The sequence below is a fragment of the Primulina eburnea genome, chromosome 16 (genome assembly GCF_022965805.1).
Source record: "Primulina eburnea isolate SZY01 chromosome 16, ASM2296580v1, whole genome shotgun sequence".
Lineage (NCBI taxonomy): Eukaryota > Viridiplantae > Streptophyta > Magnoliopsida > Lamiales > Gesneriaceae > Primulina > Primulina eburnea.
Genome location: NC_133116.1, coordinates 6,997,539 through 7,068,192, shown reverse-complemented (window position 1 = coordinate 7,068,192; position 70,654 = coordinate 6,997,539). Strand labels below are relative to the sequence as shown.

The 70,654-nt window shown below is 33.6% G+C and overlaps 8 protein-coding genes, 1 long non-coding RNA gene and 1 pseudogene across 11 annotated transcripts in view; 6 read left to right on the top strand and 4 right to left on the bottom strand.

The window, feature by feature from the left end:
• The window catches only part of LOC140815933 (uncharacterized), a 1,987-nt gene extending 763 nt beyond the window's left edge, over window positions 1-1,224 (bottom strand). Inside the window, exons 1-2 of the mRNA XM_073174976.1 lie at window positions 847-1,224; window positions 1-717 (exon numbers count right to left, since the gene is read on the bottom strand). The exon at window positions 1-717 is cut by the window's left edge and continues 763 nt beyond it. Coding sequence (XP_073031077.1) covers window positions 1-695 — 695 coding nt within the window. The 5' untranslated portion in view covers window positions 696-717; window positions 847-1,224. The remainder of the gene's footprint in view (window positions 718-846) is intronic.
• A 13,760-nt stretch (window positions 1,225-14,984) lies between these two features.
• On the top strand, window positions 14,985-21,070 carry LOC140816637 (uncharacterized). 3 transcript variants are annotated; one of them, XM_073176023.1, is made up of 11 exons: window positions 14,985-15,200; window positions 15,475-15,530; window positions 15,806-15,865; window positions 16,253-16,354; window positions 16,461-16,537; window positions 16,829-16,952; window positions 18,434-18,505; window positions 18,779-18,841; window positions 19,659-19,734; window positions 20,311-20,401; window positions 20,653-21,070. In XM_073176023.1, the coding sequence occupies exons 2-11, from the start codon at window positions 15,482-15,484 to the stop codon at window positions 20,773-20,775; spliced, it is 837 nt and encodes a 278-aa protein (XP_073032124.1). In that variant the 5' UTR covers window positions 14,985-15,200; window positions 15,475-15,481; the 3' UTR covers window positions 20,776-21,070. The 3 variants fall into 3 exon arrangements, with proteins under 3 accessions (XP_073032124.1, XP_073032122.1, XP_073032123.1); XM_073176021.1 differs by lacking the exons at window positions 18,434-18,505; window positions 18,779-18,841 and having other exon boundaries at window positions 20,653-21,068; XM_073176022.1 differs by lacking the exons at window positions 14,985-15,200; window positions 18,434-18,505; window positions 18,779-18,841 and adding an exon at window positions 15,231-15,352 and having other exon boundaries at window positions 20,653-21,069.
• A 682-nt stretch (window positions 21,071-21,752) lies between these two features.
• LOC140817515 (uncharacterized) lies at window positions 21,753-23,923 on the top strand (annotated as a pseudogene).
• Window positions 23,924-24,631: 708 nt separating this feature from the next.
• On the top strand, window positions 24,632-27,560 carry LOC140816922 (uncharacterized). Its single transcript, XM_073176431.1, has 5 exons — window positions 24,632-25,137; window positions 25,618-25,717; window positions 25,796-25,919; window positions 27,049-27,144; window positions 27,216-27,560. The coding sequence occupies exons 1-5, from the start codon at window positions 24,777-24,779 to the stop codon at window positions 27,351-27,353; spliced, it is 819 nt and encodes a 272-aa protein (XP_073032532.1). The 5' UTR covers window positions 24,632-24,776; the 3' UTR covers window positions 27,354-27,560.
• A 1,497-nt stretch (window positions 27,561-29,057) lies between these two features.
• Window positions 29,058-33,367, top strand: LOC140816599 (serine/threonine-protein kinase VIK-like). Its single transcript, XM_073175973.1, has 11 exons — window positions 29,058-29,419; window positions 29,642-29,716; window positions 30,210-30,326; window positions 31,044-31,138; window positions 31,442-31,562; window positions 31,652-31,731; window positions 32,128-32,187; window positions 32,280-32,401; window positions 32,495-32,580; window positions 32,664-32,779; window positions 33,211-33,367. The coding sequence occupies exons 1-11, from the start codon at window positions 29,108-29,110 to the stop codon at window positions 33,335-33,337; spliced, it is 1,311 nt and encodes a 436-aa protein (XP_073032074.1). The 5' UTR covers window positions 29,058-29,107; the 3' UTR covers window positions 33,338-33,367.
• A 4,558-nt stretch (window positions 33,368-37,925) lies between these two features.
• Window positions 37,926-38,807, bottom strand: LOC140816837 (uncharacterized). The gene is made up of 2 exons (XM_073176319.1): window positions 38,666-38,807; window positions 37,926-38,590 (listed from the first exon to the last, which is right to left on the bottom strand). Exons 1-2 carry the CDS (start codon window positions 38,747-38,749, stop codon window positions 38,231-38,233), a joined length of 444 nt encoding a protein of 147 aa, XP_073032420.1. The 5' UTR covers window positions 38,750-38,807; the 3' UTR covers window positions 37,926-38,230.
• Window positions 38,808-42,353: 3,546 nt separating this feature from the next.
• Window positions 42,354-43,923, bottom strand: LOC140816788 (transcription factor MYB16-like). The gene is made up of 3 exons (XM_073176234.1): window positions 43,703-43,923; window positions 43,366-43,495; window positions 42,354-43,273 (listed from the first exon to the last, which is right to left on the bottom strand). Exons 1-3 carry the CDS (start codon window positions 43,833-43,835, stop codon window positions 42,526-42,528), a joined length of 1,011 nt encoding a protein of 336 aa, XP_073032335.1. The 5' UTR covers window positions 43,836-43,923; the 3' UTR covers window positions 42,354-42,525.
• Window positions 43,924-61,138: 17,215 nt separating this feature from the next.
• LOC140817485 (cytochrome P450 704B1) lies at window positions 61,139-64,067 on the top strand. Its single transcript, XM_073177199.1, has 6 exons — window positions 61,139-61,643; window positions 62,118-62,333; window positions 62,576-62,872; window positions 62,970-63,356; window positions 63,425-63,625; window positions 63,798-64,067. The coding sequence occupies exons 1-6, from the start codon at window positions 61,347-61,349 to the stop codon at window positions 63,984-63,986; spliced, it is 1,587 nt and encodes a 528-aa protein (XP_073033300.1). The 5' UTR covers window positions 61,139-61,346; the 3' UTR covers window positions 63,987-64,067.
• On the bottom strand, window positions 61,489-64,308 carry LOC140817486 (uncharacterized). The gene is made up of 3 exons (XR_012114776.1): window positions 64,074-64,308; window positions 63,459-63,614; window positions 61,489-61,682 (listed from the first exon to the last, which is right to left on the bottom strand). It is a non-coding gene; the product is annotated as an uncharacterized lncRNA (long non-coding RNA).
• Window positions 64,309-65,435: 1,127 nt separating this feature from the next.
• LOC140817379 (uncharacterized) lies at window positions 65,436-66,777 on the top strand. The gene is made up of 3 exons (XM_073177034.1): window positions 65,436-66,034; window positions 66,207-66,343; window positions 66,428-66,777. The coding sequence occupies exons 1-3, from the start codon at window positions 65,436-65,438 to the stop codon at window positions 66,775-66,777; spliced, it is 1,086 nt and encodes a 361-aa protein (XP_073033135.1).
• Window positions 66,778-70,654: the final 3,877 nt, after the last annotated feature.

Genomic DNA, 70,654 nt, shown 5'->3' with positions numbered 1-70,654 from the left:
AAAGTGACTGAGAATATCAATCCTATTACCATAGCAGGATATAGAATCAGGTCTGGTGGGAATCCCATTACAGAAAACACGCTGCTCACTACGACTAACAGAACGAGGAACAATGTGACGCAGCCGGAGATTACACCACATACCCACAGATATGTGATCAAAATACGCTTCCAAATCTTGGAAATTATCACATAAAACTTCGAGGAATCGAACTTCTTCCTCGAATACGTACAATCAACTGAGTAAACTACAGCTGCTTTAGACAAAAGTGACAATGTGGCAAATAATGGGAAGCACATTGTCGCAGAGACGACCGATTCCGACAACTTTTGGCACGACTGTTTGATAAAAGGCTTGATAGGGAGTCCACTGGAATTTGCAACAAGCAATAGTCTTAAAGTCAATCTCTTCACAAGGGATTGATCTATAAACACGTTCGACAAAAGCACAGCTGAAACTGGACAAATTAACACTGCCGCAATGGCCATGAAACCGGACAAATTATACCGCAGAATCCTCACTGTTTCCCTTAAAATCTCCAGTGCACTCGTGGAGTGAAAATGGTGATCCGATCGAATATTATTTTCAGTCTCCAAATCCAAAATTTGAAGATCCGGCCCTCCATTACCTTCATTTTTCTCTCTGTTTATCGAATTTATGCCGTGTCTGGGACTCAGCCCATTCGACATCTCCATTTTTCAGAATTCTCGCTTTCTCCTACAACCCCAACGAAATTAATTAAACCTATCACCCTCCAAACGAGCCTCACTTCAAAGTCACACTAACATTAAATGCATGAAGAAAAATATACAGTTCAGATCTGACCTACAAGCACCTAGATCATACCTCCGAAAGCATACGGCGCATGCCATTGAATCCAAAAATTTCAGACAAAACTAGACATTTCAGCAACAACCCACAAAACCAGTATGATTTAATAGATCATTGACATCATGAAACACGAGGAAGAGGGGACCTTGACGTGAAAAATGAGCAGAACACAAGAGAAAAGCTGGGTGCAGGTGAGAGTGCGAGATAAAGCAATTACGAGAGGATGTGTCGATTAATAATGTGAAGAATTAAAGATTTTTGTGAAGGGGGCGAAGTGCGGGACTTTTTCTTGATTTTGAGGCGTGAAAAGTGAGTGAATTCTCGATGTTTGGGATTTTTGGCATCTTTACGCAATGGGATGAGCCCGGAAGGTTAGACTCGCGTGGCGTTGTCTTTTTCGTACAGTTGCTGTTATTTGATAGGCTCAAGCAGGACTGTGCAAGATTTAGATTAAACCGAGTTAACCGATCGAACCGAGCCAATTCTGAAATTTGGTTCGGTTATTTCGGAAATTCGGTTTTCAAATTAAAAAAATTCGGTTATATCGGTTAATTTGGTTCGGTTATAGTTTTTAAAATTTTGAAATCGATTAACCGAATTGACCGATATAATAAATATTATTATTTAATAAATTTTTTATTTATCAATTTTTATAAATATTTGAAATTTTTTAATTTTAAAATCGATATAATATGTATTAATTGTGTTCAAATAAAACTTATACATTTGTGATGTGTGTGATTTTATGTTTTTATGCATTTGTATAAATTATAGTGTTAAAAAATTATATATATAATTAAAGTTAAATCACAAGTTTTTTCTAAAACTATTCGGTTAACGACCGAATTATCCGATTTTAATTCAGTTCGGTTTTCATCGGTTATGAAAATTAATTCGGTCGTTCGGTTATGGCTAAATATTTCGGTTCGGTTATGACTAATTCGGTTCGGTCGGTAACCGAATTAACTGAATGCTCACCCCTAGATTCATGAGCTGTGCGGGCACTAAAAAGTCACTTTTTAAAATATACAAGTTTCCTTTAAAAAATATCAATATACAAGTTACTCAAAAGAAAACTAATACACAGGTTTCTTTAAATAATAAATCAATTTTTTACTTATTTTAACATGTAAACAATTATAATTATTAGTCAATGCTAACTTTTCGTTATATTTGTAGTAGTGTATACATAAATGTAGATACTAAGGGATACACCTACTTGATTGTAAGTGAGTCGGGAAGGGCATGCCTTAATACTAGTACTAACTCATATCACTTTCGAGATATGTCTTATTCTTTTTTATCGTTGGTGACGTCCTCGTCAGATATAGGTCTTACTCATTAATATATGATGTCTTTTTTTTATGATCCAACCAAATCATATAACAAAGCATTAGCAGCTTCACACATGCATTTACATAACAGAAGCTAGCTTTGAAATTAGTCTCTTTTTTTAACAGATGAGGAAATATAATGTGAGCCAATGATCGAATATATATATATATATATATATATATATATCTGTGTGTGTGTGTGTATTGTTGGATAAATGAATAATGAAGAGGTGTTGAGTTGTATAGGGAAGTGGGATGTCTCAAGATGGCTTGTCCCACATTGAGAAAATCACCACATGAAGTTTCCCTAATAAGCTCCAAGTTGAGACAAGGGTTTGGGCCCCAAGGGGTACCAGAAGTTTTTAGAAGGGAGAAGACGCTCATAGGCTGTGTCTCGGTGAAACACACGCGCGCTCGTCTCGTCTCGGGTCGGTGCGGTCTTTGACCAAAGTTAATCTTTTTAGACCAAATTTATTTGGAAACTAAATTTTAACTCAACAAAGATGCACAAGAGTGTGCATGGTGCACGCACTCGGACAGAACTGGGCGCGCGGGGGCGCCACATCCCGCGCGGACGCGCGCATGTCTGGTCGTGAGCGCACCAAACGTTTCGCGCGGCTCTTGATGGTCTAGGCATGCTTTGAAGGCTGATGTTGCCCCAACCAATGTACCCCTTGTCTAGAAGTGTGTCTCCTCATTACATCCGGTCTGAAGAAACATGTCTCTTCAAAGCAACCGGTGATCATCTATAAATAATCCCTCCATTCATTTTGTAAGGCAGCTGAATTTTTGTGGTCTCTCCTCTTGTCATATTGCTGCACAAATTTTCGAAAAACACTTAGAAAGCAATTGCATATTTTTGTTCGCTGATATCAAGGCTTTGTAGTGCTGCAAAGTTTTGACTTGAAGTCGTTGTATCTTGGGGACGATTGCTTGAAACATATAGCACTTTGATACGGGCAATTTCGTCTTGCGGAGAAAGGATCTTCCTTGCCTCGACTTGATCTTTTGCTGCTGTTGTTCGTGATTCAAGAGCCAAATTTCAGAAACGCAGAGAAGAGGTAACAACAAGCGCAAGACGAAATTTATCGTTTATTCTCTTCTCGTTTCTGAAGAATGTCGACTCCTCCTCCTACGCCAATGCCTACCGTCCCTACTGCTCCTGCACATGGCGAAAAGCCTGCAAAGTTCAAAGGTGCCGACTTCAGACGTTGGCAGCAGAAAATGCTATTCTACCTCACAACACTAAGCCTATCTCGATTCCTTAAAGAGGATTCCCCTGTCATTGATGTGGACGATGACGACTCCCAACGAAGATCTGCTGTGGATGCGTGGAACCACAGTGACTTTCTTTGCCGCAAATACATCCTTAATTAGGGGTGTTCAAACTTCGGATAAAACCGAAAAAACCGAAGATCCAAACCGAAAAAACCGAACACTAAACCGAACCGAAAACCGAATTTTATAATTCGGATATAAATGTTAAAACCGAAATTAATTTGGTTCGGTTTCGGATTATAAATGTCAAAACCGAACCGACCGAAAAAACCGAAATTTAATTAAATTAATAATGTTATTTTTATTTTATATTATTTATTGAGATGATATTAGTGAATGAAGAATTATTTTGAATAATACTTAGTTGATTGTTGTTTATGTAATTCATTTCTACTTTATATTTAAATATTTTACTAAGAAATCATTTTAAAAAATAACATATTATATTTTATAATATATTTATATTATTAATTTAAATAATTGTATCAAAACCGAAATAACCGACCGAAATAACTGAACCATTTCGGTAGAAAACCGAACCGAACCGAAGAAAAATGGTTCGGATATCGGATTATATATTTGTAAAACCGAAAACCGAAAAAATCGAAATAAAAAACCGAAACCGAACCGAACCGACCGATGAACACCCCTATCCTTAATGGCCTCGATGATACACTATACAGTGTCTACTGTTCTGTTAAAACTGCCAAGGAACTTTGGGACTCATTGGAAAAGAAATACAATACAGAAGACGCGGGCATAAAGAAGTTCGTCGTTGGCAAATTCCTTGACTTCAAATTGGTGGACACCAAATCCGTAATAAGCCAGGTACAACAAATTCAAATTATAATTCATGATTTGTTGGCAGAAGGAATGGAAATCAATGAACCATTTCAAGTGGCGGCCATCATAGAGAAGTTGCCACCAATGTGGAAAGACTTCAAGAATTACCTTAAGCACAAGCGCAAGGAGTTGAAACTTGAAGATCTGATTGTGAGGCTTCGGATTGAGGAAGACAGTCGTACTTCTGAAGCCAAGTCATACAAGAGAACAATGGAGGCCGAGGCCAAAGCCAATCTAACAGAATCGAGCACTAGCCACAAAAGAAAGCGCCCTCAAAATGAGAAGCGAGGGCAGGCCAAAAAGTTCAAAGGAACTTGCTACAACTGTGGCAAGCCAAATCATATGGCCAAGGATTGTCGTCTTCCAAGGAAAGACAACAAAAACCAGAATCCAAGGCAAGCCAATGTCGTCGAAGAAAGGCATGTACCAATAGACCTATCAAGACTTGATCTATCCGCAGTTGTCTTTGAAACCAACTTGGTGGATAATCCAAGGGAATGGTGGGTAGATACCGGATCAACTAGCCACATATGTGCTGAAAAGGCAATGTTCTCGTCCTACACTACTGTAAGTGATAGGAAACTGTTTATGGGAAATTCTACGACATCTGAGGTCGTAGGAATTGGCAAAGTGGTGTTGAAGATGACTTCTGGAAAAGAGATGACATTGTTGAATGTGCTGCATGTGCCAGACATTCGAAAGAACTTGGTTTCTGGATCGTTGTTGAGTAAGGCGGGTTTTAAACTTGTGTTTGAGTCGGACAAGTTTGTCCTTACTAAGGCTGGTGTATTTGTAGGAAAAGGGTACCAAGATAATGGTCTCTTTAAACTCAATGTAATGAATGTTTACCGCCATGAGGCGAAGAATAAAGTGAATGATTCTGTTTACTTGGTAGCATGTTCTAATTTATGGCATGAAAGATTAGGACATGTTAACTTCAACACATTAAAAAGACTTGCAAATTTAAATGTAATACCTGCATTTAAAAGAAATCCACAAGATAAGTGTGAGATTTGTGTTGAAGCAAAGATGGCCAAAGCTTTATTCTGTTCTGTGACAAGAAGTACTAATCCACTTGAGTTAATTCACACTGACATATGTGATTTAAAGTTTGTGCAAACTCGAGGTGGTAATAAGTACTTCATAACATTCATTGATGATTGCACAAGGTTCTGTTACGTCTACTTATTGAAAAGTAAAGATGAAGCTATAGAAGCTTTCAAAAATTATAAGAATGAGGTTGAGAATCAATTGAATTCAAAGATCAAAATGATTCGAAGTGATAGAGGTGGAGAGTATGTCGCTCCATTTGAAGAATTGTGTACAAACTTTGGCATAATTCATCAAACAACAGCACCATACTCACCTCAATCAAATGGAGTTGCAGAACGTAAAAATCGCACTCTTAAGGAAATGATGAATGCGTTGTTGATAAATTCGGGCTTACCTCAAAACTTGTGGGGGGAAGCAATACTATCTGCAAACCACATTCTTAATAAAATACCACACAAAGGGAAAGATGAAACTCCATATGAGTTATGGAAGGGTCGCAAACCATCTTATAAATACCTAAAAGTGTGGGGGTGTTTGGCTAAAGTAGAGATACCAAAGCCAAAACAAGTTAAAATTGGATCCAAAATTGTTGACTGCATTTTTATTGGATATGCCTATAATAGTAGTGCATATAGGTTTTTGGTGCATAAGTCAATGATTCCTGATGTTAATGAAGGAACAATTATGGAATCAAGGAATGCAATATTTTTTGAAAAAAACTTTCCTTGTAAGGAAAGAAAAGAAGGTTCCATTAAACGGTCTTATGAATCTACTATTGATTCTAAAGAAGTAAATGAAGAACTAAGACGTGGAAAGAGAGCAAGAATTGAAAAGTCCTTTGGTCCTGACTTTATGACTTAGATGTTAAATGATGAACCAAGAACTATTCAAGAAGCTCTATCCAATCCCGAAGCTCCTTTTTGGAAAGAAGCTATAAATTCTGAAATAGAATCCATCATGCATAATAATACGTGGGAGTTGACTGATCTCCCTCCGGGTTGTAAGCCTTTAGGATGCAAGTGGATCCTTAAAAGGAAATACAAAGAAGATGGATCTATTGACAAATATAAAGCCCGTTTGGTGGCTAAAGGGTTCAAACAAAAAGAAGGATATGACTTCTTTGACACATATTCTCCAGTCACTAGGATTACATCCATTCGTGTCCTCATAGCTATTGCTGCATTGCATAACCTAGAGATTCACCAAATGGATGTAAAGACAGCCTTCTTGAATGGAGAATTGGAAGAGGAAATATACATGGAACAACCCGAGGGGTTTGTCGTTCCCGGACAAGAAAGGAAGGTGTGTAAACTTGTCAAGTCACTATACGGACTCAAACAAGCACCTAAGCAATGGCATGAAAAATTTGACACTACAATGAAGTCAAATGGTTTCAAAATCAACGAATGTGATAAATGTGTTTATATTAAAGGCAATGCAAGTGATTATGTCATTGTATGCCTTTATGTAGACGACATGTTGATAATGGGAAGTAATCATGAGTTGATTATAAATGCCAAGAATATGTTGAAAAGGTCTTTTGATATGAAAGACTTGGGGTTGTGTGATATCATATTAGGGATTAAAATCTCTAGAATGCATGAAGGAATAGTGTTATCACAAACTCACTATGTTGAAAAGGTGCTTGAAAGGTTCAGTACCTTAAACATTCGACCTGCTAGAACTCCTATAGATTTAGGTGTTCATTTGGCAAAGAATAGAGGAGAACCCATCTCACAACTTGAATATGCAAGGATCATTGGTAGTCTAATGTACTTGACTAACTGTACTCGTCCAGATCTTGCATATTCAGTGAATAAGTTAAGTAGGTTCACAAGTAATCCAAGTAAGGATCATTGGAAAGCCTTAACGAGAGTGCTTGGATATTTGAAATATACATTGAAATATGGTTTAGTATATTCAAAATATCCGGCAGTATTAGAAGGATACTGTGATGCCAATTGGATATCTGACACAAAAGACTCCAAGTCCACTAGTGGATATGTATTCACAATAGGTGGAGGAGCGGTGTCATGGAAATCGTCTAAGCAATGGAATCCGAGTTCATAGCATTAGACAAAGCTGGGGAAGAAGCCGAATGGCTAAGAAACTTCCTAGAAGATATTCCTTGTTGGAATAAGCCAGTGCCTTCCATTAACATTCATTGCGATAGTCAATCGGCAATAGGAAGAGCACAAAGTAGTATGTACAATGGTAAGTCTCGTCACATTCGACGGAGACATAATACCATAAGACAATTGATCTCAAATGAGGTTATTTCTGTTGAATATGTGAAATCAAAGGAAAACCTAGCGGTTCCGTTTACTAAAGGTATAAATAGAGATCAAATGTATAAGTTGTTGAGAGGAATGAGCTTAAAACCCACAAAATGAAATGTTTATAGCGGTAACCCAACCTCGTGAAGTGGAAATCCTATGACCTTGGTTCAATGAGACAACTAAGTTATAAATATTAGTCTGAGCACTTGGAATAAATAAAGGCTCATTCCTATAAAATCCAAGTAGAAAAGACCTGCAACATGTGGTGAGGTTAAGTTATCTTTTAATGATTCCTATACCTATGAGGTAGAGTATGGCAGGATACTCTAGATAGAAGATCACCTATATAAATGAGAAGTAATGGCCGCTTCAATGGAAAACACTTATGAATCTAAGATATGGTCCAGGGCCGAAATGGACACAACGTGAGAACAAGAATATGTTAGAGTTATTATTGTGTAAATACTATTGACTTGGTTTACATAAACGGTTGACTAGTTCAAGACATCGTGTCACTTCTCAACTAGTAAATCCTATAGTATGTTACTAAGGAAGGTTCAAAGTCAAAAACTACCTATCCCAATGCAATAATAATTCATAAGAGCTTTCAAGTAAATCTGCATACATGCATTAAGTTCATTTATGTGGGGGATTGTTGGATAAATGAATAATGAAGAGGTGTTGAGTTGTATAGGGAAGTGGGATGTCTCAAGATGGCTTGTCCCACATTGAGAAAATCACCACATGAAGTTTCCCTAATAAGCTCCAAGTTGAGACAAGGGTTTGGGCCCCAAGGGGTACCAGAAGTTTTTAGAAGGGGGAAGACGCTCATAGGCTGTGTCTCGGTGAAACACACGCGCGCGCGCTCGTCTCGGGTCGGGTCGGTGCGGTGCGGTCTTTGACCAAAGTTAATCTTTTTAGACCAAATTTATTTGGAAACTAAATTTTAACTCAACAAAGATGCACAAGAGTGTGCATGGTGCACGCACTCGGACAGAACTGGGCGCGCGGGGGCGCCACATCCCGCACGGACGCGCGCATGTCTGGTCGTGAGCGCACCAAACGTTTCGCGCGGCTCTTGATGGTCTAGGCATGCTTTGAAGGCTGATGTTGCCCCAACGAATGTACCCCTTGTCTAGAAGTGTGTCTCCTCATTACATCCGGTCTGAAGAAACATGTCTCTTCAAAGCAACCGGTGATCATCTATAAATAATCCCTCCATTCATTTTGTAAGGCTGCTGAATTTTTGTGGTCTCTCCTCTTGTCATATTGCTGCACAAATTTTCGAAAAACACTTAGAAAGCAATTGCATATTTTTGTTCGCTGATATCAAGGCTTTGTAGTGCTGCAAAGTTTTGACTTGAAGTCGTTGTATCTTGGGGACGATTGCTTGAAACGTATAGCACTTTGATACGGGCAATTTCGTCTTGCGGAGAAAGGATCTTCCTTGCCTCGACTTGATCTTTTGCTGCTGTTGTTCGTGATTCAAGAGCCAAATTTCAGAAACGCAGAGAAGAGGTAACAACATGTTTAACATGTAAATGTTTTGCCAAAGCTATATACAATGAATAGAATGGAAAAAGATATTGATTAAAGTTTAAATGTAATGTTAAATACCAAAACTGATTTTTTGCTAAACGATGAAATTGAAATGATATAAGTCAAGACGATTTGGATCCATTTTCCATATCATATCCCTCTTCTCTCTCTTTTTTCTCTACAAAAATAAATTTTTAAAAAAACCATAATTTTGTTAGATTAGATGCACATCGAACCAACTTGTAGCTTAAGATTTATTGACTCTTATAAAAAAACAACTTTTATTTTAATAATTTTTTATAATTTTATCTAATTATATCATTTATTTTATCTGTATACACATGAAAGCTGCGTAGATAAAATCTTTGAACATACGATATGTATCGTGATGTATGTATCTCAACGTAAAATCAAGAAACTCATTATGAAGTGTGAATTATATTCTAAAATAGTTCATAGTCGATTCATCCGCATAAAATAAAGATAAAGATCGCTCGAGCTTGAGACTAATATATGTGATGTAAACGGCGTGTTTTATTGATAATGATATGGAGATTTTAATATGTAAATTGATCATTTGATGAAACACCGAACAACCTTTTATCGGATTTCCAACTGTTTATCACTTATCGAGTGAAATAGTTCGTGGTTATAATTGTACATCTTTAGTCCTTTGACCTGAGACAACGTGAAGGCTCTACATACTAGCATACACTTTGATCTATTTACCGTTTACATTGAGGGTCATCAAGTGATGAAGTTTGATGTGGTTTCGAAATACGTAGGAGTCAATGCGTTGTAGTCAGAGATTCATTGTTCACCTACATGTGAAGATATCCTATGCGATATGTGTAATGAATCTCTGACCATATAAGACATGCGTATTTTAGAAATGTGTTTCCTTAGTTGCACATTTCGTGTCACTTTTATTACTCAAAGATATACCACATCGTTATCAAATTCATTTCAATCCTTGATATACTCATAGTTGCAGATTCGATCATGATATAAGAGTTTAAGGAATTGTACTGTATGTTAACTATAACTTGAGATTTTTGCAGGGTACTATCGATGATACCTAGGGAATTAGACGTGATACTACTAGGCGCTCTTATCATGACCGATTAGTCCAATCAGACTTCATTCCTGACGTTCTTGATCAAGAAGTTGATTAAAAGAATGTGACTAATTAGGGAAAGCCCGAATATGAACAAATGTTGTTATGAATCACATGAAGCTTTAAATTCACGACTAGTTGTATCCCTAAACCATTAAAGTTGGATTTCGTGTTCTCGTTGAGATAGTCAAATTCAAAAAACTGAATTTGGCGACTGTAGTTTGACGAAAATGAAGTAGATTGCAAAGGAATTTATATGTTGATTCCATGTCATGAAAATTGTGGAGTTTATCTTAAATACTAATTAAGTGAGGAGAGTAGGACAACTTTATTTAGTGAAAGAATTCACAAATCTGGCATCTGAAAAAAATGGATCAGTAGAAAATTTTGTCATTCGAAATTTTCATTTTTAATTATGTGAACGAGATTTGTACCCTCGATGCATCAGCTTTGTTTGATTATCGATCGAGTTTATAATGTGTTAATAAGTATTTATTTAGTAAATTTAGAATATACCAGTTAAACGACAAATTAGTAGTAGTGACTACTAAGTGATATATATATATATATATATATATATATATATATATATATATATATATATATATATATATATATATATATATATATATCCAAAGTTGATAATATTATAATTATGCATGGTATTTCAATAGTAGAAAATACACATATGAGAGTTTTTGAATAATGAAAATAGTTTCCTAATAAAAGGAGAGTTCTGATTAGATCAATAACAGACTTTTAAAAGATTTTCTTAAACAGACTTCACACAATTACTATAATCAAATTTAGTCTTTAGTTAAATTAATTTAATAAAATACTTTTTTTTATCATATCAAATTACAAAGATACCTCATATCCTTTAAACCTTATTCACCATCAATTTCTTCATCTCAAAGCATGTATTTTATATCTCATCAATTTCGTACGTACAGAGGCGGCCTTGAAGCACATCAATCCTATTTCTTTAAAAAATTATAAATTTCCTTTTTTTCCACTTAATTTTTACGCAAAAAATTGATTTTGTATTGATATTATTATATGCGTATGTATATGAGCTATGACAAACCCATTCTTTTACCAATATTGTTTATGTCAAATTATTATAATATATTACCTAGAATTGATTGCTCTAATTTTGATTTTTTTTAATATTTGACTTGATTATTGTCATGATTTTTTGATAATTTGTAGGTTTAAATTTTTTTAATCAAGAATATTTTGAAGTTGAAATAAATAAATGATTTGTTATTCATTGTAGTGAGGAAGTATAATCACGAATATAAGTGATTTTTTATACATTATAATGCTCACTTTTATGTCTTTTAATAAAATAATGTGTGTGTCTATAAATATATATATATATAAAGATGTAATTTTTTTAGGAGTATAAAGATGTGATTTATGTGTTATTGTTTAATGTTTTCACAAAATTGTGCATGTATGGATCCAGTCAAAATACTATTTATTTATTTTGAAAATTTACAAAAAAATGCGACTGGTAGTTGTGTTTGGAATGGAAAAGATACAAATACTAAATCAATTCTTAAAGAGAAATTATAGATAATTAAACAAATGAATCACGAAAATGGAACGTGTGTTCATTGAAAATGGCATTTTAGAATTTTTTTTAATTATATAAGACATAATGCAAAATGTGTAATAAAGAAGACTATTTTTAAAATTTTGACTTTGAAATGAATTATAATAATCAATTTTTTTAATATATGTGTAATCAATAGTTGAATTACACGTACCTCTCTTGGAAGCATACAACCACTCCTGCACAGCCCCACCGCCCTGAAATCACTACACCGTCGACGGATTTTTGAAATTCCGACGATCAACTCTCGACGAAAATTTCGTTTAGATATCTAGTACGATCTATATAAGTAATAAAGTTTCTGATTGTGAACCTAATTGGACGATTGAAGAAGGAGGAATATCCGTTTATAAAGCTTTAAAAGAAAGGCTATTTCCGCTTAAAAATCGAGAATAATTGGAGTTGGTGTTATATTCACTAAGGTAAACTATTCTAAAACATCATTTGAATAATTTAAATCATACGACGCTTAAAGAACGTTTGGAACATAAAAACAAGTTTTTTAAAACTTCCGCTATTTAAGTGAGGAGAGTGAAACTCTTTGTTTTAGTGAAAAAATTCACAGAACTGAAAACTGTGAAAATGGACCAGCAAAAAAAAATTCATTTTTCATTATGTGAACGATATTTGTACCCTCGATACATTGACACTATCTGATTATTTATCGAGTTTATAATGAATTGGCAATTATTTATTTAGGAAATATAGAATATACTGATTAAATAGCAAATGGTTAGTAGTGACTACTAAGGGCCAGTTTGGTAGGCAGTATTAAGTTTGGATTGACTATTAGTAGTTTGTTTGCTTTCACTTTTATATTTCAGATTGATTACTTCATTGATAGTTTCACTGTTCTTGTTGGACATTAAATCCATGAATTTAAGCCCGATTAAAACAATCCTGGTACACAAAAAAATTTTAATGACAAAAACACCCCTGAATTTACATACCCAACTTGCAAGTGGGTTTTCTTCTCGTCATTCTCCCACTTTCTTTCGCAGACTGGTGCCCTTGACCACTGTTGAAGACGTTCGAACTCTGCAGGGGACAATCAAATCCCCATTTCAAACGTAGATCTGAATTAATTCGAAGGTAATTGGAAGGTAAATGATGAAGAATTGTATCTTCGTATCTACGGTTGATCGTTGATTTTCGTAGGTGCGGCATCACGCCTTTTCCCGTGGATTTGCCAAAAATTTATTGTTGTCTGTTTTTCTTTTTGTTCTTCAAATGCATTGTCGAAACGTGGATTGCAAATTTTTTCCTTTGTTGTGTGTGTTTTTTTATTTTGCTGGTAATAAACTTTTTGAAAGCAACTACAAAAAACGAGGAACTCCTCTTACAGTGTAGTAGACATAAATATGTTTGTATATTTGTGATGTTGTGCAGACGACCGAGAAGATTGAGTTTCCAATTGGGTTGTGCTCTGCCGAAGAGAAGAACGTAGGTTTGGGGAGGGGAAAAGATATTGGGAAAGAATAAAGTATACGATGGAGGGTATTTGGGTCATTAGTATGTCTATAATGAATTTATCAACCTTGTTAATTTCACACCACACATGCTATTACATATCTCTCAAATTTAATAACTTATCCTATCAAACATTTATCAATCAAATTATTAATCATTCACTCATCACATCCTACCAACCAAGCGAACCCTAAGTGAAAAATTCTCATGGAAGATTCTAGAAGAATTTAGAATATATTAATTAATTGAGTAATTAAATATAAATTATTTAATTTAAAGCATGAAAAAAATATATGTATATATATGCATTGAATTATCAAAAGTTAATAAAAATTTAATTATGTATGATATTTTCAGAGTAGAAAATGATATTTTTAAAACTGAAAAATGCATACATTAGTAGGGATGGTAATTTCCTCCGAATCCGTTCGAGGATCCGATACCCGACACAAATAGAAGAGGGCATGGAGAGATTTTTAGACCCGATTAAATAATTGGGTAATTGAATATGGGGATTTTCGGGTTCGGGTATAGGCGGGTTTGATATAATCCGACCCACACTCGACCCGAATATCCGTTTAAATTAGTATATATATATATATATGTATATATAGTAATTATATTTATTTATATTAATATCCATCTTCTCAAATTCAAGTAAATCGGTACTTTTTCTTTTGTCTTCCCTTTCACTTTCACGTTTACATTTCAAAGTTTTACCACTCTTTTATTTTTCATTCAATTTCTCATTTTCTCCACTGATAAGTTTATTCCATGTCTGACTTCAAAAATTGAAAAATATCTTTTTTCCCAAGGTTTGTGAAATCAAAGCTTCATTGCTCAAGTGGACAACATCTCTAACAAGGTAATTTCTTCCATGATTGAAAGGATGCTTTCCAAATTTGAGAAGTATTGATATGATATTCATGGAGTTATGAGAATAGCTACTATTTTAGATTCAAGATATAAGACAAAATTGGTTGAGTATTGTTTAAAAAGAATACATGGAGAGATTGGTTTTAAAGAACCTGTTAGAAAGATTAAAAATATGTGTTATAATTTGGTTGACAATTATACAAATAATAATGGTTATGCCAGTGTTGAACAAAGTTTAATATAAACTATTTTTAATATTTTGTTATTTTTTTTATAAAGTTTATTTTGTAAATTTTTATTATTAATAATTTTTCTTATTGTTCATTTAAATAATTTTTTTAAATATTCACAATTTCATTGAAACAATTTAAATTTGAAAAAAATCAATTGTATCTGATAATATGGTATTTGGGTGTGGTATGTGTATCCGATAATCCGATGGATATGAGGATGTGGATGAAATTCAATACCCGATGGGTATGAGGATGAATTTAATAAATGAGTATGGAGATGGATGTATGAAATCCGACCCATACCCTACCCATTGCCATCCCTATATATTAGAGTTTTTGATTAATGAAAAACAATATCCCAATAAAATGAGAGTCCTGATTAATTCTAACTTTGGATTGAACTCGAGCTCGAAATTTCGAGCTCTAATTAGATCTTAATTTTTTTTTTTTGATATTAGTGAGAGCCCAAATAAATAAATTTCGAGCTCTAATTAGATCTTAATTTTTTCTTTTGATATTAATGAGAGTCCCCAAATAAATTCATATTCATGGTTATGGGGTCGAATCATGATTTAACCAAATGTGAATGGAAACGTGGAAGTTTTGACAAAATTGCATTTGTACCCACCAGTTCTTCAACTTATCCTGAAATCGCTAATTCGCTACGCTTGTTTGGAAAGATTTTGGCGGGATATTGCCGCGAACGGGGAAGGAAAATTTCTGAAGGTTAGGGTTTACTATTCGTTTGATCTCAATTTTTTTAATCTTTGTTTCAATTCATTTCTTGATTTTGCTACTTTGACTTCACTCGCATTCTTTCATCACTGCCATTGATAATGCGTGCTGGACCGTGCTATTTTTTACGAGTAAACTGGACTGTACGTTAAGCTTCAGTTTCAGTAGTTTATTTATGGCGATATTCAAGGAGAAAGTTTCCGTTTTTTCTTCAATTATCTTTGATCTGAGAATGTTTCTTTTCTAATTTCGGTGTGTTTTGTAGGCTTTAGATGGCTTGGTGGGAAGGCCTAAACGAAACTCGTGTGCTAATAGCACCAGGTATTCCAGTACATACAGCTGCATATTTGATCTTTAATTATCTCCGATATTTTTCCCTAGTTCTTGCTTGCATGGCTAATCCCTTTTTAATATGGATGATTTATTGCTAATGTTTGTTACACATATCAGCAAGCCCTTTGCTTTCAACACATAAATAACAATTGTGAATTGATTTTCCATTCTGCCGGTTTATGGCTTTGAACAGTCTGCTGCATATTTTACCCTTTGGTTAGATTGTTTGATTTTTCATTTTAGCTTATGATTGCACTTTGCAGATATTTGTACCAGAGAGAATCACATGAATGATTTATTGTCACTCCGGCATCCAAAAACTGGTAACTTTCAGATTGTTATCTCTCTGTTATGGTCGTTCATGTGAATCGCTAAGACTCGAGCAAGAAAATTTGAAAACTCTGCTATGTTAAATTTGTTGATAGACCAGTCATAAATAAATTTTTAAAAAAATTGTCGACAGGCCAGAATTCTGTTTTTGGTTCAGTTGACATCCCATGATATTTTTTCTGCTTTGTTACCTTGTTTTTTGGTTTACTTTCCTCTGCATCATCCTTTAAGCAAATTTGTTCTGATGGTCTTTACAATTGTGAGGCTTAGTTTCTCCATTTCCATTGCTTTGGATTTTGTGTCCTCGTGATTTTGGCATAAGACATTTGTTCTGCGAAGTTGTATGACCAGAACTTTGATACAATTCATTTATGTGGCAGGGGATGTGACATGCTACCTCTATAGTGATGGAGTTCTTCAAGAACTTCACCGGTTTAAACAATCTTATGGGTCCTGGTTCCTTGGTGATTATGTTTGCGAAGGTAAATACTTGAATCCACTTACATAGATGGGCATTGTACCTGGTAATTAGAAAACTGCCTACCATATGCCACGAATTCTTATTACTTCCTGGCTTGTTTTTGGCAGATGGCCAGTTGTATATTGCCACTCCAGTCGATCCAGTATTCATTTTTTTGCCAATTTTTCAGGAAGCACGAATGAAGGTTTTCAATCGTTATTTTTGGTTGTTTTTTTGAATTCTGAATTTTCTAAAGTATCTTTTTTTTGGTTTCTCTATCCTTTCTGTAAAATGCTTCTAGTTAGCTTAATTGCTTGCAGCAGTAAAATTTTAAATATCAAGCTGAACAAGATTTAATGCATAAAAGTAAAATGTATTCTGCATTTTAAATTGAAGTTGACGTTTTTGAGGCTCTCTAATGAGGTCAATATTTTTAACTAATCATTTTTTCATTCTTTTGAGATTCCGTGACCACCCTCCATTCTGATGTATGCAGAAAGGGAATGATCCTGGGAAATTTAGGCAACTAGACGAGATTATCTATGTTCCTGGCTACCCAGGATATCAGTCTCTGTCATCGATGGCCGATATGACTATGCAAGTAGTTTGCGATGTCAAAGGTATTTATTTATTTTTGAATTGCTATATATTGAAATGATTTATAGACAACACAGAGGTATATGCATCAAATTTTGATTATCAGTTTTTGTTTCTCAACTCAGGTAGACCCTTGGATTTTTTTGGAAGTGCGCTTTTGCCTATTTTTTCACAATCTATCTTCCTTGACCGACTCACATGAATACTATTTAAGATAGAACTACGATGGTGTTTTATAGCTCTAAAAAATATCTTATAAATAAAGTTGGAATACCCACATTTTTTTTGAATTTAAAATAAGATTTTGTTATATCTTTTTATTAAGATATAAAAATCAAAAGTTAAGATTTTATTGAGTATTTATTAACTACGATTTTTTTAATCAGCTTATTAAAATAAAAATAGATTTTTTTTTCCCCAAAGAACATCGAATTTTCTAAATATAAATATAAAATAGATTTATATTTTTAGTTACAAGTACTTACATTAACTCATAATATCATACTTTTTTTAGTAATTTTGACAATAAAAAGGTCTTATAATACCAAATACATTAACATCTTTAAGTTGTTTAAAATAAGCTTATTAATATATTTTAACAACTTATTTTTGAATAAGACCTCACAACTTATAAGCTCCTAAAACAACTTATAAGATATAAGAAATTATAAGTTGTTTTAAATAAGTCCAAACACCCTCTAACTCTAGTCTCGAAGATGCATTAAAACATCAATGGAATATTCATTATATATGCCATGTTTGAGTTTTTTGAGTTCAAATGGACTTGTTAAAGTTGCATAAATATGCCTTTGACTTCAAACTTTCATGTCAAATGTATTGTTTTTCCCTTGTCTAATTGTCTGTCGTACAGTTGTGACAAAACAACGCTGAATCCGGAGACTAACCTTTTTTGAAGTATGCAGTGAGTTAGTCTCACTTCTGATGAATTACCGGCAACAATAATAATATATGGCACCTAGGTGCTTCTTTCCTTCACTTTCTCAGTTGCCTATGCTCATGCCTTGCGCTTGTTAAGCCTGCTACTTGACAGTTTTTTCTCCTTGTAGATTTGGCTAGTTATGTTACACTTTAAGTCTTCTATCTTCACACATGGTTTCAGACCTCGGTATTTTATTCATTATCTTATAGTGTAAAGTAGTTTGTTGAATATCAGAAGCTCGCAACTTGAATTGAAGGATATGAGTTGCCTAAGATTCATCTCACATGTCATATAATCCTTACAATGTGGGGAAGGGGGGTTGGACTGGGAGGGAAGTACAAATGGTGGGATGGCATTTTCAACCCTTTGAGAAAACAGTGGATGACAGTTTGACGCGATCATTCCAGTATGACCAATTTTTAGTTGAAATTTGATCAATCGGAGCGATGATCTGTGGATGCCTCATTTATAAATCCCTGACACCTGAATTCAATTTTACCCTCTTAAAAATATTATTGATCAAGGCTTGGAGAATTCTTTCATGTTTTTTCTTTCTTTGGACAGAAGTTGGGTCTACCAAGTTTTTTAGGCTTAATGATTCAAAGGTACAAATTTGGTTGTGCTGTAAGGTTAGTCTCGATATCCTTTGAAATAATTTGTCGCTACTCGTTATTGTACATCAATTTGAATTTATCCTGAAGACTGATAATATCACCGTGAATTGATTTATAAGAGACCAAAAAGGCAAAAATTGCCTGACATGGGCATAATAAAAAAAGGGGTTAGAGGTTTTCGCCTAAAAATGCCATCCTGAGAGTTAGCCGATCTGGAAAAAATGCCCTTTTCCCCCAGTCTTCCTGCTGCTTTTTTTTACGTGGATTTTGCACCTTCGTAAATTGTTGGTACGTAAATTGAAGCAGACACTACCAACACTGGATAAGAATTTCGCTGCCCAAGATGAGAAAGATACGTGTATGTTTCTATTGAATAAAATTTGAGACTCTTTTGCTTTCAGCTGAAGGAATTGATCAAGTTTTAGTCGCTCTGAAATAAGAAGGAATGACCGTAAGCCTGGTGGTTGGCTATGATGATGTTAGGGCATTTACAGCATGGTTTGTCATGTACACCTTGCATGTTTGCAATTACAGAGAGGAGAAATATGAAACAATATAGGAAGAATTTAAAGGTAGCAGGATTAAGGAAAATATGGAAATTCACTTTTAATGCGCGCACAAATTGGGTCTGTTAAATTGATTGGGCTCAAGGATTCATATTGATTGATGCAAACACAAATTCTTGTGACCTCGTTCAACTTTTAGATTTGGTCTAATTACTTCATCATGGGAGGCAATGGGTTAAAATAGAAGAAACAATAAAAGGTTGTCGGGCCATGTGAAGAAACTAAATGGTCCAAATATAAGGATCAGTGGGTTTGGAGGACTGGATTTTGTATCCAGTAGTGTGGAAATTCAACTTGCTATTCGATCCAAAACATCACGTGGGTGAGCTAACTGTTGATTAGTTAAACTTTTTCTTGTGATAATTCATATGCCAACTGTGTTTCATGTTGAAGTATAGGCTTCTTATGCAATATCATCTATGGTTGAAACATGCAGTACGTTCACCACCTAATAAACCTGCTATACTAAATATTTGCAGTCAATTCATTTATGTAAGAATATGAGCATGGCATTTGTCTATCCAGATATCATGCACTTTCAGATGCTACAATGTTGAAAGAAGGCCAGCAATAATTGTAGTCCTGATTAACATCTGTTTATGCCAACAGTATTTGATGCAGTGTCAATATTGGGAGAATACCTGGTGGAAGAGCCTTGGCTGAAACTCCTCTGTGACAAATTACAGTATTTTTTCAAGCATCTAATATTTCTTCCAAAGTTGTGTATTTATCATGTAAAGACAAACAATAGCAGACAACTCTATATTTCTGCATAAAAACTAAGTTGTCCAACCTTGGAAAAGGTAGAGTGCTGAAGTGTTGTCTCAAGCTCCTAAAAGTACTTTTAGAATATTTATAGTAGATTAAACTTTGTTTAACTTTTTAGAAGGGCTGTACCATGTCTCTGTTGATATTCCACCGAAGCTAGAGATTTAAAATATTGTGAAATAACAACTATTTTGAGTAATCGATGATTTAACACGACTCTATTATTATTATTATTATTATTATTATTCTCAAGTATGGCAAAAGCCTGTGTACCTTTTATCCTTGGTTGCGTAACTCTTCATTGTCAAGAAGAATGAGAACTGGTGCCAAACCATCTTTACTCAATTCGAATTTAAGAACTTAACTGGATCATGTATAGACTTATAATTCCAGTTTAAAATATGCTTCACTGAACTGCTCGCTTTCCTTGAGTGACAGTCAAGTCTCTCCTTATCTGTATATTCCTTTAATACTTTCTTGTTTGCACTCGCAGATTAAACTTAAACGACAGAAGAAATGCACCAGCAATTGAAATACTTCCGACTTCCTCAGGAAGTGATCTTGCCTCATTTAATCCGATACAGGTATATCCACCGACACATTCTGCTTCACGTATGTGAGTGAAATGTGTGTTGTATAATAAGAGCAGGCGATGACCTTGTTTCCTTGCTGGTAGTTTAAGAGTTGTTTTATAGTGCCATATTTTCTTAAACTATAGCCATATGATACATAAAGCAAGCAGCTGAACTGTTGTGATCACTGGAAGAACTAAGCCTAGGTCTTTTGTGTTGACATCATCAAGACAAGGAACTACAAGTGTCTTTTCCCATCGCAGGTGAACAATGGTGTCGACAAGAAATCTACCCGAACCACACGTCAGACCAAGAAGACTAAAGTGGAGAAAGATTCACATAATATCAAGGACATGTTTGGTCGAGCTACAAGAAAAGGAAGATGAAATCTTCAAAACAAATGCAATGCGCCGTCAAAAATAGATAACTGAAAGGTCGGATTCGATGAACACAATCTCAATATCCCATTTGATTTCTTCGGAAAAAGGTGGAACCCGTATTGGTTTCAATGTATGGTTCTATCTTTATTTACTAAGATCATATAATGTTCATTCAGAATTTGAAGAACAAATTTTTTTCTCCTTTTTAACTCATTTTTATGTAAGCTTCTGACTGGTGGAAGTCAGTGTAATTTTATGTGCCCTTCCTCACATTTTAAAAATTCGTTGAGTTTGCCTTTGGACAGGTGGATTTGGATTTGAGGAATATTTGAAATGACTCCATATCAAATTGAATTTAAAATCCACCACGACTTAAAAATAACTAGTTAATATTTGAAATCTATTGTTAAATAGATATATTGTCAAACAAACCAACCGATAATTAATTGATTTTTATGTATTTGAAATTCTTAATTTGAAATATATTCATTCAATTGCTAACTAGTTTTACTAAAAAAATTATCAGTTTGAAAACAAGTGTCCTAACATTAACATGATTCTTGTTTTTCCCCCAAATGACGAGAATTAAGATACATAATTAGACATGATTTCTCGATAAATGTATATATTATTTATTTCTCTGGATTAATTCTTTTTTATACTTATATTTTTATATATTAATTATTATTATTATTATTATTATTATTATTATAGAAATGAATCTATCAGATAATTTAATATGTAGCACATCAACAAAAAGAGAATCGAATTATTTTGGTACAACTCAAAATCGTAGTTTCAAACATAGCTTTATCTATTAAACATTTTACAATAGTTTTGTATAATAATAATAATAAAAAATCCTAAAATACCCTTTTTAAAATTCTTTTTTCTCTATCTCGATTTTTTTTTAAAAGATTAATTCATTTTCATTATTACAATTGACTGAAATAATTTTTTTTTTTCAGAATAAGTGAAATAAACTTGCACTTTTCAGCTCGATAAGATCCAATTCCACTCTACTAACTCTGGTAAATTTTCTATTTTCTCTTGGTATGTTTGCTGATTTTTTGGTTGAAATTACTTGATTTTCATTGTTCATTTGAATCTGTGATGAACGCTAATTTGATGGAGAGAGGAGGAAATTTTAATTGTTGACTGCATAAATGTGAGCAAAGGGTGTGTTTGACTGCTCAATATAACGTGGAATGGGAAGAGAGCTCGGGTCTGGATGAACTTAAGGCGGAGCTCAGCCGTGGGTTTGGGATGATGAAAAGACATGTAATTGAAAATATTGATAATTTGTTTCGTCATCGAGGAATTATGAATTCTCTTCTTACTTGTTTGAAAGTGAATATCTGATATCAAAGAACTGTACCCAACTTTTTGTAACCTCTTGTGGTATATGGATTTTTGTGGATTTGTTGATTATTTGTTTTTGACCTGTTTTTTAAACTTCATATGTATTCTCTTTGAGAAACGCATAATACCAAGACTTTCCACATTAGTTTTGTTGATTCATTAGTGATTTGTTGATGAAGTCTTCACATGATTAAGTTTTTGATTTGACATTGTGGTGTATTGATTTTGTCCGAAAGTTCCAGCCATTTTCTTACGCTCCCTCGAGAAAGTGAAAGATGTTGTTGGCGGATATAGAATGATGGGCATGGGCGGAGTTGTTGATAGTTTGCTGTCGAAAAGGATAGTCTTTGTGACTGTTGGGACTACTTCTTTTGACTCCTTGGTTAGAGCCGTAGAGACTCGGGAAGTTAGGGAAGCATTGTTCGAAAAGGGATACACCCATCTCCTCATTCAAATGGGGTGTGGTTCCTACATTCCCATGAAGGTAATGTGATTTTTTTATGTTGTCTCTGCCATCTAGTTCTAATTGTCCTTTAAACATTGATCTCGTAGCTACCAGGTTTAAATATGAAATGTAAATATCAGAAAATCATCTACAGCCTATAGGAGACATTTTAAGCACTGATTATTTTTATCACTATGAAGTTGATGACTTTTCTGGGTATTTCATCATTTTTTCAGTTCTCTATTCTTTCAATCTTATGCCCACAACAAGTGATCTTGAGTCATTTTTAATGCTTGTGTTTGAGCATGGTCTATTCTGCATCCCTCTTTTATTTTGGTTTTCACTTCAATGGGATAAGAGCCCTTTGTCATCTCATCTCATTTCCGTTTAAGTTTAGCCCCACATCAAATGACTTGAGAGTCCATCTCGTCTTGAATTTGACATCAAATGAACAATATTTTGATTTATGTGACTCATCTGCTGGAGATAGCCATCTGACTCCTAAAGGTGTACTTTCCATAATATTAGTTGTGTTCAATTTTCCAGAGTGAATCTAAAAATCTAGAAAAGTAGAATTTGGACATGCCAAAGTGAGTCTAGTGCATGTGTTTTATTTTTGTCAACATAGTTTCTTGGCCTGCTATTATTTACTATTTTGGCTTAACGGTACTCATGTCCAGTCTGCTGAAGAAGATGGGTTTGTCTCAGGAGATTATTTTACATTTTCACCAAGCATTGCTGACCATTTGAGATCAGCCTGTCTTGTAACCAGTCATGCATGTCAGTCATTCGTCGCGTTTGCTTTATAAATTGAAGAATTGCTTTTGATCATAGAACAATCTTTCAGAAACCGAATCTTCCTTTGTTTGGAGAGGCTCAGGGAGCATATTCGAGACCCTGCGACTGAGAAAACCTCTGATCGTGGCGGTTAACGAGGATTTAATGGACAACCATCAAAGTGAGCTAGCAGAAGAACTTGCAGAAAGGAAGCATTTGTTCTGTGCTCGTCCCAGACACTTTTTAATACCATTTCGGAAATGGATACTGAAAACCTTGTAGCATATGAGCCAGGTGACGCATCGCCCGTTGCTAGATTTATCAACCAGTGTCTGGGTTTCTCTAGTTAATGATTCAATGAAACGAAGAAGGATAGTTCAGAATGTTTGAGGTTTTGCATAAAGAGTAGATAGTCTCCATCGCCACAGTAACTTCGGTTTAGTGCACATCTGGGGCTTTATTTACTTATAATTTAAGGAATTATTTTCATAAGCTAATTAGTTTCAAATTCTTGAATTGCACAAAAATTATTTATTTTCTTCAACTTTCACACTTCCACCATTTTCGTTTTCCCATCCAACTATATCTTTTGAGTAGGTCACCAGCTGGTTCAATACCGTCACGGAATTGGTCCGAACATCACCCAAAATTGTTTTATAGATCAAACCGGTCAAAACCGATACAAAATCGGTTGGACGTGTTCAATTTCTGTAAATTTTTTTTTTTAAAATTTGATATTTTGTTTTTAATTATTTGTTATATTTACGATTAAATATTATATTAGTAATGTTATAGTCTATATAATTTTTTAAATATTGAAATATATATATTTTGTTATTTATATACACCGTTCAGAAAATTCAAAATTTAAAATATATTATTTATTAGATTATTATTTTATATGATATAACATTATTTCGATCTTATTCTTATGTTGAAGTGGTTCGATTAATTGAATCGGTATTTTAAAGTGAATTGATTCGATCATTATAGGTTTTATGTTCATATGATAGGATGGATGATCAAAATTTGGTCATTCATATATAAGACCCACTATTTTTTTGAAATTATACGTATAACAAGATCTTACTTCGTCTACCCGATTATAGACCCTTCAAATGAGAGCGTAGAAACGTGTTTCGCTGATTTTCACTAAAAATTTAGGTTTGGTTTCGATTTTGTTGTGTGGTATCCGAACGTAGCCGTAGTTATCAAGTTTGACCCGATGTGTCGTGTCCAATTTTAATTCCTCCACATCAGATCCATTTTTCAGACCCGACCCGCCCACAACAGGGAGAATTAAAAAATCTGAAGATTCACGCAGCCGGATGTTTCATTTCCAGCTCCTTCCCTCCCAACTATCAACCTACTGCAATCTCCTTTTGCTGAAGACTGCGAATTGAGAGAGAAACGCCTCCGATCCATGGATTCTCTGCCTTCAGTCTCGCCTTCTATCGTGCTTCCTCTCCGCCGCCACCAGTACCACCACAGGCGGCGACAATCGGGGCTTCCTTGGACGAGGAGTATATTTCTTCCTCAATTCCGTGTTTCAAGTGAATTTTGTAGAAGACGGATGCATTTGGAAGTTTACTGTAAGTCGAGGGGTGGTGGAGAAGATGGAAAGGATGCGGAAAATGATCGGAGAGATGACGAGTTGGAGAGAGCGACGAGGATGGATGGCACGATCCCCGGGACTCCCGACGCGTTTGTGAGGCAGGTGTCTTCACGCGCCTATGACATGAGGAGACATCTCCAGCAGAGTTTTGATAGCAGTAGCTACGATGGTATGCTCTACCAGGAGCAAGCGTTTTTTCATTTTTCGCTTTTATTTTGTTGAAAATCACTATATTTGATTTGATATTTGCATCTTATGCAATTGTTTTCGGTTTGTTATTTTTTTTTCCTTTTTTTGTTTAATTTCAAGTAACTGCTCTGATTAGCTATGGTTTGATCCAATTGATGGTTTGTGAACTGCGTTATGATACTCCAAATCTTGTTTCAAATTTGTGATTCGCGTCCTTTCTATGTTATTCATGTATTTTTAAACGTAAACATATGGAAGAGAGATTGAAATTTGAAATGCAATGCCAACTTGTTGAGAAGTTGAAATAAAGACCACCAGGCTTTGTACTGTCTGAGCCAAAAAAGTTTATGATGAGAAGGCCCTACTTTCTTTTGCATAATTACGAACAATATAAAATTCGTCAGCACTTGATCAAGTCTTTGAGTAATTGAATATCGTCTTTTGCGTATTCTACGTGCAGTCTTGGAAGCAAATCCTTGGAGAGAGACTTCAAAATCTGTTTATGTGTTGACTCACCAAGAGAACCAAGTGTGTACTATGAAAACTCGGAGAAATCGCAGGTGATTTACATTTGCTTTCCACTTGACTCATTTGTGCATGCATGTGTTTGGCATTGGTCATGGGGTTTCTTCATTCAGGGAAGTTGAAAGAGAGCTTGGACTTCTGTTTTCCAAAAGAGCAAAGTGGAGAAGCCAGTCAAAGCAGTCAGAAACCAGTACTAAATTTCCTATGCTTGTGGAGGACGTCCAAGAGGGTGTGCTCGTAAGTTCTAGCTCACCTGCTTTTTTTTATCGAGTTATCTTTTTCTATTTTCTTTGATAGCACATAATTATTAGTAACAGTATCTGTTCTTAGAGTTATCATCAATTTCTACCCGTTTGGTTTTGGTGGTGCAAGTCTTGAGATGTAATTATTTGGGACTTGAATCTATGCTAAATTAGTAGTTCGTTCAGGCTCCAACGTTGTGTCGTATGCTTCATGTTTCTTTCTGGCCAGAACACCTACTTATTCCTAGTGGGAAGTCTCCTGATGTTTGATGTGGTGTTGGATTTACACACCACATACCCTATCATCACGGCCCCAACCCATACTGGGTCTCCCCAATACCTAAAAGTACACTGGCGAAGGGCCCAATAAACTCTTGAATAGTCAACCTTGAACTAGGGGTAACAGCAGAGAGTATCATCTTCCTTATCAAGTGTTTTTCACTTTGATTGTCTTAGTATGGATTGTATCACGTCGGGACTTTCTTTCATCATCAAAATACTGACATTAGTTCCTGGCATTTTATTCGTGGAGTAAGATTTGCTGATTTTTGCCTTCTGTAATTTTTAACTTTAGAATCTTTTAATATTTTAAATTGATCTACCCTGGCTAATATCATATTTTTTCAAAATTATACACAATTTACATATACATTTTTAAAAAAAATTGGACCACCCGGGCTTTAAAGGAGCATGTGGCTCCGCCCCGGTTTATGCCTACGTTTAATCATGATAAAATGTGTTATTTTCTTATCAATAGGTTTTGTACATATTATAAAGCTCGACAAACAGTAGAAGAATCAATTTTCACACTTGAAAAAAGAATGTATGATGGCCACTTTGTTATTATTTTAGTAAAATATTTTTGTAAGACTTCGTTTTACCCAAAAATTGTTATTTTGAAGGAAACATAGATATATTTTATTTGCACATTCTCTATGTGAAGGGGAGATGTAATATGTCATATTTCCTCACTTTCAGCGTCTCGTACTTTACCATGAGTTTGCTTGTTATTTCAGGTTGATCATTTCTTGAGTTCTGAAAAATGTGCAAGCTTATTTACCTGCTGTCGTTAATATATAGAAGATACAAAATGTTTTCAAGTATTCATACAAAATCTGACTCAGGTGTTCGAAGATGAAAATGAAGCTGCAAAGTATTGTGATTTACTCAAGGGAGGAGGTCAGAATTGTGAAGGTGTTGCAGAGATTGAAGCCTCATCAGTAAGCTAAACGGTTTCATATAATCACTCAACTCTCTAATGATTACTATATTTACTACAATCTCCATGCAGGTCTTTGATCTTTGCCAGAAGAACAAGGCACTCGCAGTTCTATTCCGTAGGGGTAGGACGCCTCCTGTACCCGAAAACCTTAAGCTTAACTTGCGTGCACGAAAGAGATCCCTTGAGGACCAAGAGGATTTGGCGTGACAACTGGGCACATTGGAGAATAAATAACGTACGTAACAAATACTGTCTCTAAGATGGTAAATGATATGAATTTATAACATTGGAATACCATTGATTTGTATAGTTCAGTTTACCGTTTATAGTGGAAATATTACGTGTGAAGGGATGTTTAATTTGTTCCGTATATATTTGTTTGGATAAGGCCAACTTACCAAATCTTCTGTTTCACTAGTGTCTCGTCCAATATTTCTTACATGTAATAACAAGATTTGTAATTCATAGGTAGAATATGAGATCGAGTGTATTTTTAGAACAGAGGATCCAACCTTCCGTGTTCTTATAACATAACTGGAACATGAGAAGTCGATAAAAATTTCCCAACTTGGGTTTATTACACTTTACTTCAGGGTAAAATATAAATATTTAATTCAATAATTATGAAGAGGTCTCATGTTTTTTCACATTGGTCAATGCATTGCATGAAAAAATGACGTGGCTTTTCTTGTAACGGTTGGATCGAGTGTTAAGAGCACATGGACTTGGTTGGCTTGTGCTGAAGGCATAACGTGTAGAAGTCATTATGTTGAAAAATTCAAAACCGAAGACTCGCAATGCTCTTGTGATAGACATTAATTTTGGGCAAAAATTTTTGTGAGACGGTCATATAGGTTGAATTTGTGATACGTGTATCTTATTTTAGTTATATATGAAAAATTATTATTTTTTATGCTTTGAGTATTATTTTTTATTATGAATATCAGTACAGTTGATCCATCTCATAAATAAATATTCGTGAGATCGATTCATAAGAGATCTATTCTTAATTTCCTTTATTATAATCGAGTTTCGAACTCAAAATGCGTTCTCAAATTATGAATCAGAAGTCATCCACGTTACAATTATTACTTTGAAGCACATTTGTGGTAGTGTCGATGTTACCTGTGCGGGCAGTGCCTCCACAGGATCTGGGCCATTGATTTTAAAAAAATTGGTGGACCTCACATATTCGTGGTTAAAATTAAGCTTTTGATCCTCTCATAAATAGTGTTTCACAAGATAGAGTGAAATCTTATATATATATATATATATATATATATAATAATTTGGTCATATTAAAATTAAATAATAAATTCATCACCACTACTTCCAATGAAAGATCCAACTCATTGCGTGTGTCAAAGACAATCCAGCTGGATAGAAATAGTAAATCTAATAAGCCATAGCCCATATTTCTTGTCGCCTAATCACTTAAAATTATAACTCGAATATTTTCGAGTGAAGGAAACTCTATGTAATTGTTGTTAGACTTTTAATTTTTCTATGAAAAAATAATGATTTTGAATTTTTGAAAAAAATTCAACGGTTATGGAAATTCAGTGGACGATCTTTATTAATTTGAACACTTTGATAGAAGATTTCGATAAATATTTTTGTTATTTGAATAATTGAATAGTAATCCCGTTTACTTCAAATTTATTGTTTATATTATATAATATTTTATGTTAATTATAAAATTCACGCGAAAACGTTGTTATTTGAAATTTATTGTATTTTAAAAATGTAAATAAATAAAATGTGGATTTAATTTTTAATATATAATTTCAAATCATCTTGTTAATCTAAATGGAAGAGTTAATTATTTAAAAATGGTTTAAATACTATTATGTTATTAAATTAATTTATAGTATATTATATATAAACATATATAGCATTAAAAAAAGTAAACTAAAGAAGGTCTGAGAAAAGGAAACAGTGATCGAATCATCTAAATATCCATGAGTGGAAGCGAAGGTAGCTCGGGCCACTCTGATGCGCAGACGCCGCTGTCATCCGGGGCGGGGGAGAGGGAGAAGAAGAAAGAGAAGGCACGGGTGAGCCGGACGTCCCTAATTCTATGGCACGCTCACCAGAATGAGGCTTCCGCGGTCAGAAAGTTGCTGGAGGAGGATCGATCTCTGGTGCACGCTAGAGACTATGATAATCGAACTCCGCTCCATGTGGCTGCAATTCACGGATGGATCGACGTCGCCAAGTGTCTTCTGGAACATGAAGCTGACATCAACGCTCAAGATCGATGGAAGAATACCGTGAGTTTTAATGACTATGTTCACGTTCCTATACAGTTAATGCGTACGTGATAATTTGTGACTTCTGGCTCGAGTATTTTGGTGATCATTTTGTTTATGACCTTATCTTTAATTCTATTGGCTGATGAAGACCGTCGAGCTTTAGCACTAATTTATTCGATCGGTAATTTTGTGCTATTTTTAATAAATGTTAGCTCTCTGCTCTTTGTATTTGTGAAACAGCCTTTAGCTGATGCAGAAGGAGCAAAAAGATTTGCCATGATTGAATTGTTGAAGTCTTATGGTGGCCTATCTTATGTAAGTTCAAGGCTTGATGATTTTATTTCATTCCGGCTGTGAACAAAAGACTTACAATTACTGGAATGCTATCATATTAACTTCTTTATGTGTTCATTATTTCTCTTAAGTTTTTATTTAGTAGTTTCCGAAAATGTGATCTTTTTCAAGTTCATTGTTTGAGGCGTAGGGGTTTTACCTTCTTATGTCTGTGTCAATCCTCGTTATTGATTTTTTTTTGAGACTGAAGCACTGAAATTATCGCTGAGGCAATTTCGGCTCCTGCTTGTAAGTGGAGATGCAGGATTTTTCACTAGGTTTCCAAATAAGCCCCTAGAATTTTTTATTTTCTGTGGAAATGACAGTTTGTAACCCTTCAAGGTGGCTACTAGATTTGTGAAACATGCTCAAATTAGCTGAATTTCAAATTATGTTCCTTTTTTAAGAGGAAAATTAATTTTTGTACTTTCTTGGCTTTCTCTCCATATGGATAAATCCTTCGGTCATGTTACAGGGACAGAATGGAAGTCATTTTGAACCAAGGCCTGTGCCGCCTCCTATTCCGAAGAAATGTGACTGGGAGATTGACCCAACTGAGCTGGACTTCTCAGGCGCAGTTCTCATCGGGAAGGTCTGTATTTATTTATACAACAAGCTATCGACCAACCATCACTGACTTTCTGTAACGAGCTTATAGAATAACTCGATTTTCTTTGCTGGAAGGAACTCAATAAATTTTGATATTTACAATGTGTTCAATTATAATATCTGCATTTTTAATCTCTTCACGATATTTAAGTTTGAATATAGTTTTTAGTTTTTACCAAGTGGAACATTTCTATCGAAGCATGATATTTACTGTTGAAATCCACGCCATACCTAATTGAATACGAGGATTTCTTTATTGGTTTATTTTTGTAAAGGAGTTTGCGTCAAGGTTTATCTTCGTAGGATTCAAATATTTCTGATCCTACAGTGTTTATTGTGTATTCTCATAACATGATATCATATCAAACATGTTGTTGGGTCAAAAAAAAAATCAAGGCTATAGTGTGGTTCTATGGTAGTGTTTGCAAATGTTTTAAAAAATGATTATAAACTTTTCCGTTATAAAGTTTTGCAAATTGTAAAGGAAAAATCCATAATCACATTTTTTAAACATTTACAAACACTACCTAAGTTCCTTAAACTTTTATTTCTAGTAGCTGCTTGATTTTTACAATTTTGTGTACACTTTTTTGGTGATCCATCAGTAGTAGTTTTTTTGTTGATCACCACTTCAAATGCGTATCATATTTGATTTCTGTCTACAAAGCTCATTGTTGCTGATGACAGCTGATATTGGTAGGGGTCTTTTGGTGAGATACTAAAAGTATCTTGGCGTGGAACACCAATAGCTGTCAAACGCATTCTCCCAAGCCTTTCAGATGACAAATTAGTGATGTATGTGTCTTGACTTCATCTCACAATATCTAACTTCTCATTCTCTCCCCTTTTTAATGGATATTAGATGCTTTAATTTGAATATTAGCCCCTTTTTCATACCTGATTGATGTTTGTTGAACTTCGTGATAGTATCTAGCGATCTTATTCACATGCTAAATCTCTTGGCTTGATCTTTTTTTTATGGAGTTCTAATAATTGAAAGCTTCCTTAGTCACCACAGTAGTACATGTTATAGCTCTGTACTTTCACCTTTTCTTCCTGGCTTATGGTGAATTACTCTGTCTCTTGCCCTAAATTCAGTCAGGACTTCAGACACGAGGTCAATTTGCTAGTGAAGCTTCGTCATCCAAATATTGTCCAATTTCTAGGAGCTGTTACCGAGAAGAAGCCCCTAATGTTAATTACAGAGTACTTGAGAGGGGTAAATGAATGATTTTTTTACCCCTTTAGAGGTATCATTTCACTTTCAAATATTCTTACTGTGGTTTCTCTTATGACATTCTTTAATAGGGTGATCTTCATCAGCATCTGAAGGAAAAAGGGGCACTGAATCCGTCAACAGCAATAAACTTTGCTCTAGACATTGCCAGGTACAATTGGAATTATTCTATACATTTTATTTCTGTTCAGTGAAATCAGGGCCTTAAAAGAAAACCTCATTTCTCAATCCTTTATACCAATGAAAGTCTTTTGCCTGATACTCATTTTTAAATGCTAAGGGAACTCATAGGGGACCGGGACCACATAAAGTGAGAATGAATTTTATTTTTCTTCTCTAGTTATCTATGTCTTTATTTGCGGTTTATGGCGTAATATGCGCATTGGAGCTGAATGTTGTCCATGAAAAGTCTAAATGTGTGTGATTATATTGAAAACACTATATAGGTACGATTACAGAAGTATGAAACATTCATATTTACTTTCTTCGTTCAACATCATCAAAATGTGCATTACGGTGTCTGATCACTACCATCTTGTTTGGACAGAGGCATGGCATATCTCCACAGTGAACCAAATGTTGTAATACACAGAGATCTAAAGCCAAGGTTGGTCTTTCGCTACATAAAATGACTTTATCAACAAAGACAGCATTGACAACCATGCAATTAGAGTCTCTCTAAATATTGTAACTTTCCAGGAATGTTCTACTTGTCAACACGAATGCTGACCATTTAAAAGTAGGAGATTTTGGGTTAAGCAAGCTCATTAGAGTACAACATGCTCATGATGTGTACAAAATGACTGGCGAGACTGGGAGCTGTAAGCAATTTTTATAAGAACAATTTTATACACAGCTGGGGGTTTTACATGATCTTTGATAACTAGTAATGTGTAATCTTTTTACTTCAATAGACCGTTACATGGCACCTGAGGTCTTCAAGCACCGGAAATATGATAAGAAGGTCGATGTTTTCTCTTTCGCAATGATACTATACGAGGTAAATTTGATTTCTGCCGTGGTGTATGATTGAGTAAACTTCATTAAATCATAAGAAGTGATATTGATTGTATTTTGTTGCAGATGCTTGAAGGAGAACCTCCATTGTCGCACTATGAACCATATGAAGCGGCTCGATATGTGGCGGAAGGACACAGGCCACTTTTTAGGGCTAAAAGTTTTATTCCTGACTTGAGAGAGTAAGTAGCGATAGAATCCAATACCTTGGGATCCAGTAATAGACAATGTAGTGATATTTATGGTGAAAGAAAAGAGCATTATAGCGTCGAAATTCACCGATAAAAATGATCCAAAATTGGTTATTTTTAGCAATCACCATTCAAGCCTTAGTCCAACATAGTTAGGTTGGATTTAGTTGTCTCCATTGCGCTGTCTTTGATATTCAAGATTTAGAGATAACCAAATCCTAAAACTTTCATAACAGTTAATTAATCTTCTTGGAAGGTACTAATGGTTCACTACCCAGTTCATCTTACGCATTTAGTTACGATGTTATTATCTTCACCACCTGCCATCTCTACTATTTTCTAGTGTGCTTTCTTTACCCTTATCATTGCACTGAAAGTAACTAGAATTTTTCTATCCTGATCCGGGTCTGCAAATTGTTCAGGTTAACAGAACAGTGCTGGGCAGCAGACATGAACAAGAGACCTTCCTTCTTGGAGATTCTGAAGAGACTCGAAAAAATTAAGGAAATACTACCGTCTGATCATCACTGGAACATATTTGCATCCTGATGTGAAATACAAGAAGAACAAGGTATCAAAGACATCATGATTGCATATCGATCAACGTTCCATTTCGACCCTAAACCAGGGAGAAGGATTGTGGATTCACTCTTATACTTGCCTAGGTCATTTTGCTCCGTGATTTGTGATTTTTTAAAAATGTCGAAATCTTGGCGTTAGATTTCTTAGTTTCTGGTCTCCATGTTCATTTTTATAGAAAGTATCATTTTTCGGTTGGTTCTAGCCTGATGTAACCTCGAGTTGAGCAACATCAAGTAACTTTAAACAGGTGTTTCTATATGTTGGGCTAAAATGTGAATTATGTTGATAAAATATGTTCATGTTATCAGATTTGAACAGGATTCTTGCTCAATTCCAAATTTTTTTGTTGACTTGCATCCTAAATTTAGTTATTTCTCAAACACTAAGGCATAGTTTGGTACATAGGATAAAGGAGGGATTGATATCTTACATCTTATTTATCTTAACATATCCTTATATTATATATCACATGTTTATCCTATCATGTGTACCAAACTATGCCTATATCAGCTCTTATCGATTCTTTACTTTTCTTGTGACATCAGTGCTCTGCGTTGAAGATTAGAAGGGACCAATGATATTGTTGGGCCCCATTCTAATCCAATGCTTAAAAGCTCCACCTGGTGGAGCATAGTCTCTGCCGATGGTGTTGAGCGAGGTTGGTCGGTTGGCACCGCCCAAACATTTGGATATGATCTATGCTATAATAAGCATGTCATAATAATATCTTCACAGAGAATTTTCAATTATGATATGAAATTAGTGAGATAAAGTTCTCATGTGATTTCAATGTTGTTGATCGCATCTCTTTTTTTTTTTTTTTTTTTTAAATGATGAGATGTTGTAAATACATGATGTTGATAACTTTGTATACGAAAAAAAAAAATAGAATTGCACATAATTAAAACAAATTAAAATTACACCTAATTAAAATTTGTGAGGCATTCATTTTCAGTCTTCGTGCAATGTTTATTTGTGATGACTTTACCCTGTCGTCAACAACAACTTACTTCTATTTCATTCTTGGTTTAGAAGACGCGGTTTCAAATGCAGGATCGGAGGAGAGACTTTAATTATATTTTGGGAGAATTGGGTTTGGTCAAACAAAAAATTCAACATTTGCTCATCGGTTTGAGATTGAGAAAGACCAATTGAGGATTGAATTGAATTGTGAACAATTTGGTGAAGGAGTATTGCGATAATCATTTATCTATGGACTCATTTTTGTATTTGGATTGAAAATGAAATGAAAGAGGAACAAATCTTGATTTTATGGAAGGAAAGTGGAAGAAATTGTGATTTTAGGTGTAATGAGGTTAATTTATAAGAGTATATTGAATTTTTATGAACATAGTAATCGATGATTAATTATCATAATTTTGTTTTATAAAAAAAAATCGTATTTTTTAAATTATTTTATTTTAATTTTTAAAGATTGAAATTGATATCGATCATTGAAGCACGCTCTTTATCGCGCGACGTCATTCGCACAACGACCATAGGCCGCCATGCTCGATCCCTATGATTATATTTTGATCGATAGATCGTTCAAATCCATAATATTAAATTTCTCTTATTTGTTTGAATGAACAAATTTTAAGTTAATTTTAAATTCGCTCTATATTACCTTTCGTAGCTTATAACAGTCTACCCTCGTTAAATTTTCTTGATTTAGGAGTCGACAGGCTTCACAGAAACATCCGAGACTCTCTTACAGTGTGTTTAATTCATGTCCCGAGTCATTTTGCTGGACATCTATACAAGAAAGGCACCGTTTGGTTTATTTGATGGTATAATTAAACAAATTTAGTAAGGATGATAAATAAAGTTAAATTTGTGGATAATTATTGTATAATGGATAATATATATTATGTTTGGTTTTCTTTTCAGGTTTATAATGGAATGGTACATAAAGTGGGTAATACCCAAAAAGCCCCTTCTCTTTATTAAATTTATTATATTTAATGCTTCTTTTTACCTTCTGAAATGCATCTTTCTCTCCACACGTAGAAACTTCTGAAACGTGTTTCTCTCCACAACTTCTGAAATCATATCTCTCTCCCAAATAGCGAACGCTTTTCTCTACAAAGACAAGGATTTGGCCGGAATTAAAGGTTAGTGAACAATTCTACTTAACAATCGGTTATATTATTCTATTTTCTTGAAATAAAACCCAAATGCCGATTTAGATTGAGTGTTCTTTTGTTTCCCATCTTAGTATGATTATATGTTATTGTTGTAATCATGCTTAATTTCATTAAGCTCTGATCTAGCGCCGACATACGATAACTCGTATTTGTAATTTAATACTGCATATAACCTTCATATTGGCATTTAGATAAAAACCTAATTTTTGTGCTTTTAAATTGGCATATTTCAGTAGCTGACTACATATTCCATGATTATAAGAAAATATATTTAATTAATTACATGTTTTTATTCTGTATTGTGAGTTAATATGTTCAATGCTTAGTTGTTATGGAGACAAAGCCTACACCTGAATGCCAGTGTGGCAATGGGTTGATGCTCTTACGGAAAGCTGGTGATAGATCCACTCGTCCAGGAGAATTTTACTACATAACCATCGGAACAAATTCATCTGGTATGACCAGTATCAAGGAAATGATGTGATCCACCAAAATAGCATGTCAATGGAATATACTAGTGGATCTAGCAGTGACACGAAGGAAACATGTATCAATGACAAAGGTCCCTACGCAGGAACAGTCATTTACTCAAGATTGTTACCCAAGAAAGAAAGAATCAATCGCCCCCAGAAAAGAATCTGTTGTACATGCTGGTGACGTAAAAGAAGCAACCAGAGACATTGAGAAAATGGTCCCGAAGGTCATGCCTATTTCATCAGATGATATTTGTTGCTGTTTCGGGTGCACTTGTTGTTTCGTAAGTGTGTTCCTATTATTCTTACTAATGTGTGTTATTTTGTCAAAGTAAGTTAATAAAAAATATGTGTATGATCTCTTCAAATTGTACATGTATCTAGTATCATTCATTTTCATGTAGAATGATACAGTCTTAGGTACGACGCTTAATTTTTGGTTTTGACATTTTGTATTTTTGGACAATGCAAGCGAATCGGTGTCCCTTCTTTTGTATTTTGTATCAATAGGGATTGTGTTGATTTCGTGGATGAAGTTTAAAGAAAATTTAATGCTTCTCCATTTCATGATGCAAACGTATTTAATATTTCTCTGTTTCCAGTAGAGATGGGACATCACAATAAATTTTAGTTGTCAAAACCTGCTAGTGGGAATATTAGATGGACATTGAACTATTGATAGTAGGTGTACCATCATAAATACATGTATTACTTCTATTTAACTCATTCTTCATTTGGTACTCGGACATGTAAGTTTTTGTAAACACCAGAATTTTAGTTTAAGGAGAAATGTCCAGATATTTGGATGTATCATCTGAGGAATCTGTGAATAGCACTTACAAAGCTGTATTACCAAATGTTATTGAGCTCATATCAAGTGACGATGAAGCTGAAATCGATATTATAGTAATTTCATCGGACGAGGAGAATGATCTGAAAACCGATGAAGCTGTCAAATTAGCTTCCCCAACACCTATGCCTCCAACAGCAACCAAAGTGGATGAAAGTTTTCCACCTACTGCTGCTGTCAATGGTTTACTCTCTGCCAACAGGAATGAAGATTCCTCATCACTACAACACAAGGGTAAGAAGCCTAAGATGGTTACTGATCTTGAATGGGTCAAAGTGATCAATAATGCAGATGATGATGGTACAAATGAGCACGTTCATGCTGCATTGGGTAAGAGAGAATCGGTAGAAATGAAATGCTATGAAGAATCCAAATGTGCTACGAACGGCAGTGGCTAAATGTTGCATCCGTGGTAAGATAATTAGTTTTGGAACCTCTTTTGTTGTTGGTTTTCACCAACTTGTCTTGGGTGCAATGGTCCTGGTCCGTAATGCTTTTGTGTATATAGACAGCAATGATTTTGCTTTTGTTCCAACAAGTGTACATTCTCACCCAAGTTAATGTGAATGGTTCCAAAACATTAAATATGAAGTGCAAAGACAAACAAAAACTGAAACCATATAGAACATAGTCGACAGAAAATGAAAAACAAAGTAGCTCAAAGAAATTTAAAAGTAACCTTCAATTGTCCAGGCAAAGATATACAAACTTATTTTCTTTATAGTAGCTAATCTAAATGCCGAAAGTCAGAAGAAGGAAAAATTAATAACAAGAGAGAAACAAATGCCCTCTACAACGACACAGGGAGAGCAACACCAAAATAAGGGAGACTGGAGAAACGAGGAAAACTTCGTAAAACGATTATTGCATTTGGGACAGAATATTTTTTTTTTAAATGTGAACAATAGAAAAATAAAGTAAAGTAATATTGCAATTTCATCATATTTCGACAAAAAAAAAAAGATATGCAAATTCATATATTTCCACAATCGTTTCATGTACAAAATATGCCAAAGGTTTCTGAAAAAGAGTACCAAAGCAACTACCTACACCATTCAACAAACCAAAAAGATACTGTAAGGTAGATGAACAAAATACAAAACAATGTATTCCCATTTCAGAGCCTTCGTGAAGTGGAATGTATGAAATGTGCTTTGAAATACGTTGTTATTAGTTCAGTCTTCCTTAAGTAGCCTTCGAACCAACTTTAGCCTTGCATGTTGCGGAGCTTTAAACAGAAGATTCTGTTGCTTTGGATTTTCTGCTAGCAATGCAGCAGCAACAACAATATCATCTTCACTAAGTTCGTGGATTGATTCTAGGACATCAAACACATCTTTAGTTGCGTTAATTGTATCATACTCAACGCCAATTCGCTTCACAAATTCGTTCATTGTAGATCTTGACATCTCAGTGAAATTGTTAATGGCATCAATGAATAGCTGCTCACCTTCTGAATGTTTCTTCCGTTTCCTAGTGTTCTTTGATTACTACCAACTTTGTTCACGGAAGGAGCATTTGACACCGACATGGATTCACCTGCTTCCTCAGTCTCTTGGAAGAGAGTATTCGGTCGAATTTTGTCTTCGGGCACAATATCATTATCATCAGTCATGTTCAGTACTCCTTGAAGGGCCTCTGCAAAGCTCTCAGCATGCTGTCCCGTTGCACGGTCACTTCCAAATATTTCGCACCAATCGGGAAAATAAGGCCATGTTTTGTAACGCCACGTACGAACACTGCTATCAGCCTGTTTGTATATTACAGATTAAGTATTGTACGACAATTACATATAATTGAAAAAAGATGTACAACAGAGGTTTACCTTCACAAATGAATCCCATGTTTCGTCAGTTGCTTCAATTCTCTTCTCTGTTTCATTCCACCCAATTCCACTCCTGCTAAGCATTGTTAACAAAGAACCATGAGTCCTTTTCCAGACATGAATCTTTGAGTTAATATGTGGGTTGCCTATTAAATCGGTGTTTGGAAAAGCCTAGGCAATAGATTTCTCTAACACAGTCAAGTATCCGCAGCGAAACCCATTTTCACTCTTCCATCCAACGTTGACTAGTTCTTTTAGTGCCTGAATGAGGAATTCATCCTCCTTCTGTGTCCACACTCGGCGAATTCTCTCAGATTTCTTAGCGGTGCTAGTTGCAGTGGCAATATGTGAGCTAATATCCATGATGAGTAGAACAATATATAATAATCCCTGTACAATCCAGAATTATTTATGTACACTATTTTAGTCGAAAAACGGAACCTCCATACATAGAATTTTTAAAATACACAAACAACACCGAGTTTTACATATCACAAAAATAAGGACATAAAACGTCAATCAAAAGAGAAAACATAAATCATCACCCTTTGACATATTGTCTAAAATAGCACTAATACAGAAAAATACATGAACAACATCATTTATCAGTTACTATGGTACATAGACAGTGCTAAGTTTTCCCTCCATGTGTCCCATGCAGGAGAAGATTCAACATTGCCAATGAAGTCAAAATCTCCAGTTTCTGTAAGTTCAACATATGACTCATCAAACACATCTACAGGGTCATCTACCATTTAGGAGCGAATGAAATTATGTAGCAGAATGCAAGCCATTACTATACGATTCTGAACTTTCAAGGGGTAAAACGATGGGCTACGAAGAATAGCCCATCGTCTTTTCAATAACCCAAATGCTCTTTCGATAACATTACGAGCATGACAATGTTTAGAGTTGAAAAACTCTTTGTAATTCTGGGTTGCAAAAGAACCGCCCACCCACTGATCCATATGGTATCGAGTTCTCCTATACGGCGTCAAGAATCCTTCAACGTTTGGATAGCCATTGTCGCACAAGTAATAACAACCTGTCATTTCACAATAGTATTAAAAGTTAGAGAGAACGAATATAAAATTCCAAAAGTGATATACACACTATAGTTCTAAACTCTTGAAATCTTTACAATCATAATCGAAAACACATTTACACTCCTTAAGAGCACTTACGACAGATGAGTTCTATCCTCTTGGAATCTTTAGCCCATCTTGGCGATTAACTGCATCACGTAGAACACGAGCGTCTGCCGCTGATCCTTCCCATCCGGTTAGTGCGTAAATAAACTGCATGTCACGATTGCATATCCCCAAAACATTTATTGATGTTGTTCCTTTTCTATTTCTGTATTTGGCTTTGTCTTTACTTGATACTTGGACACTTATATACGTTCCATCCAATGCACCCAAACAACCCTATTATGTATGTTGTTCATACACTTCAAATTAGTCGCAAAAATATTTGTGGCTGCTATGCTTCAGATGATGAATTTAAATGCATGACGTCTATATAATGAGTAAAGACACTTACCTTGAACCATTTCCACGTATTTTTGGAGCAATTCTCATCCACTGGCATTGGTTTGACAAGTAGTATGAGGTGTAGTTTGAGAATCGAGCGGAGTACTTCGTGGAAATGAGAGCTCACTGTTTGTCCACTTCGTAAATAATCATGACCAATTACTCTAACTTTCTTGTGATGTGCTAAAATAGATAAAAACATTGCCATCTTCTCCTCAATACGAACATATCTCGAATCCACTACGCTACTCACATTTTTTACCAAATAACAAAGACGTGCAAATGCATTACGATCCATTCTCAAATTCGAAACACACTGCACATCTCCTAATTCAATAATCCTATGTAGATGATTGATTTGAGCAGGTATTCTCCCAGTTAAATTGTAAGAACGGTCTCTTCTACGGTATCTACGAGGCAACCGTGCTACAAACTTCGTCAAAAAACGTGTTAACAGCACTAAGAACATGAAGGACCTGCTCAAATGTTGGTGTACCGCTACAAATGTTGCGATGTCACGATGTACTTCAGCCATGACACAAAGATTTATGCCACAAGTTCTAACCATTTAAAGTGGTCTACTAAAAAAAGAACACCATGTAACAACGTATATCACAACAATATAAGTTGTAAAACAAAAAAATACGGAAGAAAAAAGGAAGTAAGTACTACGAAAATGTACCGAAACCAACAAAAATACAGAGAAGTTAACAAAGTAGGTTTCGGATGGAAGAAAAATGAGATTTCTCGATGAATGTTGTACGAAAATGTACCGTAATAGATGGATTCCAGTTTTATTCTTCACAGGTATTTCATGGATGCTGCTATCCCATTCACGGCTTCGGAAGGAAGACAAATGAGATTTCTCGAAGAATGTTCTGATAAATGCTAGGGCTTGGAGGTTATTTCGGTAAAATGTGTTTGTGTACTACATGGCACTGTACGTATTGCATATAATGTCTTGGGTTGCAGATGGTATTAAGAATGTCTGCCACACAGTACATTGTAACAGGGCCCATATACAAGCACACATACATTGTCTTCCAACCAATCATGGTACTAAATCCGAATTTAACACAAATCAACCACTTATACAGGTTACCAAACGGTGCCAAAGAGTAATCTCATTCGATAGTACCACGTGGAACTCATCTTACACAGAAAGAGAAAATTCTCTTCAAATTGATTTTCAGTGTTCCATACGTACGATGTTACAATTGTCAAATAAATTATAGTTGAAATATCACAATCTTGAAGAACAAATTAAGTATGAAAGCAAAACATATCTTGGCGAAATAATTTATTCTTAAATTATCTTGTTTTTTTTTACATGAATTTTGATTTTCTAGACTAAAGCTATTTACGATAATATTTATATTAACTCTAAATATGATTTTTTTTATTTAAAAAAATTTATTTTTTAATAAAACCTTAGTTTCCATGTTTTGTAAGTATCTATTCAAAAAATCATCTTTAGATTAAAGAGACTATATATATTGACAGATAGATACTATAAAATAGAGAGACGACGAGAGAGAGCAAGGAAGAACAGAGAACCCATGTGTTGCTTCTGAAAAATCGAGTCATTAAGTTTTGTCGTGTATTTACCGTGTTGTTGTGGAGTATTGAAGATTTTCGAGGACAACACTTAATTAAAGTGTTGTTAGAGAATTGTTTATTCATCTGAATTTTGGTTTCACAGAATTTGCATCCATTGTGTTCGGTTAAATATTTCACCTATTCCAATAACAAAAAAACCAATGATCCTCCATCCATTCGTTTGAGCTTCATTAATCTTGCGAACATATGGGTTCATAATTATAGGAATTGGTTCTATCAGTGATATGGCACTCAACGGAGCCTTTTTACAAATAATTTCTCATTATTTCCGATGATAGAAATTTAGGCTGCAATTTGTTTTCTTGATGTGTTGGAATTATTTTTTTGCTATTCGCTAGTATTCTTTTGGTATGTTATAAACTGACTATTTTCTAGTGAATTTGTTACCCCGAGGCACACTTGTGCATAATTATTTGCGTCTCGATTTATTTACGAGAAGTTTTATATGTTAAGTCTAAGGTATTAAGACATCACATTCAACACTTAAAACTGAAACAAACAAGATTAAGCTGTTACAAATTAATCTAACTTTTAGGACAATACAGATAGTAAATTAAAGCAAGCTTACACCAAGCCCCATAATTGAGCACCTTGATTCTAAGACCTGATATTAAAAACCTTTTTATTGTCAAATCTTGATACAAAAACGTAGAAATAAAACCACGCCATCTATTAGAAGTCATATCCTTTTTCGCAAGTGAATCAGCCTTAAAATACCGGTGATTCCATCGGCGAGCTCACCAGATTCAACAAGTCGTTCCAATAACTCTTGTAATCCTCAAGTTCTCCTAAAATTGTAGTAACCATGTTGTCTTCGTAACATACGGGGTTAAAATTAACAGACACGAGATCGGTTAATGAACCTGTGTTGTAATTGTGATCCATGGAGTACGTTATATTGTTGTCATGAAGGTGAACTGAATCCCCCGTTTCGCCATTGATTTGCATGTAACTGTTGGCTTTTCCAAACCCACATGCACCAGAGTTGCTCATCGAAACAACGTCGTTCACCATCAGTATGCCGCCATTGGGACCAGCTGTTGGGACCGTAGTCAGGTTACCGGAGAAGTTTAGCGTGGATGTTGGAGACTCGAGAATCTTGACGGCTGAGTTGAAAAAGTTGTTGGATGCGGCGGTGGCTTGCCAGACTTTCAGCACGTCTAAACATGGCGGTGGCGGCGGCTGGGGTGGCTGAGCGGTGGCTCTGTGGAGTTGGAGGTTAGCCAGAAGTTTGGACTCGCGAACGAGCCTGGCTTCGGCCTCTAGCCGAGCTGTTTCCCATTGAGCCGTGTGGTTGAGGTTGGCGGACTGAGCCGAGCCATCTGGGTTGTTCTTAGGCTTGTGGGTTACCGGGTCGATTCCCATTCGAGATAACCTTTTCTTGAGGCGGGTGTTCCAGTAGTTCTTGATCTCATTATCTGTTCTTTTTGGTAAATGAGTTGCTATTGCCGACCACCTATAATTAGTAATTTACATATATATGAAATAAGATTTGAATATTTCACAAAAAAAAAAAATATTCTGATATAATGATTTATATTTAGTTACCTGTTGCCTAAAAGAGCATGAAGTCGAATGATTGCCTTCTCTTCTTGAGTGCTGAACTTTCCTCTCTTGATATCAGGTCTTAGATAGTTCGTCCACCTCAATCTGCAACTTTTCCCACACCTTTGAAGCCCTAGAATCACACACACACAAATTTTCTTGATAAAACTCTAATTATAATATAGCATTTATGCATTACAGAAACTAATTCCAATTTCTTTTTTAAAGTGAGAAAGCAGAAGTGTATCCTCGAAACTGCAAGATTCTACAAACAACATGTTCGATTCGCACCCCTCGACGATGCAAATAAAGTAGTTGCATGCATGTAGAAATACCATACCTGCTTTTGCAGGCAACGCGCGCCAGCTCCCATGTCCATGCTGCTTAATGTGAGAAACCAACTTTTGGTCTTCTTCTCGTGTCCATGGCCCTTTCTTCACCTCCACATTCTCGTCGCAGTTCGACAATTCCATGGTAGGGTTACAAGCAGACTGGTTAACAAAATTCCTATAACAAGATGTACAGTAAAACAAGTAATTCAATGTTAGAATATTAATTAGTGGGATTTTAAGTTTGGTGTGAAAGATATATATGCAATGGATGTGTTGTATATATATACAAGTCATGTGAAGAAATTAATATGTACTTTACTACAACTAGTACGTCTGATAATTTTTGACCTAATATTTTTATGACAGAGCCCACAGAGAGTCATTGAATGATTGCTCAATCTCAGAGTTAATTGCTTGCATGCGCTGTGTGCGTGAAAGAAGGAAACATTCATGTAACTTTGAACTTCCTAACATAATACTGTCGGCTCATAAATATGTACATGTACGCTTATGATGTCAAAAAAAAATAATTTTGGCAAATAATTAGAAATAGTCGAATTACTGAAAAAATCACCCCAAGGGCGACGGCTGCAGTGCAAGATGACTATTTCTAGAAAATTTAGTTTTTGATGCGCTGAAACTATTATCTAAACACACATGTTCCCGATCCCTGGATCTCGACTTTGTCATCTGTAGCGGAGTCAGATTTTCATTTTTACCCGGGCTAGAATTTTTTAAACCATTATTGAGCTAATATTGACAAATAGAGTCCCGGACTACAAAAAAAATAAGACAAAATTTTATGTATAAAAAACATCGGAAAAAAAAGTCATCCGGGCTACCGCCCGAGCGAAGCAACACATGGCTCTGCCCGTGGATTTGGGATACAAGTTAGGCTTGATGTATCAGGGTGATTCCCCTCGGTATATTTTAGGAAAAATATTTTTTTTGGTCTGCTTAATTATCCCATTTTTTGTTTGAGTGTCATATTTTGTCGGAGTTTTGACGTGACACCAACAAATGATGACGCGACGTTGAGAAATATTGAATCGACGTGAGGAATTCTGATGTGACACAAAAAATTGATGATTTCAATTACACAAGTTAATAGACTACAAAAAATTATTTTTCCTATATTTTATTCCCCCCTACTTATTCTTTTACATGATGAATGATCATAGTTCCCTGCATGACTTAAAATATACCACAGTCCACACTCTACGTACATTTACTAAAATGGCAATCATATTAAACCTTCTGTCGGAGGAATATCTAACCAATTTTCAAACCATATATGTCATAAATAAATGTGTCAATTTTCAAGTAAATTCGAGTTTGTAAATTTTGTTTTAATAGTATATGGTTCTATTACTTGTACTAACTCTCATTTGTAATAATTTTTTTATTTAAATTTAAATTTCTTAAAAATAAATTAGGTATCTGTAATCTATACATCAATTTTTTTTCTTTAAATTCACCTCAGTTTTTCCTAATTTAATTGGCAAAAACTTATGTGAGACGGTCTCACGGGTAGTATTTTATGAGTCATATATCTTATTTAGGTCATCCATGAAATTTTTTTACTTTTTATGCTAAGAGTATTACTTTTTATTGTAAATATCGGTAGGGTTGACCTGTCTCACAGATAAAAATTCGTGAAACCGTCTCACAAGAGACCTACTCAATTTAATTTGCATGATCACGAGTGCGTGGCTCATTTAATATATATGTGGGTTCAATGAGTCCTTTGGGTATTAAAGACTTGGACCACTTTTGATTTTGTAGAGGGATTAGGGTGATGTCGAGTAGACATTGTTTCGATTTAATTCGGAGAAAAGTCTCGTGGAAAGAAACAAGAATTAGATAAACAAATAAATAAGACATATAAATGTCATTTTTGCATGCAACAAATCTAGTATAAATTTAAGTTTAAAATTTGAATATATTTTGGTGAATTGGACTCCTCATATTGAGTGGTGTATTTAATTTATTAGGCGAAAATCATTGCACGTTGGGCGCCTAAAGAACTCTATTATTTTGAATCATTAATAACTTTAATTTATTTAGAATTAGATTGTATAATGTAGTACTCATTTGAATAATTGAGGTAACTTATAATGTAAAAATGATGAAGAAAGAAGTAAATGTGGATAAATATCTAGTTTCATAATTCTTATAATTGGTACTTAGTTGACTCGGGGAATGAAATATTTTTTAATCTTTCTAGAAAATATTTTTTGTGATTGGATGAATTATGGTGGACTAAAACGAATGTCATGTTAACGATTTCAATGTAATCTTTACAAGGTCATGAGATTTTTAGATTGTAAAGGGAAAAATAGTTTTTGATCTTGTAAGTTTTTCATTTTAATTCATTCATACTATCGGCCAATTTTCGATTTTACTTTACTAATTCGCACTTTTATTTTTAATTTTATTCATTTTTAATCAGAGTACTGAGATAGCTCTAAAAATATTAACGTGTTCCCAAAAATTTCTGATATGGCAATAGAAATGACTAACATGTCTAATGTCACAACAACTCTGGTGAAAAAAAACTAAAATTGAAAAAAAGAATTGACCGATAATATGACCAAAAAATTACAAGTAATATGGCCGAAGATATAATTTCATCGACTATTAATAAATTCTAATAATTTGCTAATATAGATTTTTATCATTAATTTTTAAAAATGTTGAAAGAATATTTTTTTTTTCAGGCACATAAAATACTAAAATAATTACTTTAAGTGGCTTCCCTTTAACGAGTATAATATATGTATATCAGAGGATGAGTAATATAATTAGAAAAATAAAATCACATCATATACAAGTAAAATTTTACAACAACCCAACTCAAATCTAAATTATATATGCTCACCAAAATTTCAAAATTATCGTTTGTTTCTTTTATTTTTTTTTTTAAAAAAGGAATTCTAAATCAAATCAAATTTCTTCTTGTTAGGATCAATGGAATCCGAATATCTCAACACTGGTATGATATTGTCCACTTTGGGTTTTACCCCTTATGGTTTTGCTTTTGGAACCACCCAAAAGGCCTCATACCAATGGAGATATCATTCCATCTTTATAAACCCATGATCTTTCTCTAGATATTCCAATGTGAGACTTTGGTTGCATCCCAACAATCCTCCTCTCAAACGAAGTTCCACTATTATTCTCATGGTCCGAGCCGAGCCGAGCCTCAAGCCTTGTTCGTCCTCCAATCGAGGTTACTCCACTTCACTGCGTTGGAGCGCACACCTTACATGAACACTGAGAGCATAAACCACACCGAGAGTTTAATCAAGGATTTTTACCGGGAGCCCTCACCTCCTTCGTTTAGGTATCGAGGATTCTACCCACACGGTTCGATCTAGACCATGGCTCTTATACCACTTGTTATGTCCATGGCTCTTATACCACTTGTTATGTCCAATGGAATTCGGATATCTCCACACTGGTATGATATTGTCCACTTTTAGTTTTAAACCTCATGGTTTTGCTTTTGGAATCACCCAAAAGGCCTCATACCAATGGAGATATCATTCCATCTTTATTAACCCATAATCTTTCTCTAGATCTTCCAATGTGGGGCTTTGATTGCATCCAACATTTCTTTTAAGTTTCGTTCTTTCACATTTAAATCAAATATGATCCGAATTCGAAATCTAAACCTGCTAATTACATAATAGCTTAAGCTAGCTTGAGCCTAATTTTTTTGTCCATATGAAATAATTTAGGGTGCATTTGAACCAAGAAATTTAATTTCAAAAATGGATACGAAATTACTTTATTATTCCAAGGATCTGAACCCATTGTTGTAAAAAAAAATTAAATAATAAAAATGATTTTTTTTAAAAAAATAAACCACATTTCTATTGTTCATTTGCATTTTATGCTCTTTACAAAAAAAATTTAAATATGCAAATATTTGACGTCAGTCATAATTATATTTATGATTAATTATTTCTATTTTGGGAGATAGAAGGGCCAGGAGTTGCATTAAAATTTGAAGGCTCCTTTTCTATTATATCCATTAATATTTCATTTTGTTAGTCAGATTTTACCCAGCATTAACTCTATGCGTATCCAATTTTTCATACTATTTACTTTACACATTATCTATCAAAAGTTATTGTCTCATTCAATTTTGAGTGGATTGTGTTGAAGTGATGCCAAATTTCTCAACAGCATTCAATCATCATTGTTTTTATACGAATTTTTTTTTAAATAATTTATATGTGAGACATTTATATATTCAATTATAGATATTGAGTTAAAACCTACTTTTTAGTATTGAATTTGAGACTAAAAGTTCATTACTGATAAATTTCTAGTGTTACATATATTTTTAACCGCCTATATTCAAACCATAAAAAAATTCGTCGAAGTGGGATATAAAATTTTGAGTATAGTAAAAAATTAAAAAAAATTTGGGTGGTGGTCATATACTTATTATTATTTTTTGGGTCTTTTAGTTATATTTCGTCGAAAAGTACTAACATGCACAAAAAAATTGACGTGATACTAGAAAATACTGATATGTTCAATGCTACATCAATATTAATGCAAAATAGAACCAAAAAATGAAAAGAACTAACTTATACATTCAAAACCAAAATTTGATTATTTAGATGATTAAAATCTAAAATAGATTAACTTAGATGACTATTTTGTCAAATTTTCCTTTAAATACAGTTTACTAATTTTTTAATTGGGTATTTAGAACTTAAAATAACATAGTGGCCTTACAATAATAGGAGAAGAGATTAATTCTCTTAAAGATCGTATTGATAAAATTATTTTAGCTATTAATAAAATTAAACCAGATGTTCATATAGAAGAACCAGAAAATAATATTGTTTCTGTTGCTACTTCATCTATACAATCTCCTCCTGATATAAAGGATTTTAAATTTAAATCTTCTGTTTTTTTTTGTAATTTTTCTTGTATAAGATGCATGTTAGTTCGGTTTGAAGCAACAATTACTCGAGCGACGCGAGGGCCAAACAATTTGTGTTAAATAATCAGGAAAATTGACCACAATTATTCCAAGTTCTTAGAATCCGGGAGCCCTGCCAGTGCCAATCTATAACTTCTCTAGTGTGACATATCGAGAAGTCGAGAACTCGACACTTGGATAAAAAGCTATTCCATTATATATATGAAATAATCAAAATGGTCTTCTAAGTTTATCTATTATATGTTTTGATCATGTAAATATTCAAATTTGGGTTTTCGACATCTTATGAGTTAAGTTATGTTGTGGTCTTTTATATTTTTTTTCCCCAAAATACTAATTTGGAGTTGAAAAATGCTGATGTGATATCGAGAAATGCTGATGTTTCCAGGACCACTGGCGGAGCATTCATTTTTATCTGCTGCATTTTTTGATGAAAATGAGTCTGCTACTAGGGATGGCAATGGGCCGGGGCGGGGGCGGGTTTGCCATTCCCATCCCCATCCCCGAATTCCATTCCCGTCCCCATACCCACTTTTTCCCCGAACCCGAAACTTCGGGGATCAACATCTCATCCCCGTCGTCATCCCTATTTCAAAAATATTAATATGACAAGACGATGATGGATTCGAAGATTTTCTCAAACCAAAACTTATTATTATCTATTATTATTAGAGATAATATTAATATTAATAACAATATCAATATTAATAATAATAATATTATTAATATTTTAAAAAACAATATTATTATATTATTAATACTAATAATACTATTATTTTATTATTGATATTATTTTCGGGGCGGGTTCGGGGATTTCGGGGATGTGGACAATAATCTCATACTCGCCCTGAACTATATCGGGGATTTAAAAAAATCTCCGAACCCAAAACCAAAACCGAAAAAATCGGGGATCCCCATCCCTGTTTCGAGTTTTCCCCGCGGGGCCCCAAACCCGTGGGGAAAATTGTCATCCCTAACTGCTACTACTCCATTGTTGGATACTTTATTTGTGTTTACTCCTGCCAGTTTATATTTGATATATCGTGAGATAGTCTTGAATTGTATGACTAGATATGATGATAATATTATGATAACTAATCTAATCAAAATGGTTATGTCTGACTTATATTGTATTCTGAGTATGGATACATTGACAAATTATCGAGCTACTGTTAATGGTTTTCATGAAGTTATCAGATTTAGACCATATTAAGGCAGAAAATTGAACTTTTATTATCATGACTCACTGTCTCGTATTCCGTTCGTGTCGACGATGAAAATGTTTGAATTAGATAACATAATTCTATTTTTTTTTTCATTTATACATTTTCATTTTAGGTTACACTCAAGCTATATTTTACATAGTAAATTACAAAAATACCCTTAAATCAAATTACATTTTTTTTTATGAGCTGTTACTCTTAAAAAAGAAAAAATATCATATGAGTGTAACTTTAAATATAAAGATAGCATGACTCATGATTTTGTACTTCTTTCCAAATGTCATTCATTCAGTCTCCTAACGGTTCGTTAAAATTATGAATTGGGAACTTTATACATATATACATACATATATATATATATATATATATATATATATATATATATGTACATATGTATGTATGTATGTAAGAATTCAGGCATTCAGAAAAATCGATATATATATATATATATATATATATATATATATATATATATGTACATATGTATGTGTACTTACAATGTAGTGGTTGAGATATAAATATATACACTTACTAGCTAGGGGCATTCGTCGATTTGTTTGCTTAAACTTAATTGACATTTAGCCACTTTAGTTTGCCGTAAATATAATTATTCATCATGTAATGGACTCTTGCGTTAATGTTCCGGAGCCAACGTAGCCGGAGCCGGTTAGGCGATCGGCTGGTGTATGTGAAAGGAAAAATAATTATTGGTTTACAATATATAATTTATTTCTTAAACTTATTTTTTCGTTATTAATAAGAGTTTGTAAAATAATTAATTAAGAATTTTGACTTTCTATATCTTCGAAAATTATGATAAGAGGTTCATGATATGATATTATTGTTTAAAAATTATGATAAGAGGTTCATGATATGATATTATTGTTTAAAAGAGTTTATTTCTAATAAAACTATTGTTTATATGGGTTTCTTTTTGGGATAAACTCTAGGAGTAAAAGAGTCTCTTTAAAATTAGTTGCTGAAAAACACTTTTGCACGATGAGAGATCTAGAGAGAAAATTCAATTCACAAAAATGTCATCGTTTGAAGAGTGCTGCTACTACGTGTTGCCGTGATTGTTTGAGACATCTGAAGACAACACTTGTGGAAGTATTGATTGAAGATCATGTTTTTGTTGCTTTAGTTTTCGACACACTGTTTGCGTTCTTTGAATATGTTTTTAGTCTGATTATTTATTTTAGGAAACAATTTGTTTTCTCAACTTGTTGGAAAAATAGTTTTTTTTGTAGGAGCACTAGCATTGGTTTGTAAATTCAAGTTTGTGTTTCCAGTGATTATTTTTGCTCTGAGACACCGTTCATGTATTTATAGTTGTACGTAATCTAGTCTATCGTAATCTATCTATTAAAGTTGAATTGTGTACTTAATTAATATATTTCGCTGCATGTTGTGAATATGTATTAACAACACTTCAAACAACACTTACATCTGATAAACATCAGTTCAATATTTTTTTACTTTTATATTAATACAAAATTCTCACCCCTACGTAAGAATTAGGGTTTGTTGAAAATAGATAGAAAGATATTATCTAGCAAATCGCGTTAACCATTTAAGTAGATGTAAAATATTTACATGAGCTCATTACCTAGCTAGCAGCATGCGGGTCGTAATCTGACGCACTACAAGAAAAAAGGCCATAGCAACACCACACATACTACAACAACGGTTTTAAAAAAACCGTTGTCTTTTAAGTCAAAGCCAACGGTTTTTCGGGTCAATGACAACGGTTCGTGAACCGTTGTCTATTAGCGCGTTTTTTTTTGGGAGAATCGACAACTGTTTTAAGAAACCGTTGTCGATTAGCGTGGTTTTTAGACAAACAACAATGGTTTTGGAAAACGTTGCCAAATTTAGCGATGGATTATCGTAAAATCGTTGCTAAATATAGCGACGGTTTCATATAACCGTCGCTAAGTCCACATTTGCGACGGTTTTGTATCATTAGTCGCTAATTATAGCGACGGTTTAAAGTCAAACCGTTGCCTGCTAAAATTTAGCGACAGTTTAGTGACATCCGTCGCTACATTTAGCGACCGTTTTGAACAAACCGTCGCTAAATATAGCGACGGTTTGCAGCCAAACCGTCGCCAAATTAAACATCCGACAATATTTCAAAACCCGTCGCTAACTTTAGCAATGGTTTAACTTAATCCGTCGCAAAATACGGCGACAATCTCATCAAAACCATCGCTAATTTAAAATTCGCGACGGTTTAAACTAACACCGTCGCCAACTCACTATAAATACCCCTATTCCAACCCATTTTTCTTCACAACACTTAAAATTTTTCTCTCTTACACAATTTCATCCCTTCACACAACACTTAAAATTTTTCTCTTTTACACAATTTTATCCCTTCACACCACACTTTAAATTTTTCTCACTACTTCACAACACTAAAATTTTTCTCTCATACACAATTTTATCACTTCACACAGCAATTAAAATTTTTCTCTCATACACAATTTTATCACTTCACACAACACTTAAAATTTTTCTCTTTTACACGATTTTAGTTTTAATTGTTAGTTTCTTTTATATTTATTAAATTATTAAATTTTTTTTTATTTTTCGAAACAAATTAGCGACGCGGTCAGTCTAAAAACACCGTCGCTAAAATTAGCGACGGACATCTTATACAAACCGTCGCTAAAATTAGCGACGGCTTGCATATACAAACCGTCGCTAATTTTAGCGACACTTTGAATAAAACTGTCGCTAATGGATTTAGCGACGGTTTTAATAGACCGTCGCAAATGCTACCTACCACAACGGGTAAAAACCGTTGTCGTTGAACGGACTTTCAACAACACCCTCGTATGCCGTTTTTCTTGTAGTGACGGCAGCTGATGAAATTTCACTCATCGAGATTCATTAATTAGCTCGCTTCTACATCACATAATGTACCTTTTCCGAGTTGCATGTACAAACCTAGCTACAGTGTTGATCGATTTTGGCACCATATGGGGTCGCGAGATGTTCAATATACAATGTTTCTCGAGACCTGCAAAGGTTTGTGCAGGATGAACCAATACGACGTTAAACAAAATGTTCATGCAAACATCTTGCGTTGCTCAAGGTTGTCACATATATAGATTTGATATGTTGTTCATTTACTGTGCTCACCTATATGAGCATCGTTGAAATATCATTCACCTATTTGACGTATAATTTTGATATGATTCATTACATCATATAGTTGAGTGTCATCTCAGCGATATTCACATAAGTGTACACATGTACTTACAATTAACGATTGGCCAAATTCGATCGATTATAAACGATTGAAATACATAAAATAATATAATCAATATGGTCCATTTTCCATGCTGCAATGCTTTTAAATTCAACTGCTCTAATGTTTGATTATTTCATTCACTTACAGCGAGACAGTAATTTTCTTCCAGATTGGAACGCCAAAACAAAGAACGCATCTATAGATAGATAGATAGAAATTATGATCATACTTAGTTATGCTAAATTAAGTGAAATATATGTGGTCTACTGTATTTAATGCATGTACAGTTTGATTATACGCCTGGCATGGGAATTTGGACCATAAATTTTTGGTGACAATCATCATGGTTTTGGATTCTATTCTCAATGCAAAATTAAGATGATAAATACAAAAAAAAATAAAAAAAAAAAATCATTTATTACTGTTTTCAGAATACTTTATATTTAATTTTCCTTCACTAATTGGCAAAGAATCGTCCTACTTTGTGGATTTTAATTAGATACTTTTGAAATTTAACCCTGATTTGATCATGATTATGATATATATAGTTTCCCAAATATTTTAAATACGAGTCAAATATATTTAGATTGATATACATGGTGACATTTTTTATTTTTAAAGGATAATAGAGAATAAAAAATAAAAAATCATTTAGCCTTCATGACTGGTTATTCATACGTATTTGATTGAAGGCAAAAACTTTTGTGAGATGGTCTCACGGATCGTATTTTGTGATACATATCTCTTATTTGGGTCATCCATGAAAAAATATTACTTTTTATGCTAAGATTATTAATTTTTATTGTGAATATATATCGGTAGGGTTGACCCGTCTCACAGATAAAGATTCGTGAGAATATCTCACATGCACGAGACCTACTCTTGATTGAATGCAAACTTGAGGCCAGACACATCGGTATTTTATAGTGTCACGTTATTATTTTTCGACGCCACATCAACAGTCCGAGAAAAAAAAAATCATAAGCCAAAACATAACTTACAAGACCAAAATCCAAATCTGAATATATAAGTATACAAGCGAAACACAAAATAGACAAAATTAGATAATCATTTTGATTACGTGTATAAGTGTCACTCGTAAGAATAATAAATCTGTCGATAGTATAAAAGCTTTTGTGACTCAGTCATAAGATTCTCATACAATAAACCTAAATTATATCCCCAAGTAATTATAATTAAACTGGTGCATGGTTTCATTTTAAAATGACGATTTGGCGAGGTTTTTCTCCTTTTGTTTTCCTTTTTTTGGAGGTTAAGTTGGCGAAGTTTCGACCATGTATAAATTTGAGATGCACAAGTCATGTCAAGTTTTTAAAGCTACACTGATTTATGTAACTTCCCTCTGCCATGCAATAAGTAATTCCATAAATTTATTCATCGACATTCGACATATAGGCAGCTGATTTCTTTGAGGCGATGAATTTATTCTAAACTTTTAAAGAATTTTATGAAGTTTAAAACTTGCGAACTACTAAATATTTATAATCACCTCTTAAATAATTATCTAACTCTAAAGAATGGGTTTCATGTGAGACCGTCTCACGGATCTTAATCTGTGAGACGGGTCAACCCTACATATTTTCACAATATAAAGTAATACTCTTAGCATAAAAAGTAGGTAAAAATTTATGTGAGACGGTCTCACGGGTCGTATTTGTGAGACGGATCTCTTATTTGGATCATCCATGAAAAAATATTACTTTTTATGCTAAAAGTATTACTTTTTATTGTGAATATCGATAGGGTTGACCCGTCTCACAGATTAAGATCCGTGAGACGGTCTCACATGAGACTCACTCTAAAAAGTAATATAATACTTTTTCATGGATGACCCAAATAAGAGATCCGTCTCACAAATATAACCCGTGAGACCGTCTCACACAAGTTTTTGCCATCTCTAAATAATAGTGTTCATTTTTTGTACTAGATCTAAAATTAATCTCTGTTATCTTTGCAAATTTAGCATTTTTTTCCCAACGTGACGTTGATGTGGAACTTATGCGACGACGATATGGCTCCGACATAGCGTTGATGTTTAAGTGTCTGATGAAAAAAATACTGTCGAAAATTGAAAGATACAAGACTGAAACTAAAATTGAACATCATATACGACCAAAATCACAAAACAACGAACATAAAATTGCAATTTTCCTGGAACAATTCATACTTATAATATCAATAAATACCCCGCATATAGTATTGGTAAGTTAATTTCATATATCTACATCCTTTACTGGATCTTCTAGCTTTTTTTCACTAACATTTTCGGTCCTTAACTTGTCCAAATTTGATAACACCGATGATCAAGACTGATTTATTTTTGGTTCCTATCTTCTTGATAATTTTCAAGCTTTTATTTTGCATACATTCATCGAACATACAAAAATTTATTGTAACTCAACAGCATCATGATATTAAATAGCAGGGACCCATACGATTTTAGATTTTAACCCTATACCAATCCGTGGGATAGGATTAAATCCCATGATCCCACAACTGAAAGAGTAGCTGCTGAGGGGATATATTCTGCTGAAAATAATATAACTAGACATTATTACGCATAGACATGGGATCAGATACACTTTATTACCCTTCCCTCGGGACTGAATGCTTGATAGATACTTTAGCATGGTGTAATTTAATCTTGTTTAATTTATTAATTGACTGGACCACAAATGTTTTTTTTTAAAGTAATGTTTAATTAGTATGTGACGAAAAGGGAAATTTTAGAGAATAACCTTGGTCAAACAGTATTTTTTAAAATAATTTGTCGAAACGACGTAAAATTGAATCATATCGTGCTGTTTTTTTTTTTTGGGATACATTATTTCGGCGTACGTGAAATTTCTCACTGATTGCTTAAAATCCCGGCCACAAAAATATATAAACAAATACTAAGTAACTGTTGGATTACTTGTTTTAAGCAATGATATAACATGACTCGAACTAGCAACTGATGATTACATTAATATTAAAGACTAAAAAAGTGGAAGATTAAAACTGATATTCGACAACGATTACCAGTATCGCAAATAGACAAATATATAGGACGAAAATTGTGAATTTCAATATATGTATTAATATTATTTTTTAAAATTTATTATTTTTTTCGTCAACATTTTTATGTTTGTAAATACTGCTCATTTAAGTCTGAAATGATCAGAAAATTCATGTTTCACACTGATATATAATGAGAAGCAAAAAGGAAGGGGCCAAACTATTAAGTTGCTACCGACTCTCTCGAACATTAAATTCCATGCCCAACAGTGATATACTCCTAGTTATAATGAGAATAGCAATGGCATTATCTTGATCAATGAGCATTACTGAGATCGAGTTCAAATTAGTTTTTTTTTATTTAAAAAAACTACTTTTTCCAAGGCTCTAAAAAACGTGAATCGCCCCGAAGCGCGGATGTCGAGCTCCAAGCTTTTCAAGCTTAAACGAGATTAGCACATGCTTAAACGTGAAAAAACGTTTTTTTTATCTTTAGTGTAATTATAATTATATTAAACCAATAAATAGATAAAATAATACATAAATATGATAATTTAAGTCTGATGCATTAATTCTCATATTTATAAAAACATAAAAATCTCAAAATTACAATATTTATTTGTTTTTGCAACTATACCACGTTAAAAAATACTAAAATATTGTCAAATCATTATCAGAAATGTTAAATCATAATTAAATTTAAAAAATAAACATCAAAATTATAAACCTAGTTCATGATTTTAAAATAAAAAGACATACATTCAAAATAAAAAATTTTAAAAATAAATAGACGCGATTAATTGTGCTTAATCACACTTAATTAAACGTCTTAATTATGCTTAATTCGGTCAAACTACAGTTTCACCGCTTTTCTCCGAAGCGGGGAGTTTTTGTCGAGTTTCAAGTTTAAATGCGCTTAAGCGGGCTTTTTAGAACACTGCTTTTTTCCCTTCAAAAAAAATATTATGATTGTCTTAATTAAAGTCGCATAAAATAATGTTGGGTGTAACAATTGTCCCTACTTGATAGAGTGATCAAACCGTGATGCTTGGGCTGCTGTGCGGTTTAAAAGATTTGAGTTGCATCATTACAATCAGCTATAGCTTTTGGTAAACCGGCAAGCGCTCAGTCCTACAATTGGTATCAGAGCCAAGCTCACGGGTTCGATTCTCATTGATTGCAAGAAGTGCAATTATTGGGAGGAAGATTGTTGGGTGCAATAATTGTACCTGCTTGGTAGAGAGATCGAACCGTGGTACTTAAGTTGTTGTGGGGTTTAAAAGATTTGAATTGCACCATTACCACCAGCTATAGCTTTTGGTAAAACGGCAAACGCTCGGTTCTACAAATAAATTCAACGAGGGATTTGACTTTAATAAAATAAATTAAACCGATAGATAAAATTTGATCTTAAACAAAATGGTGAGTGATTTTCATACGGATGAAAAACAATAATTAACAAGCGATTGAGATATAGGGAGAAATTATCGGAATCAAACTGTCGCGTTCCAAGACCGCACAAGCATGAATGCACAATAAACCTCTACAACAATTATTTTGTATCCATTCTAGTTTTTCGAAAATAGTTCACTTAAATTGCTATAGTAATTGCTATAGTAATATATTGTACATAAGTCGTTTTAAACTTCTTTTTCCTAACTCACATCGTACAAAGGAAAGGAATAATTGCTATGTAAAACAAAATAATTGATCTCAAGTGGTTCTGATGTTGTTCCCTGACCAGAATCCTTTGATTGAGTAGTAGGCACCGAATTTATCCCTATTTAACTTGTTAAGATCAAATATTTACTATTAGGTCAAAAACTATAGTTGTTAGTAACACATATCTTTATTTCTTTATACTCACGATAGTGCACAGTGCATCTACATGAGTGCTGAAATATCAGAATGTTAGTCTCATGAGTCCAGAAAGATACATGTCATATTGCGTAAAACAATAAATCGTGTGTACCTATTAAGCGGAATAAGGCACATATTTGTTATTGGATCTCTGACGTGATCTACGAGGAAATCCCAAAAATAAATTCCATTAACAGTATTTTTTTCTTTTTGTTGTCATTGAAATATCACTAGAATATTTTGATCATGTGCACGCTTTAAACCCTTGGAGATAACTTGTGATTCTCCGAGAACTACCAGAGGGTAGGGGTGAGTATTCGATTAATTCGGTTAATTCGGTTTAACCGAAATCTTGCTCACCCCTACGAAAGGGAGAATATTTGTATATTGTATGTGGTGTATTATGTTGTTGTGCAATTGTGTATATCAACCGGAAGTTATCTATATTTATAAGATTTTCAGTTTGGCCTAACCAGAATTCTACTCCACCTCAAATTATAGACGCACTTATTCAATATATCAAATCTCTCAATAGTGGATCATGCTTGACTCTCTCGAGATCATATATATATATATATATATATATATATATATATATATATATATATATATATATATATATATATATATATATACACACACACACACACACACACCAACCAACTAATAAGATATATAGGCAAAATAATTTATTTCAACCCAAAATTATGCCTCTCAAATTCAGCAGGTAACTTTGATGTAAAGTGTAGCGAATAGTGTACATTTATTATTCAAAATTAAATATTTTAACAAAAAAAAAAGTTAATATCTATTAGGCAGTTGGCAGGGAATTTCATAATTGAGGTGATAATTTATCCATATATATAATAACGCTAACGGCAGGCCCTTCTCGATTTTCTAAGCATTTACGACTCATTTCAAAAAAATTCTGACACGATTATTAATTCTCTACTTTATTGTCAAATGGCTCCGATCCAATTGTTGATTTCATTTCTACATTTCGAATTAAATTTTTCAACATAATTGAACTTATAAAATTCAATACAATATTTATATATAATCATACTATACACACACACATATATAAGCATGGTAAAAATTATAAGATCAAATTGCTAATCAAAAAGTCTTAACAATTTGATTAGTAAAAAGAGCATGTGTGGCTAACACATAAGTTACTCAATTCACATGTCTCAGACAGTTTTGAACCAAAATCCATTGATGTAAAACTATAGATATCTTGAATTTGGTCAATTAAAGAAGCATTTGGTTCCTTTAATCATGAAAAATATTAATTTTTACTATAAATTTGGACATGATTAAGTACTCATCTCACAGATAAATATATGTGAAAGCATCTGACAAGAGACCTACATACTCATTTAAAATAGAGTCATCTACAATTTGTTTACATTCATGCGCGGAGCCAGCTAAGGCCTATACTAATTATTATTTTTTTAAAAAAAAAAAAAACAAACAAACACACACACACAATATAATAAACACAAAAAACAACAATATTTTTCCTTAATAATTAATAGATTCAAATTTTAGAATCAAATATTTAAATTTTTACTGAATCAAATATTTAAATTTTTACTTGCTATTGCACTATTGGTTTTTCCTCATGAGTGCCAGACTTCATTTGCTTTGATTAACAGTTATTCGAATTCATATTATTTACAATTTCTTATTTCATATTCTCTACAAAATCTAGGATTTTCACCAAATTTTAGGTTCATTTTTTCCTTCAATCTTCTTCGATCATTCAATTATTTTTCAAATTTTGTGTCTTTTTTTTATCGAGAATGAATCCATCCATATTTTTCGATCGTAGATTTTATATTTTCTATTAGGTTTTATTTTGATTGTGGATTATGTTCACATTATTCTTCATCATTTTTCCAGGGCTTTTAATCAACTAACGGATGTTTCTGACCTTGCGTAGCTTGTGTTTGAATCCTATAACACATTATTTATAGTTTTCGATTAACTGATTACTGATGTCCTTTTTTGTTTTATTAATTAGTATATTATTGCCTACACTGAATCAAAATCTTGATTCCGTCTTTATTTACATTACACCTAGCATTATTTTAGACAAGTGATGAAGCCATGTTATAATAGATATATGCTAAAATTTGATATAATAAAAAATAAGTAAATTTAAATTTTTGATAGTTATTAAATTTGATTTATTGCATTAAAATATAAATTTTTACATTTTCAAAAACGAAATAACTGTTGATAGTTTTTTTTTAAAAAAAAATGCAAGTGTTTATTGATCTCGTGCAATCCATTTTTTAAGTTTGTCATAATAGTATATTTCTTATTAGACTATTCAGATCTATTTTTGTAAGAGTTTGGTCAAACTTAAAGTGATAAATAATATGTTTAGCATAAAAAATAATATTTTTTATTAATCGAATCGTGATGGAGATATGTCTCACAACTCATAAATAAATATATAAAATCATAAAATCTTAAAATCCACGTGTATCGAGTTTGGATTTTATTTTTTTTTGAAAAATAAATATAAAATCATACTTCCACGTGTTGTTGATTAGAGCTGGCCCAACACAAGATGAATGCGAGCTTTCTGAAGTTGGGCTTTTTGGAAATGACGAGGCCTATTATGATGCCCAGGTTTGGATCCGAATTGGGACGACCCCGTTAAAATATGTATATTTTTAAAAATTGAACATAAATTTTAATTTTGTAATCACGCAGAAAAATAGTTTTACATTGCAAAAAAAAAATAAATAAAAATAACAGATTAAGACTGAAATTCGAAAACATAGATGATCAAAATTATAAAGAGACAAACATACAAGGTTGATCTTCTATCTCATATTAGAAAAAAAATTAAAAAAAAATACTTGGGAGTATAATACATTAGTTTTCATTTAAAATGCATGGGACAATGGTAAAGAATGGTTTATTTCACCCTACCTTGTGAGGCACTGTCCCATGAGGTGATCAAAGGCCCAGATTTAAACACACATACACCCCATGAAGTGATCAAAGGCCCAGATTTAATCACTATGTAAAATCAATGGCTGAGATCCTGTGAGGACACTGTCCCCACAGGTAGCATCTACTCTACCGTAAAGAATCAACTTTACCTCATCTTTTGCCGATTATTGAATTAGGTTGGAGACACCAATAATATGAAGAATTCTTTAACCTAGCAGAATCATGCAAATATTGTTGAGCTAAAGATTTCAAGAACCTATACTCCAACTACTATTCCAATAATATAATCAATCACACTCTATATAAATGACATTTTAATTTCTCATGATCATCAGATATTATACAACATGGAAGAAGAGGGAAGCCTTGCAAGAATCTTTGTAGTGCTTTGTTGCATGTTGGCTTCATGGATTTTCATCCACAGATTGAAGCAGAGGAACGTAAAAGGTCCCAAAACATGGCCGTTCTTAGGAGCTTCCATCGAACAGCTGATGAATTACGACAGGATGCACGATTGGCTGGTCGAGTATTTGGCCAAGTCAAGAACAGTAGTGGTGCCAATGCCGTTCATGACGTATACATACATTGCAGATCCAGCCAATGTGGAGCATGTGCTGAAAACAAACTTCAGTAACTATCCAAAGGTGATGATGATGTAAACTCTAGTTTCAATTTTCAATGTCCTGCAAATGATCAAAGCAACAAAATAGTAATTATTTGTCTAGATTTCATTAGCAAATATTGATCAAAATCTAGCAGAATTCTCACAAATTTTATCTCAATCGAAGGACGACATGAAGAGATCTTGACAGATTGGAGATTTGAATGTATGTATAGCTTTTTCAAATGTATGAGCATTGTCCCCCAAAAATTTTGATATCATTTTCGTATTGCGTAACTGAGTCCTTCACGTAGACAAGAATGGTATTAACAGATTTTTTATTCGGTCTTCACGCTCAAAAAAATTGGCGAGGGAATGATATATTTTGTCTGCCTTGCCCCATTGTCCTGCAACTAAAAGACAGAACCGTTGGCGATTATCTAAATTTTATCTACAGAGGAGAATCTGTTTTTCCCTTTATATGTTACTTATAAAAAAAATATGTATATTGTTGAAGGGTGAAGTGTATCATTCATATATGGAAGTCCTGCTAGGAGATGGCATTTTCAATGTTGATGGGGAGCTCTGGAGAAAACAAAGGAAGACAGCTAGCTTTGAATTTGCTTCCAAAAATTTGAGGGATTTCAGTACAGTGGTTTTCAGAGAATATAGCCTAAAACTTTGTGCAATTCTAAGTCAATCAGCTCACAATAACCAGAAAGTAGACATGCAGGTAAAATAACCATTTTTGGAATTTTTTAACACATTTGTGGAATTAATAACAGAAAGGAAAACAAAAGAACTCATTTGGTTATTATTTTCAAATGGAAAACCAATCACTAAAATTGCATGCTCAAACTATCAAACAACTTGATTCTTGAAGTATGATTACGCAAAATTGTTCCGTATCAATCTGGTTGTGAAATTTTTTAAAAACTATCCTGCAATTTGAGCTTAAGATTATCAACTCTCCAGGAACTTTTGATGAGGATGACTCTTGACTCGATATGTAAGGTTGGATTTGGAGTGGAAATAGGCACTTTGGCTCCAGATTTACCAGACAATCAGTTTGCAAAGGCCTTTGATACAGCAAACATGATAGTGACTCTTAGATTCATTGACCCTTTGTGGAAAGCAAAGAAGTTCTTTAACATTGGATCAGAATCAGTGCTCGATCAAAGCATTAAAACGATCGATGATTTTACATACTCTGTCATCAGGACAAGGAAGGCAGAAATAGATGAAGCCAAAGGGAATAATAAAGATGACAAGGTAACTAGATTTCAACTTAGTCACAAACACAAAACAAGAGGCTCTTCTGATTTTCACAAATTCTTTTACTTGGTCTTGTGAATAAAAAAACTGCTAGATCAAGCATGACATACTTTCAAGATTCGTTGAACTGAGTAAAGATCCCGAGAGTAATATGACCGAAAAAAGCCTCAGAGATGTTGTCCTAAATTTTGTTATCGCCGGTCGTGATACAACTGCGACAACTCTTGCATGGGCGACCTATATGATAATGACTCACGAGACAGTAGCCAAGAAACTTTACTTAGAATTAAAAAAACTAGAAGAAGATCGAGCAAAAGAAGAAGGTATCACATTAAACAATTATCACAAAGAGGATCAAGAATCTTTCGACCAAAGAGCAGCACAATTTGCAGGGCTTTTGAACTATGACTCATTGGGAAAACTGTACTACTTGCACGCTGTGATAACAGAAACACTTCGATTATACCCAGCCGTTCCTCAGGTTAAGTATTTCTCAGTAAATCCCAAGCAAAACAATTATTATAATCGTAACAAACACTTCTTTTACAGGATCCAAAAGGGATTTCAGAGGACGATGTTTTACCAGATGGAACCAAAGTAAAGGCCGGAGGCATGGTGACATATGTCCCGTACTCAATGGGAAGAATGGAGTACAATTGGGGCGCAGATGCAGCTTCATTCAACCCTGAGAGATGGCTCAAAGACGGAATCTTCCAAAATATATCTCCTTTCAAATTCACTGCATTCCAGGTAAATCAAGCAAAAGCAAAATATATAGAACAACAAAAACTGATCCAAGCAAAATCCTAAAAAAGTAGACTAATCATTGACAAACAAAAGGAACCCGTGAATCTTTTCCTGAAACAATGATCCAAATCATCATTTTAAAGCCAAATCATCATGATAGTATCTCTGAATTCAGGCAGGACCAAGGATATGCCTAGGGAAGGACTCTGCATATCTACAGATGAAGATGGCACTCGCCATTTTGTGTAGATTCTATGAATTCAAATTGGTTCCAGGGCACACAGTGAAATACAGGATGATGACAATTCTATCCATGGCGGACGGATTGAAACTTAAAGTTTCAAGACGCCCAGAAGTTTCTTGACGGATTCATTTGTTGACTTCTAAATCACTCACAGTTCTTAAACTACTTTTTTCTATTACAACCAGATTGGATCTCAAGCTCGATTACCTTGGAATCACAAATTAAACCGATTCGAACAATGATCGAAGCAATCAAGAAACGAAATTGGAGCCATATTTCACTTTCTATTAGAATCGAAACATTTTAGTTCTACAATTGACACTTTGAATTCTATGTTTTTGAACGTGGTTTTGTAGTATTAATCATTCATGGTGAAATTCTCCTCTCCCCAAACATTTTTTGGTTTGAAAATCATTTTTTTAAATATTAAATATTTCGAAGTTTGAACGCCATAATATTAATTTTATGAATCTATCATCTGGTATATATAAGCCGACCGATGGCGCAAGGTGCAAAGTGCAAATTAATGAATTATAATTTAGCTTTCGCAAATTTTCAAATGAAACTGATGAAATCAAACCACACACGATTTGTGCAAGAGCACATTTTTCCCACTAAAAAAAAAACTAACATCATTTTATAAAAAAAAAATCGATGGAAATTAACATGAATATCGTATACAAATTGAATAAAAACATGATTCAATTTAGTATCTTTCATAGTTGATTTACTAACATTCTTTCTAATATATTAGTAATTAACGACCTTCTGACATTAATCACGAATGGCGAGGAATCGATTTGCACAATCCAAATGCTTAAGACCATCTCCAACCCTTGCTCCACAATGGAATTGCTCCATTGTGGAGCAAGGTTTTTCACTCCAATCCAGCACCAAAAATGGTGCTGGACTAGAGTTGTTCTAAGTCCAACTCTAGATGTGGCGCAGCACAAATCTTTTATTTTTTTTTAATTTTTTTATTTGTTTTTAAATTTATAAATATTTAATATTTTATTATATATTAATTATATAATTAATATTTTTATTTTTAAAAATTTTAAAATATTTTTCTCTTGAAACTTAAACTTTAATTTATATTTTTTTAAAACTTTTTTTAAAAAATTAAATAGATTTTAAATTAATTTAATAAACAACCAAATTATACTAGTACATTAAAATGATACATTTTACAGCATAATACGAAATAATTTTAAAAACAACAACAAACAAACAACAAAATTACGATACAAACAATAAAATTTATTAAATGATATTTAGTAATCTGGTAAACCAGATCATGATCCTCCAATATCGCCATTGAAATCTCATCTGTGTGTCATCCGTCGGATGAGATTACCAAAATCTAATCCTACGGATGTTACAAGGATGAGATCACCATTGGATGAGATTCCTTATCTATGCCATTGGATGAGATTCCTTATCTAATGAAATCTAATTCTATGGATGAAAAGATTTCGAGATAGGAAATCTAATCCATATTATCTTTATAAATTCTATATAAACTCTAATTCGTGGTATACATTTTTCAAACAATTTATATTAAAAGAAATGAATTCTTCATCAGGCTCATCGTCATTATCCGATAATGAAGATGAAACTACTAATTATTTGATCGTCGATAAAGCCATTGATGAGATTCAAGGAGCAATCATTAGCCATATTCATGCACGCAATACGATACTACACACCTACATCAATCAACAAGTTAACGAATGTCCGAGAAGAGGATCCATTCCAGGTCACATTGTAATTCACCGCGATAGAGAAATAGCCGATCAGAATTTGTTCAACGACTATTTTGCTGAAAATCCCAGATTTCATGAAGGTATTTTTCGACGACGATTTCGGATGTCTCGTCATCTATTCCTTCACATTGTGGATGGTGTCAAGAATCATGATAGCTACTTCATACAACGCAGTGATGGCTTGGGACGACTAGGGTTATCAACTAATCAGAAAGCAACAGCTGCAATTCGAATGTTAGCATATGCCATGGCCGCGGATGCGACCGATGAATACATCAAAATAGGAGAGTCAACTGCAATTGAATGCTTGCAACGGTTTTGTCGAGCAGTGGTGGAAGTTTTTGGAGCCCAATACTTACGAGCTCCAACAGCCAACGATGTTTGCTCGACTCTTGCATATTGGTAAACAACGAGGCTTTCCAGGAATGTTGGGAAGTCTGGATTGTATGCATTGGAAGTGGAAGAACTGTCCTACTGCTTGGGCTGGGCAATATTCAGGTCGAAGTGGGTCTCCAACAATTATTTTAGAAGCAGTGGCCGATTATGATCTGTGGATATGGCACGCATATTTTAGTATGCCTGGATCAAATAATGACATCAATAATTTAGAGGCATCCAATATATTTTCAAATTTGGCTCAAGGCATTGCTCCTCCTGCCAATTATACTATTTTTGACAAAGAATATCATACTGGCTATTACCTAGCAGATGGTATCTACCCAAAGTGATCAACTATTGTGCAAACTATCAGTAACCCACTTGGACCGAAAAAAAGATATTTTGCTATGAAACAAGAGTCGTGTAGGAAAGATGTGGAGCGAGCATTTGGTGTTCTTCAATCTCGATTTGCAATCGTGGCAAATCCAGCACGTTCGTGTCGTAAAAACAATTTGCATGATATAATGACAGCATGCATTATCATGCACAACATGATTATTGAAGATGAACGTGACCTCAGTGCACCAATTGAAGATGCAAGGGAAGCACCACTTGCCGATGTGGAAATGGTGGTCAATGACGAAAGTACAAGATTCAAAGAATTTCTCTCTCGGTATAAGAAAATAAAAAACAGAGATGCTCACTATGAACTACGAAATGCATTAATTGAGCACTTATGGGAAGAATATAATAATTCTAATATTTAATATTGTGCTTGTATCATATTTATTTCTTAAAATAAATATTTGTATCATTTTCAATGTTTTTTTAACTTTTATATATATATATATATATATATATATATATATATATATATATATATATATATATATATATATATATATATATATCGTTTTCAATGATTATATTGAAATAAAATATTTGTATCATTAAATAATTATTTTATTTATATAAAAGAATTAATCGATTTTCTAATAAATAATGAAATAATATAATTATATTTATTATGTTTAATTTTGTAATGAAATTATAAATAGTTATTATTGAATTAAAATTAATATTATAAGAATATTCTGAGAATATTCTTTTTTAGTGTAGAATGTAGTGTAGATAGGTTGGAGATGAATTTAGTGTTACACTATTGTAGTGCAGAATATAGTGCAGAATGTAGTGCAGTGGGTTGGAGATGGTCTAAAACAAATATGTTATATATATATATATATATATATATATATATATATATATATATATATATATATATAAATATATTTGTTTTTTGTCTGACAAAAACTTGTGTGAGACGGTTTGATGGGTCGTATTTATGAGACGGATTTCTTATTTGGGTTATCCATGAAAAAATATTATTTTTTATGCTAAGAGTATTACTTTTTATTGTGAATATGAGTAGGGTTGACCCGTCTCACAGATTAAGATCCGTTAGACGGTCTCACATGAGACCCACTCTTTTTGCCTTCTGATCAAGAAGTTCTCGGCACTTTTATAGGAGTTTATCCAATAAATTCAAATGAAATAAGTGAAATTATTGAAAGAAATTCTCGTTTTCCTAATTAAATTTCGAATCACAAATTTATTAATCAAGTTGATGCAAATTGAAGGGGCGTTTGCTCAATTGCTTGTATGGAAGTTGAAAAAAAGGCCCAAATAATAACTAAATGGAAAAACCTCTAACAAATGGGTTTCTGAAATAGGTGGTATTATTATTGGTGACATGTAAATCTTGTTTATATGAACTTCATCGAGACTGATGTTTCACACAAATTTCACCAGTGTCTGTGTGTGTTTTTTTATATCACCTATCGAGAAACAAAACATAATGTTCTATAGGTGACAGATTCACACAAATTTTACATAGCTAATATGCAAAAAAAAAATCGAGTTTCTCCTCTCAAACGAGTGTCTGAGTTGGTGGAGTAAATGAACGACCAATCAGGAATTCGATTTTTCTTACTAACATCTTCTCGATCGAGTTTGTTACATAGAGCTTGCACAATATTGTTTATCTGGCTAGTGTGGTTTGCAAACTATTATGTTAGCACAGTGGTTTACCCATTGCGCACCGAAAGGTAACGACTACGGGTTCCAACGTCACTAAAAAAAAAGTCGAGTTTCTCGATTTCAATATTATTATTTCAAGAATTTGATTTTTAAAAAATAAGAATTACGATATTGTTTTAGACAATCTGAAATTGTGCCTCTAACAAACCCTGGGCTCGTTTATTTCTTCCAATTTTAAAAAATTGTGTCTTTGGTATTAAATTATTGTGTTCATACTTCATATATACATGATTTTAACAAGGGATTTTTCGCTTATCATTGGTAGAATCCAAAATTAATAATCATGTGCGCAACCATACCATGCCCATGTGCTGGTTTGACATTATATAATTTGTCTAAACGTAAGTTTGATATTGGTACAACACAAAAATTTATGTAAGACGTTTTCATAAGTCAATTTTATAAGAAAAATATTCTATTTTTTGGTCACCAATGAAAAATATTAATTTTCATGTTAAAATATTACTTTTTATTGTAAATATGTGCATGATTGGTTTGTCTTACAGATAAAGATATGTGAGATTGTCTTATAAGATATTTACTTTTTTTGTACAAACATATTTTAGGTATGGTCAATGTTATGCAGATTAATATTTTATGAACAAACCCATAGATTAAATCGTTGTGGGAAATACAAAATATGAGTATTTCTTAAATTGGAGAATTTGTTATAATTAAATCTCGGATCCAAAATTCAATCTTAATTTTGAAACTTTGGTATCAAATAGATCCTAAAATCATCGGCATAAATATGTGCATTTTGGATATTAATCAATTTTGTTAAATTCTATATAAAACTTAGGCATATAAGCTCATATTTTATAAAGAAATAAAAAAATTGTATATAATTATATTATTTTCATTTAATTATTGAGTGTTGGATACAGCCTTGAATTCACGTTCAAATTAGATGATAAGGCCTCTTTATAAATGAGGTAGTTTCGATTATTTTAACCAGAAAACGTGCCTAACGAAATTATGGCAGACAAAAGGAAAAATCGCACGTTAGAAGTTGATATTTGTCGAATAAAAGTCTGGTTTTTTTTATAGAAATACTTTTCTGTTGATTAGTTCTTTTCTCTTAAGCATTCTCTCTCCGAATTGCAGTAAATGTTGACATTAGATCATAATGATCTCTAGCTTTCTTTCATACTCAATATGTGGATATCATCTCAACAATGTTCACATAAATATCGATAAAATCAATTATATATATATATATATATATATATATATTTGGAGAGGACGACCTCTCGCTACGACCATCGGATAAATTTAGATGAGTTATAGTCTATATACGTTCATGTTTGGAGCAAAATCAACATCGATACTTTAACTTCGAGAACAAATTTTGTCTATTAAGACGAAGAGTGTGTTCGGACTCACGATACTCTTGTTATCACCGCCGCCCGGTGGACGGCAGCTCAGATATACATGAATGCAATGTATGGTATACTACTACATTAATGCAAGATGAAGTAGTACCCATATATTATGTGCAAATGTCTTTCCAAAAAGTGATAAAGTTATGCAAAAGGGTTCAAAAAAAATTAATAGTTGAAAATATAAAACAATTGTTTGGTAGACAATTAAATTAAAAAGAAAAGGAAAAACAATTTATCGTAGAAGAGCGTGAGGCCGTATTGGAATGGTTGGTTGGATATTTAATTGTGGAGACCCGAAAAAGCATCCAACGGCTCATGTGGTAGTTAAAGAGAGCATGCAAATCCACAAAACATTGCGCTATCTTTTTGCCTTTTTTCTGACCAAAACTTCCACCGATTGCGGCAATCATGGGTTTCCCTCTCCAACTAGTAATATTTTATTTCTTTATATGATATTAAATTGCCAGAAACTTATGGGGAACGGTCTCACGAGTCATATTTGTGAGACGGATCTCTTATTTGGGTTATCCATGAAAATGTATTACTTTTATGATAAGAGTATTACTTTTTATTGTGAGACCGTCTCACGGATCTTAATCCGTGAGACGGGTCAACCCTACTCATATTCACAATAAAAAATAATACTATTAACATAAAAATTAATAATTTTTCATGGATGATCCAAATAAGATATTCATATCACAAATACGACCCGTGAGACCGTCTCACACAAGTTTTTGCCTTATTGTGAATATCGGTATGGTTGACCCGTCTCATAGATTATGATCCACGAGACGGTCTCACATGAAACTCACTCTATTACATTATTTAAGATGATGGGTATTTTAAGTTTTAGGGTAAATTTTATGCATCTGAAATGAATTTCTTTTAATGAACAAAGTCAAGATTTTATAATAGTTGTGTATAAAAAGTGACTGTCATTTTTGTTTATTCGGTATCTAATTCCATTACGAATTAATCAACGCATTTTCTTGCATTGTAATAATAATTAGCACGGATAATTAAGTCGCTAACGGCGTGTTCAAATTAATTAGATCTCAAATTATTGAAGTCAACTTTATATTTTTTTTCCATGTAACAGAAATTGAAGAAATTCTCGTGATTCGAATTAAACCAAAGTAGTGCAATCATATTGGCATTC

What these genes read in the sequence shown, in the direction of transcription:
- LOC140816637 (XM_073176023.1), top strand. Translation starts at nt 15,482, where the DNA reads ATGGCTTGGTGGGAAGGCCTAAACGAAACTCGTGTGCTAATAGCACCA. An exon ending in GTTGTGCTGTAAGGTTAGTC is followed by an intron (nt 18,506 to 18,778) that starts TCGATATCCTTT and finishes TGTTGGTACGTA; the next exon opens with AATTGAAGCAGACACTACCA. An exon ending in CCAAGATGAGAAAGATACGT is followed by an intron (nt 18,842 to 19,658) that starts GTATGTTTCTAT and finishes TTATGCCAACAG; the next exon opens with TATTTGATGCAGTGTCAATA.
- LOC140816922 (XM_073176431.1), top strand. Translation starts at nt 24,777, where the DNA reads ATGGATTCTCTGCCTTCAGTCTCGCCTTCTATCGTGCTTCCTCTCCGC. An exon ending in TGATAGCAGTAGCTACGATG is followed by an intron (nt 25,138 to 25,617) that starts GTATGCTCTACC and finishes TTCTACGTGCAG; the next exon opens with TCTTGGAAGCAAATCCTTGG. An exon ending in CAGAGATTGAAGCCTCATCA is followed by an intron (nt 27,145 to 27,215) that starts GTAAGCTAAACG and finishes ATCTCCATGCAG; the next exon opens with GTCTTTGATCTTTGCCAGAA.
- LOC140816599 (XM_073175973.1), top strand. Translation starts at nt 29,108, where the DNA reads ATGAGTGGAAGCGAAGGTAGCTCGGGCCACTCTGATGCGCAGACGCCG. An exon ending in CACAGAGATCTAAAGCCAAG is followed by an intron (nt 32,188 to 32,279) that starts GTTGGTCTTTCG and finishes GTAACTTTCCAG; the next exon opens with GAATGTTCTACTTGTCAACA. An exon ending in TCGCAATGATACTATACGAG is followed by an intron (nt 32,581 to 32,663) that starts GTAAATTTGATT and finishes ATTTTGTTGCAG; the next exon opens with ATGCTTGAAGGAGAACCTCC.
- LOC140816837 (XM_073176319.1), bottom strand. Translation starts at nt 38,749, where the DNA reads ATGCTTAGCAGGAGTGGAATTGGGTGGAATGAAACAGAGAAGAGAATT. An exon ending in CATGGGATTCATTTGTGAAG is followed by an intron (nt 38,591 to 38,665) that starts GTAAACCTCTGT and finishes ATATACAAACAG; the next exon opens with GCTGATAGCAGTGTTCGTAC.
- LOC140816788 (XM_073176234.1), bottom strand. Translation starts at nt 43,835, where the DNA reads ATGGAATTGTCGAACTGCGACGAGAATGTGGAGGTGAAGAAAGGGCCA. An exon ending in CGCGTTGCCTGCAAAAGCAG is followed by an intron (nt 43,496 to 43,702) that starts GTATGGTATTTC and finishes GTGTGATTCTAG; the next exon opens with GGCTTCAAAGGTGTGGGAAA. An exon ending in CATGCTCTTTTAGGCAACAG is followed by an intron (nt 43,274 to 43,365) that starts GTAACTAAATAT and finishes TACTAATTATAG; the next exon opens with GTGGTCGGCAATAGCAACTC.
- LOC140817485 (XM_073177199.1), top strand. Translation starts at nt 61,347, where the DNA reads ATGGAAGAAGAGGGAAGCCTTGCAAGAATCTTTGTAGTGCTTTGTTGC. An exon ending in ACCAGAAAGTAGACATGCAG is followed by an intron (nt 62,334 to 62,575) that starts GTAAAATAACCA and finishes TCAACTCTCCAG; the next exon opens with GAACTTTTGATGAGGATGAC. An exon ending in GGAATAATAAAGATGACAAG is followed by an intron (nt 62,873 to 62,969) that starts GTAACTAGATTT and finishes AAAAACTGCTAG; the next exon opens with ATCAAGCATGACATACTTTC.
- LOC140817379 (XM_073177034.1), top strand. Translation starts at nt 65,436, where the DNA reads ATGAATTCTTCATCAGGCTCATCGTCATTATCCGATAATGAAGATGAA. An exon ending in TGCTCGACTCTTGCATATTG is followed by an intron (nt 66,035 to 66,206) that starts GTAAACAACGAG and finishes CGCATATTTTAG; the next exon opens with TATGCCTGGATCAAATAATG. An exon ending in TGGCTATTACCTAGCAGATG is followed by an intron (nt 66,344 to 66,427) that starts GTATCTACCCAA and finishes CTATGAAACAAG; the next exon opens with AGTCGTGTAGGAAAGATGTG.